A 71,611-nucleotide genomic window follows, 5' to 3' on the forward strand; every position below is an offset into this window, starting at 1 on the left:
AGCCAAAGGTGTCTACCACTCATTTTAATAAGAGAGCAAGAGCTGCATTACAACTATCCAACATTAAAATAATCATTAAACTGCAAAATCAAATGGCCCCAGTTGAAGGATGCATTGTGCTTCTGTTATTTGCAGTGGTTCCCGTTAAGCTGGTCCCAAGACGTGATCAGAGCTCTAAAACAGCACTTCAACAAACCTTAACAGAAGCACAAAGTGTACAAAGTGCCATGAAATTGTGGCTGGCCATGCGCAGGTCGAGGACCTCATTCCAATAGCAAGTACCATACATAAATATCGACACAGTATTAATATTTTTTTAAAATGAATAAAAGCTTTTCCTTGATGCCAACCAATATGAATTTGCCAATTTTGAGTATCTTTGTGACACTTATAGCAAAGTGAAATGTGCTTTCACAATTACTTCTGCTTACATGCATTTCTTACAATGTGATTTATTATTGAGAAACTTGGTTTAGATCTGAAGAAAACATATCAGTCTGAGCAGTTAAGACACACAAACAAGGATTGAAAATATGATAAGCTGCAACAAACCAATTTATTTCATACTGAGACTGAGCGCTCGTGTCTCGTGGTGTTCCTATGTGGTGTTGTTCCCTTGTCTGGAATCTAGCGCTCCCCAGTCCCAGTATGCACGACCAACTAGCCCCCTACAAAGCTTTACTGGCAATTTATTTGCTGCTCATATTATTATGCTATTATACCCAGTATCCTGATCACTTAAAAGAAGTTCAGTTCCACAGGCAAGTGAATGTGCTTTAAAAGGTGGGGGGGGTGGGGGGTGGGGGGGGGGCATATTCCACTGAAATGCCATCTAGCAGGACCTACTGACAGAAGCATTGTCTGAAATGTTTTTTCTGCCACCCGTGCTTTCTGTCAACACAAAACTATATGAATTCAGGCAGGACAGCTTAGAGATGTGGTACAAAATGGATTCCAAACCTGCTTTTTGATGTCAGTTGTGGAATATATTGTGGGAGCAGGGCACAACTGCTGTTAGCTTAGGTGCATAGGGCACACTTTGTTGCAGAGTTCCCATTTTGCGTTAAAGGAGAATGAAACTTGGGTCACTAACCATGCCGAACACATTTATTGACATTTTGGAACCCTTACAGGTTTGTTGTTCACAATGAAGGACCGATCATGAAAGAAGAAGCTTACGTAGCCTTAACTAATCGGCGCAATGACTGTGCATAGGCCTGGTGAAGGCTTCCCTTTGTTCTATTGAGTGTATTCAGCATGGTCTGTATTATTAAGGATTCCAGGTCCAGCCACGCTTAGGAATTTCTTTCAGTGGCAATGATTTTCACATTATCGCAAGCAATTTCACGCCCTTTTTGTGCATGTTCTGCCAAAGCACTTGAACCTGTTTGATTCTTGCAGAAATCATTGCAGTGCTCTTAGCCGCCTCGGTAGATTTCCTGTCTCATCGAAGTAGGCTGAGTTACAGTTGTCACAGGGTATCTTGTAAAGATTCCAGAAACTTCAAACAAGGCAGATGATCTTTGAAATTTGCAAGATCCCTGCGCAATTTAATAGTTAGCACGTGGCAATATTCACCTAGCACCTTTCGAAGTCTCGTGCCCTTTGCTTATGTCTAGAATGTACAGGGCCGCCCACACTTAGTATTAATACAATGGATGGATGGATGGATGGATAACGTTGAACTCTTAAAATCCTGTGGTGGTTTAAGCCACCTAGCCATGACTTGTGAAATTTTACTCTTGTCTTGATTTTAGCCATCAGCCAGATAACCTTCGCTTGGTTACTTCTACCCGCTTGAAATCTACTTTTCCTTCACTGTCCTTAAACCCCAATGCTTTGAATGAGTTAGCCCCGCTGCTTTCCACTGCAGGGTGAAGCTCTTTACAGAGAAGTATCAAGTGTTCAGACGTTTCCTTCTCCTCTCCGCACACAATGCACAACATTTCTATCTTGTGGTATCTGACTCTATATGTCTTAGACCGCAAAACTCCCGTCCTGGCTTCAAACAACAAAGAGCTTCCCCTGCAATTATCACAGATATTTTCTTTGGCAATTTCCTGCTTAAAAATCTTGTATGTTCCCAGTGCCGATTTCGTCAGCATCCGTTTTCCACAGAGCTCTCTCCGTTTCTTTAGCCTTTTTCTTAACCGATAATTGCTGATTTGGCCCCCTGACTGCTGTCTAGATATGTGCTTGTCAATTTTCTAGTTCACTTTCTCCATTTCGTGTCAACACGTTCCTTATGTACACGTATCCGAAAACTTTCCTAGCCCACTGCTTTTCCCTCATTTTTCTCAATTGCTCCTCAAATGCTATCTTAGTGCTAGCCTCTCTGCTCTCGAACGACGCCCACCCTATATCACCCTGTGTTCCTTGATTTGGTGTATTGCCATGCACTCCCAAAGCTAGCCTCCCTACGCCGCGTTCTTTGATTTCTAACCTTGCTTGAACATCTGGTCTCATGCACAGGACCGCATTGCTGAAAGTCAGGCTAGGAACCGTCACCCCTTTCCAGATCCCTCTTACCACTTCATACCTATTGTAATTCCATAGAGCCCTATTTTTCATGACAGCTGCATTCCTACTAGCTTTATTCATTACATATTTTTCATGCTCTGCCAGATACTCAGCACCGTTATTTATCCACACCCAAAGATACGTGTACTCATCCACCACTTCTAGAGTGAACTCCCGTATTCTATGCTCACCGCCCTCATCAAATATCATGACTGCAGATTTTTCCTTACTAAACTTGAAGCCTAATCTATCTCCCTCTGCAGCAAAAATGTCTATAAACCTCTGCAAATCTTCCTTGTTGTCAGCCCTTAGCGCTACATCACCCGTATACATTACTCCCGGTAATGACTGTTTAATCCATTCTGCTTGCTTGAAAAAAAAGAGTTAAAGCCTAGTCCGCTCCTCTCTAGTTTGGTCTCTAACCATTGCAGGTACAACATGAACAACAAAGTAGACAGAGGACATCCTTGCCTAAGCCCCCGCTGTTTATAGGCCCCGATACATTTTTTCAGATTTTATAAGCACTCCGTTACTTTTATATATAGCTTTTAAAAGGATAATTACTCCACCTTTCACATCCAATATGTCCAGTTTGCCCCACAAATCCTCTTGAATCACGTTGCTTTGGCTCCCCTGATATCTAGAAATGCTAGCCATAGGGGCCTGTGTTCCTTGTCAGCAATCTCTATACACTGCGTAAGTGGAAACAGATTGTCCTCCAACCTCCTTTGTTTCCGGAACCCATTTTGTAGCTCCCCTAGCACCCCCTCGTTCTCCACCTAAGCCTGCAATCTGCCCTTTATAATCTGCATCACCACCCTGTAAAGCACAGATGTCACTGTTATGGGACGGTAGTTACTTACGTCAGCTTTGTCCCTTTTTCCCTTATATATCATGTTCATTCTACTTAATCGCCATTCATCAGGGAATTTCCCATCTTCTATCATTTTATTCACTACCTGTATTAATGTTTGCTTGGATTTTGGTCCTAGCTTCTTTATTAACATAATCGGAATACCATCTGGTCCTGTTGATGTGCCAGTAGGAACTTTCTTCTCTGCCCTTTCCCACTCTCTTTGCTCAAGTGAAGCTATTGCGGTAACCGGTCTATCCTCCTTCAATAAATTATGTGCAACATTTCTTTCTTTAAATTTTTAAGTCATCCTTGTTTCTATGTGTTTCATTGCTTCATCCCCTTTTAGTCGAATACCCTGATCTGTAACAATAAACCTTTGCTCTAGCCTAGTCTTATTACTAATTGCATTTAGATGTTTCCAGAATTTTTAAGCTGCTTTTCTAATCTTTTTATTCAATTTTGACATGCATTGGGCACCCTTTCTTCTAATTTTCTCATTAATCAGATAAGATGCTTCCTTTCTACACATTACGAAGGCATCCCATTATCTGTCTACTTCAGCTTCTGGTTCCCCCCTCTTCTTGGACGCTTCCTGACGTTTCTCTATCGCCCTTTTTACCTCCTCATCCCACCAACTCTTGGGTTTGCATCTTTTTCCTTTTACCTTTACTCCCACCTTAGCTAGCTCTATCTCCAGTAATCGAGTTAATTTGGTATAAGTCTATTCTGTTTCACTCTCCTCAAAAATTACTTTCTCAATTTGTTTGACTGCCGCTTCCAATTGCTTTTCTGAGTAAAAATTCCCCTCTGATTGTTCACTGCTCGCTTCAGTCCTACATTGGAATCTATTCTGAAACTGAACTTGATACACTTGTGGTCACTACCTAGACTTCTGGAACCATGCTCATCTATGCTCATTACCCCTAATCTATTATACATCCTCTGTAACATTAGTGCATAATCTATCGTCGAGTGCAGGCTCCCTGCCCCTCATGTTATGAGCCCTTCACACTTCTCGGTACTGTTGCATACAACTAAATCCTGCCTGTCACACATGTCCGGCAGCATGCTTCCTGTCGAATCTGTGCACCCATCCAGGTCTTCTATATGTGCGTTCATGTCGCCTAATATAATTATCGCGCTAGCTCATCAATGTCGCTTGCAATACATTCTAACATTTTCCTGTTTTCCTCTTTTGCATTAGCTCCTGTCCACGGGTATACAAAGCCAAGGAGTGTTTGCTGCCCTGCCACTTTTCCTTTTAGCCATAAATGTTCCTTGCATCCCAGTTTAACCCTTTGAATATTCTTACTTTTATGAATGAATGCCCCAATTCCACCCCCCTTTCTGCTGCTTTCTGTTCTGTTGCAATATTCCCATGCGTAGTATGGGTTACAGGGTGGTTGCTCCATGTCTCTAAGATGCGTTTCCACTAAACCTTATACCAAAAATTCCTCCTGCCTTAACTGTTCTTCTATTTCCTCCCATTTCAGTCTATTCCTGCCACCTTACATGTTAATGAAACCTATATCTGAATTAACTTGGTCCTGGCGCTTGTGTCTATTTCTTCTCGGATGGTTCCATCGTCCCTTTGATCTTGGTTCTTCCTTCTCTACACTGGTTTCCTCAGAGCTCTGGGTCCCCCCAAAAAAGCTGTTGCCTGGCGACCTATCCTACTACCCACCCCCTTGCCAGTGGCACCACCGCAGTGAATGCCGGATTGATGGATGGATGGATGGAAGGCAGGAGCATCCCCTTTGAAACGGGGCAGTGGTTGTTGCCACTATGCTCAGTTTTTTCCTTTATTTTTGTTTACTCTGCTGTAAGTTATTAATACAATTCGCCATTTCCTTTTAAAAAAACGTCTTCCTACATTTTAAAACTTATGTCACCTCTCTGCTTTTGTGCCACCAATCCTCCAATCGCTTTTTGCTAATTTCCACCGCAGATTTATTTACATGACTATTGTTATCTCTAAACCCTAAGGCCTCAGGAAGAGTGACTGTGCCTGCATCGACATCGGGATGGATACCATCGCATTTTAGGATGTGTTCTATTGTTTCTACAGATTTACCACACACAGCGCATGTGTCATCTTCTTCGTTAAATTTTTTTCTGTAGCTGCACGTTCTAGGACACCCTGACCTAGCTTCAAAAAGGAGGGCACTGCCTCTTGAGTTATCATAAAACGTTTCCTTCCTGATCTGCCTTTTCCAGCCTCGATACAGTTCGACACTATGCTTCTTTTCCATTGAATATATCCAATTTTTACCTTCGACGTTTTTAACCTGTAGTTTGATGCTCTTTCTTTCTCTTTCCTCGTGTCTGGCAAACTTAATGGTCAGCTTTCTAGTTCGTTTCCGCCACTGTGAGTCAACGCTCTTTCTGTATAGGTATTTAAATACCTTAGCTGCCCACCTGTTATCGTCCAATTTCCTCAGGCGTTCTTCGTACAGTATTTTACTCTGAGCTTCCCGAGCTTCGAACGTTGCCCAGCCCATATCACATCACCCTGTATTGCCTCGTTTGTGGTTCTCTCGTGGCGCCTAGTGCTAATCTTCCGACAGTTCTCTGATTTACTTCTAATCGCGACTGAACTTAGCCCTTAAGCATAGAACCGCATTCCCGAAAGTAAGCCCCGGCACCATTATTCCTTTCCAAATACCTCTGAGGACTTCATACCTGTTGTACCCCCACAATGCCCTATGTTTCATTATTTCGGCATCTCTTCGCTCTTTTGCTATGAGAGACTGTTCGTGCTTTTCCGTGTACATATGCCCTTCGTTTACCCATACCCCGAGATATTTGTATTCGGCCACTCGGGTTATTTCATGGCCTTGTATTGTAAGCTCCTGATCAGTTGTACCATTGGAAACCATCACACCTGACTTAGTTGCGCCAAAATTTAAACCTAGACTGTCTCCTTCGTCTCCACAGCAACTGACCAAAGTTTGCAAATCTTCCTGGCTATCTGCTAACAGTACAATATCATCCGCATACATTAAACCCGGCAGCAGTTGCTTAACAACCTTTCCGCCTAACCTGTACGACAGATCATAACCTAGATTGCTTCCTTGTAGCCTTCTTTCCTTAATTATCATATAAAGCATGAACAGCAGCGGTGATAGAAGACAACCTTGCCTTAATCCTTTGTGAACCTCGACAGTTGTACTCTTAATTCCTTCCATGTTATTTCAACTTCATTTTCTCGATGTATTCACTGTAGAAAATCAATTACCTCATGACTGACACCTTCACCTTTTAATATGTTCCACAGGAGTTCCCTGTTCACGTTGTCGTATGCACCGCTTATGTCCAAGAAGGCTAAATACAGAGGTCTGTTTTCTGCCTTAGCTATTTCTATGCACTGGGTAAGCCCGAACAGGCAATCATCTAAGCGCCTACCACTTCTGAACCCGTTCTGAAGTTCTCCGAGTATTCTATTACTTTCTACCCATGACTGCATTTTTATTTTCACCGCCTGCATCACCAGCCTGTATGTAACTGATGTTATCGTAATCGGTCGGAAGGATTTTATGTTCGTCTTATTGCCTTTTCCTTTATAAATCAAATTCATTTTACTCTGTTTCCAGCTATGCGGAATTTGCTGATTCGTTATGACTGCCTCCAATACTTTTATCAGCGTTTCCTTGCCTCTTAGGCCAAGTTCATTAATTAGCTTGATTGGAATTTCGTCGATCCCTGCTGACGTACTTTTTTGGATTACAGGCGCGAAAACAGACAGACCACAAGGTAGATAAACGGGACGGAGCGCCACTCACAACTGATTTATTCAAAGGCACGACAAACATATATATACCAGCTGACACGCAAGGAATACCATCATGTTCCAATCTGATATGACAGCGAACGCGTGAAAAAATCGTTCTCTGCCCTATACAACGATATGGACGTGTCGCTGACACACATGCTTCTTTTCTTAGCAATAAAGAATGCTTCGATAAGAAAAGAAGCACACATGCTAAGAAAAGAAGCATGTGTGTCAGCGACACGTCCATATCGTTGTATAGGGCAGAGAACGATTTTTTCACGCGTTAGCTGTCATATCAGATTGGAACATGATGGTATTCCTTGCGTGTCAGCTGGTATATATATGTTTGTCGTGCCTTTGAATAAATCAGTTGTGAGTGGCGCTCCGTCCCGTTTATCTACCTTGTGGTCTGTCTGTTTTCGCGCCTGTAATCCAAAGATGTACCAACTTGCCCAGCAAGACGTTCTTTTATTCTGCTGACGTACATCTTGGAATATTTGCTTCCGCCTTTTTCCAGTTAAGATTCGTCAGTTCCACGCTGTTTTCTATTGTGCGTTCCTGTGTTGCTCCCTCATTTGGGGTGATTACTCTATCGTCTTAAATGACTCAGCTATAACTGATGAAATGTAGTTCACAGTATCATCTCCCTCTAAACATTTTCCTTCGGCATCGTGAATCTGTTCCTGCTTTCTGTGATTCGCTTTGCCCAGCCAGCTTATAAGGTTCCAGAATTTTCTTGGCCCCCCTTTAGTTGCATCGCGAACTTCAGCCAGCCAGCGATCAGAGGACTGCTTTATTTTAGCCTGGACGAGGACCTGCATTTGATGTTTCTTTTGTCGATAAGATTCCCATTTTCGGCCTATGTTCTCTTCAGATAACTGCGCCCTGTTTGCTTCTCTGTGTTCCTGTGATGCCAACCGTCATTGTTCGATGGCCTCCCTAATTTCCTTATTCCACCAACTTCGTGGCTTCCTCTTTCCTCTCCAGCGGTTTACTCCTTTTACTTGTTTTATTTTTGTACTAATGAGTAGTTCTAACTTATTATAATCCCACTTTTCCATGGGATGTGTCTTTATTGCTTCCTCTATGCACGCCGCTATTTGCGCTATTTGTTCGTCGTTTAATTTTCCGCACTCTGTTTGACTCCCCTTCATTTCTCTTTTGAGCAGGGCTCCAAACTGTAGACTAATACGCTTATGATCACTACCGAGGCTGTGCTTCCCCTCTTTGTCTATTTCCATCATTGCGAGCTTGCTATACATCCCCTGCGAGATTAAGCAGTAGTCAATGGTCGTTTGCCTGTTACGGGATTCCCACGTGATTTGTCCCGCACACTTAGTTTCTCTATTTACAATAACTAGGTTGTGTCACTCACAGAAGTCTAGCTTCAACTTTCCGTTATAATCTGTGTATCCATTCAGATCCTCGATGTGGCCATTCGTGTCCCCCAACAGAATAATATCGGCGCCTTCTTCAAACTGCTTTATATCGTCATTGAGACACTTAACTAGATCCGTGTTCTCTTGCCTGCATTTGTTCCCTGTCCCTAAATAAACTACTCCTAGCCATGTCCTTTTACCGGCAATTGTACCCGATACCCAGACATATTCTTCGCAAGTTGACTTTATTCTTTGCCAATTTGTTCCTTGATGTATCAGCATGCCTACTCCTCCTTCCTTCCTCTCCATTGTTGCTCTGTTGCACCCTTCCCAGACGTAGCCATCAATATATGGTGGATCTTCTAGATCCCTGAGATGTGTCTCGCATAGCGCGTATACACCTACTTCTTCGTCCTCCAACCGCTGTTCTATCTCTAACCACTTCGCTCTCTTTCTACCGCATTGCATGTTTATGTACCTGATCCTAGTGTTAAATTTCTTTTTTGTAGTTTTCTTCCTGGACCTCCTAGTGGCCATTTTATTGGCGTCAGCCTTCATTGCTACACTTTCTACTTTGCTTCTACCTACCCCTATGCCTTGAGCCGCAGTGGACCCCCTAAAAAAGCTACTTCCCGGCCTGCCAGGCGCCACCCGATCTCGGCTCCTAACCGTCTATTAAAGTGGATGCCATCTCGTGTAAAGCCTCCGCCAAAGCCTGCTCTATGCACTTCCCTGTTTATGTCTGCCACTTCTTATGCCGGATGGATGGAAGGTAGGAGCATCCCCTTTGAAACGGGGCAGTGGTTGTTGCCACTATGCTCAGTTTTTTTCCTTTATTTTTTGTTTACTCTGCTGTAAGCTGTTAATACAATTCGCCATTTCTTTAAAAAAAAAATGCCATCCTGTGCTGCGCGCGCCACTTGTCGGCAGCTTCGCGTACTAGCGCGAACGTTAATTTATGTATAATCATTAGGTGTATGTCTCCAGCCTTGACCATCTCACTGACTCGGTCGCCTGTGAGCTTTCCACGCCTTATTAATCTTGTAGCAGGCTTTAGCAAAGACAGCACGTTGGTGGAGATCGCGCCGTTCACAATAGGCCTTTTTCATGGTGGCACTCTGCGCATGCGCTTGCAGCGCACTAGGGGAAACGCGCGACCGCCATGTTTTTTGGTGGTTCGTCGGCCAGTTGAGCGTTGCGGCCGGTTGCGTCGTGCGATCGGCGCTTCGCTGCTGCGTAGCTGTCGCCAACTTTTGCGTGCCTGCTGAAATCGCTGGCGGCGTGCCTCCACGATGCGCTGCCGTGGGATGCTTTAATTCTAGCAAAACCCAGGAAAAGTAAGATTACTTAGATTCCCTGCAGCATCCCAGCATGAAGCTAAAAGAGCAGAGTGGGCGCAGGCAATGTGCCGTGTGAATGTTGATGGATCTCCGTGGCAGCCAACAGCCAACTCGCGTGTCTGCAGCAACGACTTTGTGTCAGGTAAAAACTCCTTTTCTTCGTTCTTGCACTCTATTTTCTAAGAAGCTGTAGCGCGAAGCGCAATGTGCGACGCCCCTGTTGTCCATTTGCTAGCGTAGAAGTGGCTGCATGAAAAAATGAGCGGAAATTGCGCGGGACTGTCTGCTAGCTAGCACCCCGGGCATAATAACTTCAGTAGAACTTGTCGGGCTGGTTGGTTTATATAAATGAAAAGATCTGCGCGAACGAGACACGGACGGCGAACAGGCAAAGACAGCGTTTGTGCGCGTCTTTAGGCTCTTCGCCGTCCGTGAATCGATCGAGCAGATCTTTCATTGCAACTACAATATCAGTGCCGCATGCGAGTAGAAGGGAGCCTAATAGATAGGGTGAAAGGTAAAAGCAATGTAGTACGCCTACGGGAACGTGCACGCGCCGTGGCAGGGCCGGTCTCGAGGGGAGCGCGCGACCAGAGTTCGCCGAAACGACGACGATGATCTGTGAACGTGACGGTCGTGCTGGTCGCTGCCCTTATCCAATCTCTCAGACTACATACTATTACCACTCCTTTTCCCGTCAAAGCTTTCCTGTATCCAGTAATTAACCGCCTGTGTCTTGGCCACTCCCCCTTAGTGGGTATGTGCCAGCAACGTCTGAGGCCTTCCTTCCTTCCTTGCTCGCTCGCTCGAGTTAGGCTTCGTGGTGACGTGGCGTTTGTGGCGTCCGTTCGTGGCTGTTGCTGCTTCACAACCGCCTGCCTGCTTCGTTTCCTGGTGGTGCCGGGCGTGTCCTTGGTGAGGCGATTCCACGTTCGGGGGGTTTTTGCCAGGGTTCAGGGTTGCTGTGCTGTCTTGGGTGATGTAAGGGTGCCGGCGCGCAGTGTGAAGGCATGTCTTTCACCTCATCGGGAGTAGGCTCGGCAGCCTGGTTCGCCAGCCTGGCGGCCGTAAGCTTGCCTCTAAATTCTTTTCTAAAAAATGGGATTGATAAAATCCCTGTGGCGCTTATACCGATTGGAGATGGAATTCTCAAAATGAACAATCCAAAATCAAACCAGGAACAACTCAACACTCTAACCGGTCATTATCTCGACATCTCGGAAGTGCGACCTTTCGGCAGGCGTGGCATTGTTTGCAAGTCGGCAAACATTGAGTGTGTGTCGGATCTGCTCCTTCGTTTCTTCGCTTCTATTCCAGTAGTAGTAGTAAGTGTTTAATAAAAAAATTTAACAAAAAGAAGTTAAAAGATTTTTGCTCACTCCAGCATCTGCCATCACTGTATCGGCGGCACCTGAGCTGGGGCAGCGGAAAGAAAGGATAGAAGGCAGTCTGAAGAAGGGAAATGAAAGAGGTGAAGGGACAGCAAGAAAGGAGATAGGGAGAGTACATATATACATTATTTACAAAGATTCAAAATAAAGTTGTCTAGGTCGTGCGCATGTACAGAAAATGATAAAATAAAAATAAAAACGCGCACAACAGTTTGCACACAACAGCTGGGGTGGAGCGCCCAGCTGTTAAGCGTCCGAGGTAGTGCACGGGGAGCGTTCCATCACTGCGCATCGCTACCTGGCTCAGAACAGACGGGACGTCAAGTCCGTCTGTTCGAGATATGCACAGATGTCTATTCCAGTTAAGGCCTTCATTCCTGAGCAGCTTGCGTGCACTAAGGGCATTGTCCGAGGAGTGGACCCGCATTCTTCAATCCAAGAAATTTTGGAGGAGTTCCAAGAAGCCGGGGTGGGCATTATTGCTGTATACCGCTGCTCTCGCGAGATGGCTGGAGTACGTGTAGCCATGGAGTCAGTCATAACAACTTTTGCTGGCAGCACATGCCCCTCGAAGTTGAAGGTTTGGCCAGTTGTCTACCGCGTGGACCCGCTGCATCCTCGACCCCTTTAATGTACCAACTGTTGGAGATTTGGACGCAGTGGTAGAGCCTGTAAGTCGGCGACCAGATGCCGGGTGTGTGGTGAAGGTCACTCTTCCGATAGCTGCGCAGCTGAACAGCCAAGCTGTTGTTTATGCAATAACAGTCATTGCGCCTATGATGCCACTTGTGAAAGTTGGTCTCGGGAGCAAAGTTTATTGGAATTAATTGAGCAGAATCGCTGCTCACGGGCAGATGCTTATGCACTACTTAACCGCAGGAAACATTCACATGCCAGCATAGTGCGTTCCTCTACTCCTGACCTCGAGGCCACGTTGTCTGCCTGAATAGTGGCATCCGTCGAAAAAGCGCGCTCAGTGGTTGCCAAGCGCATGCTCAGCAGCTTCACGCAGGCCTTGGCTGATACTGTTACAAATCAGGCTATTGCTCAACCTCAGCTTGTAGTTACTCCACCTCCAACATCACAGCAAGCCTGCGCTCAAACTGTCGTTGCCACGTCAACACCCCAGGTGCCGTCTCATGTGCTGCCTCTCGACAGTGTCCCTGTAAGTCTGTCTCGCAACACTGTTTGCACTAATGACATAGAAATGGCTTGTCCTATGCAAAAGCTTCGTCCTTCATCCTCTCCTCCTAAGACTTCCGTTCCCCAGATCAAGACCAAAAAAGGCTCTCCTAGTGTATCTTCCAAGTCAGATATACTTCAAGAGGCTGCTTCAGCCTCCATTCTCAAATAGGCACCATGGCGGGTATAAAGGTTCTACAATGGAATTGCCGCTCCATTGCATCTTCTCTTCCTGATTTAAAAATTCTTCTATCATCTCATAACCCAGATATCGTGCTCCTGCAGGAAACTTGGCTATCCCCTATTAAGTCATTTTCTTTAAACAGGTTTCGTGTTTTCCATGCGGATCGCATAAATGGTAGGGGGGATGGGCTGGTGACCATGGTTTCGTCAAAATTATGCCATCGGGCATCAATAACTAAAGGAGTAATGGATTCTGATTGCGAGCTCCTAGCTATAGATCTCTTTGCTACACTGCTCTACAGTCACAGTTGCAAATGTCTATTTTACAAATGGAGTATGCAGAACAGACCACCTAGACAGCTTACTTGCAAACTCGAGCAGGGTAATCATTGCTGGGACTTTAACTCCCACCACGTAGTGTCGGGTTCCTATACTGATTCACGTGGCCATATGTTATAGGCATGGATGTCTGCAAATGATGTGCGGTGTTGCAACTCTCGGGCTATAACCTTCGTCCACAGACACTCGCACCCAGTTCTCGATTTGTCCTTGGCAACGAGAGGAGTAGGTATAGGGGCATGGTCCACGATTAACTGTGGCACATCTAGTGACCATCTGCCAATTACTTTCACCATATTGGTGAGCCCCCTTCGAGAGCATGGTTCAGCCCGAAAATTAGTTAATCTTGAAGCATCATAGTCATTGTTTGACTGTTTAAACCAAAACAGCGTTCAGAAGAAATTCAATTATAAATATTTAGTGGTTGTGCACGAATACCACAGGGTACTCCATGTATACGAATGCCTAATGCGTCGTTTGAAAGAAGAAAACACGCAAGGAAAAATTTGGTGTCTATAGTCCCTTAAGAAGTGAAACAATATAACCATCAAACCTGTCCTATTTTACTTCATATGCTTACTGTTGGCTGAAAGATTCAGGCTACTTTTAGCACTACCTTGGTACTGAGTATAGTGCGGGACTTGCAAGGGGTAAAGCTATTCTGCTTCAGGTATGATTTGTACAGTATCATTTTGTTGCTAAAGTAATGGCGGCCATTCCAAATAATTTGAAGGAAAAAGAGAAAATGAGGGCAGGTTCGGAGAAAAGGCAAAAAGAGGGGGGTGGGGGCGGAAGCCAAGGTTCCGAGAAGTGACGTCAGGAGGTGCAGGGCCCAAGTTTAAAGTGTAATGGTAAATTAAGGAAAGCGGGAAAGGAGGCGGAAATTATGGGTTGGGAAACCTCTGACCATGTGCAAGGCCTTTTTAAATAATTACGCCAGTTCCGGAATGTACACAGCTGGCTACATTTAGTGCAAACATGTGAGCGTGTGGCCGCACTCTTTAGAGGTCCACTGTGTGCGACACAGCCACTTATCGCTGCAAAATGGCGCAGGAGGAGGTGCACCTGGATGTGGTGCTTTGTGTCATCTGTTACTTCACTTCGATGTGCGGCAATGTCAGGTGCAGTGGCCCTCCAAAGAGCACAACCGTGCGCTCGCGTGTTCGCACTAAGAGTGGAGAACCCTGTACTTGAGAGATTCTAAGTTTCCTCTGGATATGTTGACCCCAGACGAAAACAAGTTGTCTTGTTGAAACGTTGGCAAGCACCCTGAGATTTTTCCTTCCCTTGTTCACTTTGTGAGTGTCAAGAAACCATCTGCCTACTCTCTCTCTACCATGCACTCCACATCTTGTACGGTTATCTTTGTATGTATACACCAGTGATAAATCATGGAGGAAATCAAGGGATTTGTATTTGTATTGTTTAACACTTACTTTAAAGCTACATCATGAGGGTGTAGTTGAAAACGTGCTACGTGGGCTTGGTTGTGTGTCGTGACTGGTTTCTCTTTATCAGGGCTACTTGACAGCCACCATGCAACGCAGGCTTTTGAAAAGTCGTTCCTCAAATAAGAGAGTGCTTCCACTGTTACAGTGGAAATGTTATTTGCTAAAACTTCAATTATTGCAGGTCAGGGATTGATATTTTTCAAATAACTAGCCTGAAGTTCAAAACCTGCAGAGAGAACATTGTAACTTCTTTCCTGCCTTAAAAACCCAGTATTTATTTGTTGGCTTTAGCAAGCAGAGGTCTGTTTTATGGCACATACTTTCCACTACGTTGCGCGAAAATTGTGCAGTACAGGCCCACCATAAAACTAGGGGTATAGTATACAAATTGCTTGTATGCAAGTATTTTGGCACTAGAGCATGCATAGCATCGTCTTAAAGTCAGATTCTTTACATTTGCAACTGGTTCATAAAAGGCCTATTCTGGCAAATGGCATTTAGCAAAATTGTCTTCCTCTTAATGCTTCTAAGGATAACTTTAGTTCATTCAGGAAAATGTATATTGACAGTATCTCTTAAAGGCATGATTGTTCATATTAGCTCTTGTTACCTCACAGTATTTAGTTTTGTGCCTCCAGCATCACTGACTTGCATCATATGTTAAATAGAGTAGTAAAATGCTCGCTATTAGTTTAAACCACAACTCATCATTGGGCTATGCACTTTTTGTTGTGTTGCATGAAAGATACTTATGTATTAAACAATTTCTTTCAGCTGCAACACAACATTGCTCACAACTGTTGCTTTCCCAGCACATAACAGGCCATAACAGCACGTAGTAGGTGAGATATGAACAAAAACAGTGTATGTATATGTTCTGCACATGCATTTTGTGTGCTACCAACACCATGATATGACTAACTGATGTCATGTAAGAGAGAGCACACAAATCATTTTTTGTATATATTGCAGCATATTTATTTCAAGTTTTAAACTGGTCATTTAAACGACCCATTTCTCAAGCATTTCACCCTAAATAAGCCAAGCACCAGCTCGGGAAAGCTTGCACCCATTGTATCACCGCTGGTTACGTGGTTGCACTAGGGATCGAACCCCGCACCTCCCGCTTGCGAGGTGGATGCTCAGACCACTAGGCCACTGCTGCGGTCCCCCCACTGATGTTGCTTACACCATGCACTGTTAAAGCCCCTGTATGTATGTTAAATGCATTTTAGAAAGCCATTCAATTCCCAAGTACCATTTCATCTTTATAGCAAAACCACAGTTTACCTAGCTAGACAAACCTGCTGCATACAAGCCAGCAGAAGGGTTGCACCTACATGCTTCGTTAGGAAAACATAAAAATCAAGCAGAGCCTGCCCTTCATGGTGTATTGTACCCTGATTTCGAGCAATGATCAAGATGGGCTGATGATCATTTCATTGAACACTTGCATGTTATGTTCGTAGAATCGAAAAGACAAGTATTATTGCAAAATCTTCAAGCAGTGTTTATTCTTAGAGAAAACATATGAAAAAAGTGTCGGATTAGTTATGGTGCACCTTGTATGCTGAAAGGAGCTCCCACTTTGTGAAAGGCTTAATTTTGGAATAATGGTAGCATTTAGGCTAGTTGTGTAACCGTGTTTAGATCGTGGACGCACTCAAAAAGACACTGGAAGTAAGCGCACTGTGTTGCCATCTCTTTCTGTATCCTTGTCTTTTTGAGCGCTTTCACGATCTAAACTTAATTTTGCAAGAGAGCAAGGAAAACAAAGATATTTAAATTCTGATAATTAAGGATAAAAGATGATGTTTCATTGTGTTGCTTAAAGTGTACATTGTATCGCTATTGCTGTATTGCAGCACTTCCGTCGTGGCATTGCATTGCAGCCTCTTGACTTTTGTTTATAAAATAGGCAGTCCTTTTTTTGCATTCGATTACAACACTTTAGGAGTTATTTCAGAGTTGCGTGGTAGCGAACTCTCAGATTAACGGTTTGCATTATTACGCCAGCATAACTTGCTAAGTGTTTCACTACAGTCTTGTTACTAGAACCGCCTCTTGAAAGTATTCAGCCTGGGGGTCATTGAGCGTTACTGTTCACATATCAAAATGCCAGATCAGCTGTATACTCTTTACAGCTACCAGAACTAAGGTACATTTCATGACATGCTATCTGACGAGTGCTGGAGCACCAGACTGGGGATTTGGATGAAACAATTTTCAAATGTGAGCTCGGTATCACACTGTTTTGTTCCAGTTGTGGAGAGGTTTTCTTTTCATTTTTGTTCTGCCAAACATTCAAGTTTTGGGCAATTTGTGATTACTTTTATCTTGTGTTCTCTTTGTTGTTGAGGTTTAGTTTTTGTGGCGCAAGCACTCCACTCTATTACTTTTCAGTATAATTAAAATTTGTAGGGCACATCGTGAAGAATAAAACTTCTGCTTGAATAATCTGCATGTGTTTAAGTTCTTCATTGTTGGTATAGAAACTAAGTTGAAACAGCTTGTAGTTTAGCTCTGGCTAGAATTGTTAGGAGAGCCTTATTAACATAATCACATGACCAACACAAACTGGGTGTTATTATTTGTGCAATGAAAAACAGTTTAAAATACTTATTAACAGCTGTCAGTGTAGGACTGGCCTAAAATGCTTTGTGCTCTATGTAGCTCTTCTCTGAGGCAGGATTAATTCATCTGCAGCTGCAGCCTGATACCGCCAAGATACAAATTCCTGGGTGAACTTATATGATTTTTTTTTTGTCACGCTGAGTAAACTTGCATCTTTTTGAAGCATGGAACTTGAGCTGATTCTGAACAGCTCAAGCAGGAGTGTAGCGAATTTTATTATCCTCATCCCTTAGTTTACATTCACCTCAGGACGGCCTCTTCCAGTTTAAGTATCTATGTCTTGCACCAGCTGCATGCCACACTATCCTAAGAAATCTCTTAATCTTACCTAGGGAGATTATAATCAGTTATCTCCTGCTATATTTTTCTTGGGGTGAAATTCGTTTTGTTGCGATACAATGTACAAGCTGTTTCCTGCCCTGGTGCTAGGGTTATCTGGAATGAAATGCTTGAGAAATTGGTCTCTGATCTTACCTTGAGTAGACGAAATTAACTTGGGCTTGGGCACTCTTTGGCCACAGATGCCCTTGTGCCAATAAAATCCATCAGTCATTCTGTTGCCCTAAGATACCATTGGTGATTCATTCTCTGCATCGTACGCCCTGGCCAGGTCCATTTTCTTTTAATTTCTTCTGGAATATTGACAACTTACCTGTTCATCCCTGTTTTGGTTTCACTCTGTCAGTTATGCTATAAATAATTATAATCAATTTATTGAAAACATATTTTGGGCTAAATGACGTCAAGTTTTCAACTCTGCACAATGATATATATGGTTGGTCTTGTATGTCTTTACTAGTGTGCTAATGTTTCTTTTGTGCTCACTGTCTAAACAACCTTATTTTTCTATCATACCCTAAGTCCTTCTGTACCTATCTTCCTTCCCCCTGGCTCTTTCTCTTTCAAGTCATTTCTCCTCTTTCCTTTATACCGGCCATTGGTCACAAGGCTGCTGTGGGAATGACAGCCAGCACTGGGCACTTTTTTTTTTTTTTCATGGGACCTGCACTGCTACTATTAACACTAATAGCACTGTATCAGTATTTTTGTGATACTGCATTTTTTGTTATTTATGAAGTAGTTGGCTAAGGCAATGGTAGAAGTGTTGGATATCACAATACATCATGCATATATCTTGCATGCAATATATCAGTGTGTTCACTATTACACTATGCTCTATTTCAGTTCAGTTTTTTGGCTATAGTTATTTTGTGCTTCTTTCCTAGTTTAGTCCACTCAGACTGAAACTTTGCTTTCTGTGTCACAGGTAGAATCTACAATGAATGCTGCTCTGTATCTTGTAAGCAGGAGGCAAGTGTTAAATGAAGCCATGAACTTTTCTTGGAATTGAAAAGCCTTTGCCGTAGTGTGCGCTGAACCTCGAGTGGGAAGAGGAAAATGTCATGTCTTGGATTTCTGCAGAGGTGAGCCATTGCGGTGAATCTACCAGTGCAAAAGACAGGGACGAGAAAGGAGACGAGACAGGCGCTGACTCACGACTAAAGTTTATTGACGTGAACAGGGAATATATAAAAAGCCAAGCAACACTATAAACCAAAGCCATTACGCAGCCAAGTTAGAACCCCTACCCTCTTGTGCTCCTGTGGTCTTACATTCATACACCTTCCAGTTGCACCTACGTAAACCAGACCACAAGGTAATAGTATCTGATACCACATTCATTTTACAAGGTACATATACATTTCACTTTACACGTGTACTTTTCTCGAGCCACATTCACAGAATTCTTAAAATTTTACATATTTTAGACAACTTATTAGGGGCCGAGAAAGCCACTTTTACATCATACCTTCTGACCACATTTTTCAAATTGTGCGATGGTAACACAACTGGTCTTTTGACATCTCGCTGGCTGACCCAAGCCTGATTGTGCCGGTCACTGCGAAACTGTTTCAGCTTCTTTAACAATTTATCATATGCTCTTGCAGTAACATGTTTGGGAAATCCTGCGTTCGTTAACCTTAAAATCTGCTCTTGGAAACTAGCCGTCATGCTGTGAAAGCATAACTTCATCAATTCTGAGCCCAGGCTAGAAAGTGCAATGCTATCTTTTTCACTAGCTTGGAATGATCGACCCGTAGCCAGGGAGCAGCTTAACACTCCTAGGTGAATATCGCCAGCACACATGGCATGTGCAGAACATCAAGGTAAGGTCCAGAAACCACAGCTCTTTTTCTTGGGACATTTGCTCCAAGGAAAACCTAAGATAAAAGCCTTGCTCCTTAAACAACTTGAGAATATGTACAGGTCCCAAACTATCACAACCTTTATAAAAGACCAGAAAATCATCTACATAGCAAAAGATTTTTCCCCCAACCCATGCACGTTCTTGACAATTATTCTATCCACCCTGCTCAAGAAAATATCGCTTAGCACAAGGCCAACCTTCGAACCACTACATATTCCAGATTTTAGAACACATACCGCACTGCGATACTCTACAAACATGCTCTTCAGATAAATGCTATTCAATAACATGCTCTTCAGGTAACTTTCAGAAAAGGGGTCATGCAAAATTGTCTCTGGTTATTTGCAAAAACATGTCTACTTCGCGTCTTGAAGGTCCATTTCTTTTACTCAATTCGCAGTGTGGTTGAGTATCTTAAAAATGACAATCCAGCAGATTGTCTTGCGATCAGTGTCGATGTAGAGCTATTTTATTCTATCCCGTATGAAGATCTCGTGAAAAGCTTATGAACGTGTATATCAGAGCACAACGATGAGCTTGTGTTTAGGAATGGGTGTGTAATATAAGTCTTTTTTGGCACTTACTTCCTTTTATTTGAAGTGAAGAGCATGTTTGTGGAGTATGGCAGTGCGGCATATGTTCAAAAGTCTAAATGTATCGATTCGAAGGTTGCCCCTGTGCTAAGCAGTATTCTCTTAAGGGGAGACACTGGTCTTGAAACGAAAATTTTTATTTTTAGAGATATTGTAATGAAATTAGTATGCTTATGTATTTCTTCCTGTCTTCAGAAGTGTAATTAGTTTCACCTTTTCTCAATTAGTTCTCTACTTATGGAAAAATAACAAGCATAATTAGGTAATTTCCTTTGTGTCATTAAGACACTTTCCCTCAACTTTTTTTGGTTCCAATTAAAATGTAGCCGTAGCCAAAGAGCTGCCATGCGGAGCTATGCTTTTTATATTGTTATTAAGGTACATCATCATATAAAAATGTTTAATTATGGCGATGCATCAAAATTATGGAATATAATTAGCTGGTATTATTGTTCACAAACTTTGATTGTTTACAACTTAGCCACATAAAAATAGCATAGCTCCACAGTTCAATTCTTTCTGAATTCAACGGTGTAAAGCTTATTAAAATGGCACCACAAAAACATAATGAAAAGTTCCGTAAGGCTAGTGACGTTGGCAAAAAAATGAAGCTGAGAAAATCGCATTTAACGTTTTGACGCTGACTACAGAAAATTCTGGGAGGAATCTTCAACAACGGATTTTATTTAAATGTTTCTATCTGTTTCCCTACAAAGCAAAACAAAAAGTGTCTTATTCTATCCAAGGAAACATTAATAAAAAAAATGTCGAAGGTGTAAGTGTGATGAAGTTGTTAAAAAAATGATTTCTCATGAAGTTATCGGTACACTTTTTAGAGACAATGGAGTGCAGGACTAGGGTGTCGAGCTCTAAAGACAATATTTTGAATCCTGAAAACTGTTTTTTGAGAGACCTAGCAGTCCAGAGCCAAGGAGATCTGAGCCACCCTGGCAAGCAGATGGGTGGTCCTGAAAAGGACTGTTCGGTGCGACGCTCGACACGTCTCCTACTCTGTCTCTGAGAAGAACCGCCTGGACGTTAGGTAGCATGCTGCCCTGTGCTGCTGGAGAACGTCTTCATAGCAGTCCAGGACTGTAATCTTCAGTTGCTCCCGTTTTGTGCCGCCCTGTCAGTCTCTCTTTCGTATTAGTGCTCTTTAGCTGAGCTCCATTTGCCTTGCGCAAATGCAGGGTGCCTTTTCCTAGGCTTCGGCGAACAAGGCAGCCACCAGCAGCATAGCCCTGACTTGTAGTGATGGATTCATTAGTTGCCCCCCTTCCTTGGTTGTAGAGGTTAACAGCCTCAGCAGCAGCCAGCTTCACACTTTCCAAAGAAGCATTTCCATTCTTGGAAGCTTGCGTCCAAATCAGAGAGTGTAGGCTCTCACTCACCTTCTGAGTCTTTCCTTCGCTGCATCGTGCCAACAGGTTCTCATCGCTGAGCTTTGCAAACACTGGCTCCAGAGCAGCCCCAACACGAGCCGGGAGGGCACTCTTGTGTGCAAGTGGAAATTCACCATTGGCCAAGGCTCTGTTGAACTTGCACCAAGAGTCAGCACCCTGAGGGCCCTTGGAGTGGTTCGGGACATCATTTGTAAAGGTCATATGCAGGAGTGTAGCTTCCACTGCCTTCTTCACGCCTGGAAAGTCATGACTGTTGCTCCTCAGGGCATGGCCGTAGTAGTTGGTGATCTTGATCTTTTCCTGCGTCAGCTTGCCTCTTCCGCCAAGAGATTCACCTTGAGCCTTCTTTCTATGAACCAGGTTATGCAGAGCAGTCCCCATTCGCTTATGAACGTGGTTGATGCAATCCTTCTTGGCAGTCTTTTTGAGTCCGTACTCTTTTGCTTCTGACAAAACATAAAACGTCCGGCTGTCTCCAACAGAGAGGACGGTCGTGTAGCGCAGACCATACTTGGCCAGAGACCTTTAAAACATGGTAAGCGCATCCTCCACTTCCATGCGACCAGAGTTACAATCGATGTTTCGCTGGTACTCGTGGTGGCGAGCCAGTCACTGTAGCCTTCATCTTGTGGCTATGGTCCCAAGGCACATCTGAGACAAAAGTTCGAGTAAACAATGTGGTCTTTTGCCAGTGTACAGCTCAACAGTGCAGGCCACACTGATGTGAGAGCTACGACCTCGGGTCATCCACAAACCATCAAATATAACGTCAGTGTTCCCACTTCTACTCAAGAAGTCTCTATAGAGGTTCTTGATGACTGCCACACTGGCAGCTTCAGTTGCGGTCGCTGTGCTCTCGCAGGCTTTCACAAAGTTTTCAGGTGTCCCTGAAAGGTCTTGTGGTGCAGACCTCGGTGTGACAGGTTCATACAGGCACAAACGTCTGCAAGGGCAGTCAAGCCTTTGCCTATCGTATGTATTCTCTTCATGGCCCTCATGTTGACATCGAAGGGAGTGATGCTGGTAGTTCCACTTACATGTTGGGTGGAAAATTGCTTCCTCTCCAAGTGCAGCTACCGCAGACGAGCTGGAGCTTTACAGCTAAGCCATACTCCTTGTGTGTTGCCTTGCTCAAAGTCAGACTTCCTGCGCCGCAGGTTCCGCACTTCGGTTGCGCAATAAAGTTGTTTAGAACTTTCATGTCCACAATCACGAACTCGGTACCAGTATCACAGATCTGGCACTCCGCGCTGACGCCAAGAAGTTCAAACTTGCGCTGGGTCGCTAAGTTTTCCGGCAGAGGGGACTTCGTGTGCGCCGATCACTCAACAAACTGCGCCTGCTCCGCCGCAGAGTAGTATGTGGCATCAACATGAAATGTACCGTAATCCGGGAATCAATTCGTGCTGGAACTCGGTCCTGCAGTGTCGTCAGCGAGCAGAGTGGTTGATGTTCCAGACAGATGCAGCGAGTCCGGCACCGGCTCTAACGAAGGTCCCGACAGCGCACTTGTGGCCGATGCTGTACCATGCCCGTTTCTAACGGCTTCCGAAAGCTCGTTGTGTGCACGGTTTAAGTTGGTTGTCTCCCGTCATCTTGATCGCATGAGAAAAATCCCAGCACAAAGCAGAAACATGGCGCATCAAGAAAAAACAAGTGCAAACGCAGACGCACATGAAGCGGCAGTGACGCTGGTGAGCGCAAAAGCGAAAGAAAAAAAAATGACGCGCCGGTTACTCCAGCCAATGGCAGGCGCGAAAAGCGTGCCATGCGCGAGCCCCTCAGCGACCCGGAAATGGTCTTCGGAAAGCCAGCCAGGGCAGTCATTTTGCTTGAGCGACGCCATTTTGAGACATCGCAAATTGGGCGCCAAGAAAACAGCTTCAAACCAAGCCCAAGATGGCGGCCATCGGCCGTCTGCAGCGTCCGTGGCATGCGTGGGAAGTTCAAACAAATTTCGCCTTTTTGGAGACATTTCGTGGCTGCCGTGGCATATTGAAAGCATATTTTATCGCATTTCCCGACCGAATTTACCGTTAATAATTTGAGAATAGGTGCTTGAAGGGTCAAACATTCCGAAAATGAGTTTTGCTGAAAATCGATTTTTTGACCATTTTTGACTGTTCTAAGACGTGCATCTCCCTTTAAGTCTAATAAAATCAGAATATAATCTGTCTCACTAGTAGATCACGATCACATTTATTTCGTAGTGAAAAGTTTGTGCAACAGCTATGGCCCATTTGTCAGTACTGTATCTGCAAGCTTTGTTGACAGATTTTTGGTGTTCATTTTTCGTTTTGAACAGCGGTGTGGCTACGGGGACACTCCGGCACCCCTGGTTATCGGGAACTCCAGAACAAGGTTGCCGAACTGGAGGCAAAGCTGAGAGGTGGGTATCTAGCATAGGGTGGGGAAGCGGAAACTTCTTGTCTTCTAGAACGCTGGTGACAAGGCGACCTGGTGTCATTTTGATACAGTGTTGTAACACCTAGAATAGAGCAGTGCAATGCCTGTGGCCATTTCAAAAGTCTCTCGTGACCACCGTAGGAAAGGCTAGTTTTAGAGGTTGTTTGACCGCTGTGTGTTACGGCGCTGGCACATTTACAGAGTGGCACGATGGCAGCCAGCAAACTTATATTCCGAGCACCCCCATGAGAGCACTCTCTCTGGACCGCAGCAACCACTCGATGGACTGCCTGAGAAACGACAATGTTCAACCACGGGGTCAGGTGGGTGGTCCTTTCCTAATAATCGAAAAAAAAAAAAATGTTATAATATATAACATATGTTATGTAAAGTGCATGGTCTGTTGCTTGAGTTGAAATATGTGTTCGGCTAATGGTTGACTCTTGATCTCGGTGGCCCTGACTAACGTCCCTTTATGAAGAAGGTAGTGACATTCTCCGTTTCCTGCTGGCTTCCTTCTAATACCTCAATGCCCATCATTGCGTGAGAGCGTCGCTGAAAGGGTCAAAACTTGTTGGTGCACTTGCAAAATTCCAAAGCTTTGCCATTGTTTTGCCATTTATTGGCCGGGCAGGAGTTTCGTGCTTGAACTGTGTGCACCCGGTGGTGGTTCCTGCCCAACTTGCCTTAGCTGGACCGTGTGATTGTGGTCTCTTCGCCACCAGAAAATCGCCTCTTCTGATAGAATGTTTTCAGTGCTTTCCCTTCGACATAACTGCAGCGTGTGTAACTGCACCGTGAAAAAAAAGACAAACGCAATGGAAGGAAAACACTGACGACACGGACAATCGCCGCACTCACAACTGGTTTTATTTTGCCAATACATGCAAAATATAAAGGTTCCGCTGTGCATGCACTCACATAATACAGAAGAAAAGGAGACGTGCCAACGACAACATAGCTCTTCTTAGCTCGTGCCTCAGTTCCAATACCATCGGCGTTGATGCCATCTGGGGTGCACGCCATGGCAATATGCCAGGATGCTGCGCCAGTAACAGCATGGTGTGTTTATATTTTGACGAGAGCGCCAGCGGCAATGGCTCACTTGGCAAGCTTGGCAACGTGCCAGGACACTGCTGTGGCCGGCTGCCGACAGGGTATGTGTTGTAAGAAAGCCGGCGAGACTGTGAGGAAGAGACATGGGGCATGAGGTAGCACGTGTCAGAGTACATGCACTCAAACACCGGAGGAGAACCTGGTAGTTTAGGCCAGAATATCACAAAAAGTTTTTACTTTCACCCCACAGCTAATGCTAAAACATTCGTGGTACACACTGTAACTGTCATCTGAGTTCTTTTTATGTAGAATGTTGTCCCACTTATTTGGGTAACCTCTTCTGTGCAATTGGTCATTAAATCGGCTATGGTGCAGCTGTGTCTCGTGCATACGCTGATGTTATGATCCTTTCCAAACCAAGAAAAAAATTGGTTTGGTTTTAACGTAGTTAAGGGGGGAAGACTACCCTTGAACACCAACTTTTTTGTTTCTTGAGATATCTGAATGAAATATTCAGGGTAGGCGATCAGCACAACCATTTGAAGAACTACCAAGTTTCATGGATCTGTGGGCACTGGTTCGAAGTGCAGGAGTACAGTAGCCGACGTGTAATTCGGACTCCAATAATTCGGACTTGTAGGATATTTCGGACCTCGATGAGGCACCGTCAGTCTCCCGATAGAAGCGCATATATATTCACGACGGATATTTCGGACTTAGAAAGTCCGGAAGTTCGATTTTTCGGACTAATTTCAGTTGCCTGCGGGCCAAAGTCGGCCATCTTAGCGGCTTTTCGGCGGCGCAAAAGGTGCTGCCTTAGATGAGGTGGATTTATGCTGCAGTTGGCTTGGCTTGACACACTTTCGGTACCTCATTGTTGCCAGTAGAGGTCCCTGCGATCTCTGACACTTGGAGGTGGCAGCCGGATTGTCATCGCCGCCAACTTGCTTTTGTCGCCGACGTTGTCGCGGGCAGTTATCGCTTGTCCCATACGTTGAAAATTCGTTGTTTGGAAGGAAATTGTGCAGGAGCTATCTCACATCTCGGTAGGAAAGGATAAAAAGAGGGACTGAGAGAAGAAAGGAAAAAAAAGATCTGCCGTAATGGAGGGCTCCGGAATAATTTCGACTACCTGGGGAACTTTAACGTGCACTGACATCACACAGGACACGGGCGCCTCTGCGTTTCGCCTCCATCGAAACGCGCCCACCGCGGTCGGGTTCCAACCCGGGTTCTCCGGAGCAGTAGCCGAGCGCCCTAACCACAGGGCCACCGTGGCGGGTCTCATACGTTCGCCGTTTCGTCACTTGGGTTTCTCTGACCGTGTTGACCGAGTGGCGCTCAGTCCTCACAAAGTTACATCTGTTCGCCGTTTTGTGATTGCGTCCGGCGGTTCCGCCGCTTTGAAAGAAAAGTGCCTTATCTTCGCGTGTGTTGAACAAGCGGTGTGGTGCACACTCAGATTGTGGACAGCATGGACCCGCTGTGTCCGTCAAACAAGCGTGGCAAGTATTCCAACTAAATGCGGTGACCTTGCTGTCTAGCGTGTGCAGAGAAAGCACAACCATGGCGCAAATACAGGCGCAAATCGTCGCCAACAAGAGAAATTTTCCGCAAGGTAACATCAGTGACATTTTAAAGCAGATTTTTCTCAATAAAGTGATTTTTTTGTACTTCACGGATTTTTCGGACTTTGTTCGATTATTTGGACCATTTTTTGAGGTTCCTTCGAGTCCGAAAAATCGGTCGGCGACTGTATATCAAAGTGGTTCACATAGGTCGCTTATTCCAGGCCTGGAGAATTTGAAAATGGGTTTGGCTCTGTGAAATTCGTTATGGTCATTCCTGGATAGGTGCCCCAGGGCAAGACAGAGCCCTTTTTCTAAATTTCCTTGCTGGAAAAGTCAAGCCCAGCACTGAATTTAGTGTCAATAAACTAGATCTTCATTAGGCATATTTAAATTGCTTATGACAAATTCCAGAAGCAATAACTTGAAAAAGCGGGCTTGTCTTGTTCTCAAAAATGTATTCAGGTACGGAGTAAAAAAAGCCTTATGGAAATCCGATAAGCGGTTCCCGAGCAGCAGCCAGAATGAGCAGCCCCGCCAGGCAAAAATTACATCCTGAGAAAACAGCCCTCAAAGGTTGCGAGAACACAAGCTTTCTTGTTTCTTGTGATATCTGAATGAAATTTTCAGGGTAGACTAAAAACACAAACATTTGAAGAAATACCAAGGTTCATGAAGCTGTGCACACTGGTTCTCAAGTTACAGGAGCATATCAAAATGGTTCACATAGGTCTATTTCTCCAGGCCTGGAGAATTTGAAAACAGTGCTGTCACTGTGAAATTCATTGGGGTTATTCCTAGTTAGGTACCGGAGATCAAAACAAGGCCCTTTTGGTGAATTTCCTTGCTGAAAAATTTTAGCATAGCACTGAATTTAGTGTCATTAATTAGACCTCATTAGCCAATATTAATTGCTTATGACAGATTCCATACGCAATAATCTGAATAAACGAGCTTGACCTTCCCTCTGAAATTTATTTAGGTACGGAATAAAAAAAAAACCCCCATGGAAATCCGGTAAGTGGCTCCCGAGATGCAGCCAGAATCTCGAACTTCTCGGATGTCAGGAAATGTTTCCAAGTGAACAGCGTGCAATGCATTCTCATGCCTCGGGGTAGATGCGAGACAGGAGCTGGAGGTCGCAGTCGCCGAGTTTGATGCGTTCGGTACGCAAGGCATGCCCGTCGAAGCAACGCATTCTTGCACCGATGAAGATGCTGGTACGTCGCTGGAAGCGGCAACGCAATCGCTGTCTAGTAGCGATGTAGAAGAAGTTACGCGGCTGGAAGCATCGACAGTCCTTGTTGGCGGCACGCTTTTCCGAAAGAACACAGTTCATACCACGCTTCCGGGCACTGAACGCGTGTAGCGTCTTTAGCTTTGTTGGACGCATCTTGAGTGACTGCGCAATAGTCAACAGTCTGCAGGAAACTGTTCGGACGGCACGGCGAGAGATCGTAAAGACGGTGGCAGCGGCGATCACAATGAGAAAAGTAGAGAGCCAAGGCTGGTGGGGCGACGCGCTGGCCTCCGCTGGAGGGGACCGCCGCGTCAGCGTGCGCAGCATCCAATAGCAGGCGCGTGATCCCCCGCGTTCTCAAGGAGCGCGCCCTTCGCCCAATCGCAGTCTCGCATTTCAAAGGCGGGAAACTCGAAAGGCGCTTTTAGGCCCCCAATCACAAACGAGTAGCGCTTCCACCACGCCGCCGCTGCCGTTGTCGAAGGCAGGCAAAAGAGAGCAAGAATTCACAAACAGAACAAGACCAAGATGGCGGCTCTTGGTTCACTGGCTGAGCAACAGCGTACGCACACAGTTGGGGTATTTTCTGCACTCTCTCGGAGCTCAGCGCCGAGGCGTTAAGCGCTGGAGGATGCCGAACAGTGTTGGTCATGTGCCAGTGTAGTGAAGACGGTCCCGCTTTGGCCAGTGTGCGGACACGGCTTCTTAGATATTTAATTTGAAGTACTTTCACGACAAATTAGTCGTTCATATTTGCAGAAAAGGTAGTTAATGGCACATACTACCGCAATGTGCACTTTTCCAAAAATCGGCTTTTTCACGATTTTTCGATCTTCAAGGGCCGCATCCCCCCCTTAAGCGCTGGAGGATGCCGAACAGTGTTGGTCAGGCACCAGTGTAGTGAAGACAGTCCCACTTTGGCCAGTGTGTGGTCACTGTGCCACATGCGCTAAACTTGGGCTTTCAAAAATTAGGATGCGGCATTCGCTAATGTGAGCGACTAGTTCTTCTAAGCTAACGCTTTGGTCAGCATCAAGGGCAACAATGAGTCACTCAAGAGTGTTCACACAAGGGCTTTAGCTTTGTCTTGACATGACTGAAATGTAGCAGACCATATTTGAGATTTGATGCTGTGCTCACTGCCAGGGCCTTCTCCCAACTTTACTTGTTTGGGTGCTTCTACCATGCTGAGATCAGCAAGAGGCACTGTGCCCTTGGAGAGAGCAGGAGGATTGGGTTGGGTGAGGCATTTTTTCTTAATTTTGGTGCTTGGCAGACAACAAAAATAAACTGACTTTCTCATCTAAAATTTTTACAGCGCTGAACTGGGGATGTCAGTGTCACATATATTTGGTGTAGCACTAAAGAACTTCTTCATGGCATTACAGCTTACCATCTAGCAGTGGCAGTACGCATGTTGATTTAATGCTCGCTGCTTGTTTAGTGACATTAGGCCTGACATATGGTCGTTATGCTAACAATTGCCAAAATGTTCATTTTCATCTGCTTGGTTCTAAAATTCACTCGCATCTGCTGCTAATGCGTAAGGCTTGCTGCATTAGTGCTGCCACTCCTGCAGGTCGATGCACAAGTTGTTTTTCGCTGTCATTGTTTGGAGGTAGACTTTTTTTTTTTTAGTATTAAAGCACTTTTACAATGGGTAAACCCCGAACAACATTTCTTTTGTCCTGTGGTTTATAAACTTCGCCTCACTGCTATGGAGAGGTTATGTCTCACACTCATTAGGTTTCGGCCACGTGGCTTCGTACAGTCATTCCTGGATGTAAATCTGAGTTGAAGGGGGCTGGAGGTTAGTTAGAATTTAGTGCGGGCCTTTTTAAGTGTAGCGGAGCTAAATTTTGGTGTTTTATGGCCATATAAACAAGGAAGGCATGCAGCATTAGCTGTAGCTTTCTCATGCCGCTTGCGAGCTAGACTGTCCCACTTTTTGTGCAGAACCCAGCCAGCACAGAGGTGCCAGGCCGAAGTATGGGCTGTCTTCTCGTCTGACTGCTCAATTTCCGGAGCAATTCTCCACCTCGCCTGAAGTGCGAGTCGGTGGCCGCGGCCCGGTTCCAGGTGGCTCCGCGGAGGGACCGCAGATTCCTAGGCAGCCACGCACGCTGCTGCCTGCCTATATTTAACTCAGGAAGCCGGGCGACGGCAAGTCTGCCAAGGGTGAGTCTTTCTTTTGTTTGCACGCTAGCCGTGGAATGTGAATGCACCAGAGGGGGTGCAAGTGCAGTGTGTCATGTAAAAGGCAAGTGGTGACTGTAGGTGGTGTGATGTTACTGTGAACTACTGTTCACAGTGAACTCCAGTGAAACATGAATAAGGGCCACTCAACTCCTCTGAATATATGAATGTGCACTGAGCTGATGCACAAATGTAGATACACTGTGCATATATCATTGAGGACGCAAGCAAGCGTAACGTAGAACAAGCAACAAATTTTTTGTTTCTTGTCATTAGCTTTGCCTTGCAACTGTTTCTAGCATAGGAGCTGAAATAAAATGTGCACACAGCAGCAAGGTTGACATGCAGCTGCAATCAGAATATGATTTGCAACGCAATGCTGACGTCAAAATGGCAAAAGCGACCAAAGCGGACTGGTTTCATAAGGTAATAATGTATGCTATGCCTGTGCTGCCTAACCTTGCCTACCACTGTTGCTGGCTGATATCGGCGTCTCGGCCTTTTAGCGAGTGGGCCGGGTTGCATGTATGGCACTGCGCTTTACACTAAACTGCTCCTAAAGTCTTTCGTAGCCACTGAGTAGGATAAATTTTCATATGTAGGAAATTACTAGACAAGTACCTCGCAGCAAAGGGGCATAATTTTGTCTCATTGTGTTGATGCTTTGCATAGCTGCTGTGATTGAGGGGTCGAATTGCAGCTAGGGCAGCTAAATTTCAGTTTAGGTGAAAGGAAAAACGTTCCTGGGCTGGGTGATGTCGGCACTCATTAGAAGAATTCCAACTGGTAGAAACTAGTCCCGAGGCCTCCACTGAGTGTCCCTCGTAGCTGACATGTGCCTTTGGGGTGCTACAAATTAAAAATTGGAGAAGCTGTGTTCCGAAAAGTCGGAAGCCAAAAGCATATAATTACTTATGCAGCTTCTTAGACGGTCATTGGATATAGTCTAGCATGTGCCGTATATACCCACCTAATGAACCCACTCTCATAATGAACCCGCCCTCCAGTTTCATCCGCCAGAATCTAATTTTTTTTTTTTTTTCAGCCTCTAGCTTTTTGTAGCGGGGTCCTCTTTTTGCGCCCTCGGCATTGCAAACCTTGGCAGCGTGCCAAGATGCTGCCCCCCTTCCCCATGTCGCATGCCCTCATTCTGCCCACTTGTATGTTTGCACATGTACGCTTGCTCAGTAAGTGTATTATATGGGCACAATTTGTCGAAAGTTTCAACCTGGTAGCCGTGAAATCATGTTTTCTGGGAACGCATTAACCAGGAAAAATATAACGTCTTGCTTTGGAACATTTTTAATGTCCGCGATTTTGAGCGTATTAACCGGGAAATCGTATGAACTGGGAACATATCAACAATTCAGTGTGTTCATTAGCATTGGCGTTGACAGTGTTCTAGATGAGGATGCTTTTGAGGAAAGGAAGGGTGAATAACTGGCTCTCTGGATAGCCCTGGCTCCCTGGCGCCCTGGACGGAGTCTGCGTTTACATCACGTTTCACGTTGCTCCGTCCTGTGACGTCATAACAGTGCACAGAGTTTGAATTGGAGGGCGGGAACAAATTTTTGAACTTCAAATCCAAATTTCTTTGAAATAAATGCATCTTTCGCTCCCGGACGAGTGGCAAGAAAGCTATGATATGCCGAACTATCATATTTTCCTAACCAAAAGAAAAAAAGTATGAGTGTTCTCCTCACTGTCCCTTTAAGGGAGGAAGAGGGTCATAGAAAAAAATTTTATTAATGAAGTCAAAATTATGAAATCTTTAGGGAACATGTATTTTTGTGTGGTGATTCCAAATATGGAATTTAATTTCATGTGCAACAATTTCTTGAGCACTTATGCAGTATGTTATGTAACTTTTTGAAAAGAGCTTTCAATAAATCCTGCTGCAGGGAACTTGCTAGAATGCATGTCACTGGTTTCTTTTGACATTGATCTATGCAATAAACCTAAGATTATCATCCTGTCTGTCATAAAAGTTGAGTTATAGAATTTTGAAGTTGTTGCTTCAGAAACAGGAAGACAAATATTTCTTCCCATTTGTGAAGTATGAAGTTCAATACCCTGTAACTCAACTTCTGTGATAGGCAGGATAATAATTTTACCCTTGATGCATAGCTTGTTGTCAAGACCAGCGGACGGGATGCATTCTAGCAAGTTCCTTGCAGCAAAATATTGTTAAAGCTCTCCGCAAAAAGTTACATGACATATTGCATCAAGTGCACAAGGCCTTGTTGTACATTAAATTTAATTCCATATTTGGAATCGGCACACAAAAATACATCTTCCCTGAAGACTTCATAATTGTGACTTCATTAATAAATATTTTTTTTCTAAGACCAGCTTCTCCCCTTAATAGAATATATTTGCTCTGAGTTGTCAAGAACCGGTTATTCCATATGCTTATGGCAACTCTGTATGAATGGTTGCACTTTTGGAGCTCACTGGCAGCACAAGATATTGGTGGTTGGGTCCAAAAATTCGCCTGCTTTTTGTTCTGAAGCTTTGCCATCCATGCAACTTTTTAATGGCTTCTTGCAGCTTTTGCTATATTAGTGAAACAAAATGTTCTTGAAAGCATTGGATGAAGGCTGTGTTGGCAGAGGTACAAGGCCTGTAGGGACATTTTTTACTGGAACAGCCCACTCACCCGGCTCATAGGAACTCTCCCAGTTAGGAAGTCGTGAAATGATACAGCAGAACTACGCTGTTTTTCATGAGGCCACGAGGAAAATTATACCAGCCAGGCAAAGTAGCCAAACAATGTGTGTGGATAAGATTGTGAGTGTTGTATGCGACTTTTTTTTAATTATTCCTTGTAAGTGCAATATGCTTCTGGAATTTACAAGCCTTTGCAGCTGCTAAGCTTTAAGGGGAGACACTGGTCTTAAAACGAAAATTTTTATTATTGGAGATATTGTAATGAAATTAGGTATCCATATGTATTTCTTCCTCCTATTTTCATAAATGTAATTAGTTTCAACTTATCTCAATTAATTTTCTACTTATGGAAAATTAACTGAAGTCTAATTAGGTAATTTCTTACGGGTCATTAAGACAGTTTCCCTCAACATTTTTTGGTTCCGATTAAAATGTAGCCGTAGCCAAAGAGGTTCCTTGCGGAGCTATGCTATATATGTTGTTATTAAGATACATCATCATATAAAAATGTTCAGTTATGTCGATGCATCACAATTCTGGAATATAATTAGCTGGTATTATTGTTCACAAAATTTTATATGTTCAACTTAGCCACATAAATATATCATAGCTCCACAGTTCAGTTCTTTCTGAATTCAATGGTGTAAAGCTCATTAAAATTGCACCACAAAAACATAATGAAAAGTTCCGTAACTCTAGTGACATTGGCAAAAAAATGAAGCTGAGAATATCGCAATTAAAGTTTTGACGCTGACTACAGAAAATTCTGGGAGGAATCTTGAACAACGGATTTTATTTAGATGTTCCCTATCTGTTTCCCTAGAAAGCAAAACAAAAAGTGTCTTATTCCATCCAAGGAAACATTAATAAAAAAATGTCGAAGGTGTAAGCGTAATGAAGTTGTAAAAAAAATGATTTCTTATGAAGTTATCGGTACATTTTTTTTTTTTAGGGGCAATGGAGTGCAGGGCTAGGGTGTTGAGCTCTAAAGACAATATTTTGAATCCTGAACACTGTTTTTTGAGAGACCTTGCAGTCCAGAGCCAAGGAGATCTGAGCCACCCTGGCAAGCAGATGGGTGATCCTGAAAAGGACCGTTGGGTGCGACGCTCGACACGTCTCCTACTCTGTCTCTGAGAAGAACCCCCTGGACGTTAGGTAGCATGCTGTCCTGTGCTGCTGTAGAACGTCTTCATAGCAGTCCAGGACTGTAATCTTCAGTTGCTCCCGTTTTGTGCCGCCCTGTCAGTCTCTCTTTCGTATTAGCGCTCTTTAGCTGAGCTCCATTTGCCTTGCGCAAATGCAGGGCGCCTTTTCCTAGAATTCGGCGAAAAAGGCAGCCACCAGCAGCATAGCCCAGACTTGCAGTGATGGATTCATTAGTTGCCCTCCTTCCTTGGTTGTAGAGGGCAACAGCCTCAGCAGCAGCCGGCTTCACACTTTCCAAAGAAGCATTTCCATTCTTTGAAGCTTGCATGCAAACGAGAGAGTGTAGGCTCTCACTCACCTTCTGAGTCTTTCCTTCGCTGCATCGTGCCAACAGGTTCTCATCGCTGAGCTTTGCAAACACTGGCTCCAGAGCAGCCCCAACACGAGCCGGGAGGGCACTCTTTTGTGCAGGTGGAAGTTCACCATTGGCCAAGGCTCTGTTGAGCTTCCACCAAGAGTCAGCACCCTCAGGGCCCTTGGAGTGGTTCGGGACATCATTTGTAGAGGTCATGTGCAAGAGTGTAGCTTCCACTGCCTTCTTCACGCCTGGAACGTCTTGACTGTTGCTCCTCAGGGCATGGCCGTAGTAGTTGGTGATCTTCTTGATCTTTTCCTGCGGCAGCTTGCCTCTTCCGCCCAGAGATTCACCTTGAGCCTTCTTTCTATGAACCAGGTTCTGCAGAGCAGTCCGCATTCGCTTATGAACGTGGTTGATGCAATCCTTCTTGTCAGTCTTTATGAGTCCGTACACTTTTGCTTCTGACAAAGCATAAAAAGTCCGGCTGTCTCCAACAGAGAGGACGGTCGTGTAGCGCAGACCATACTTGGCCAGAGATCTTTAAAACATGGTCAGCGCATTCTCCACTTCCATGCGACCAGAGTTACAGTCGATGTTTCGCTGGTACTCGTGGTGGCGAGCCAGTCACTGTAGCCTTCATCTTGTGGCTATGGTCCCAAGGCACATCTGAGACAAAAGTTCGGGTAAACAATGTGGTCTTTTGCCTGTGTACAGCTCAACAGTGCAGGCCACACTGATGTGAGAGCTATGACCTCGGGTCATCCACAAACCATCAAATATAACGTCAGTGTTCCCAATTCTACTCAAGAAGTCTCTATAGAGGTCCTTGATGACTGCCACACTGGCAGCTTCACTTGCCGTCGCTGTGCTCTCGCAGGCTTTCACAAAGTTTTCAGGTGTCCCTGAAAGGCCTTGTGGTGCAGACCTCGGTGTGACAGGTTCATACAGGCACAAAAGTCTGCAAGTGCAGTCAAGCCTTTGCCTATCGTCTGTATTCCCTTCATGGCCCTCATGTTGACCTCGAAGGGAGTTATGTTGGCAGTTCCACTTACTTGTTGGGAAGAAAATTGCTTCCTCTCCAAGTGCAGCTACCGCAGATGAGCTGGAGCTTTACAGCTAAGCCATACTCCTTGTGTGTTGCCTTGCTCAAAGTCAGACTTCCTGCGCCGCAGGTTCCGCACTTCGGTTGCGCAATAAAGTTGTTTAGAACTTTCATGTCCACAATCACGAACTCGGTACCAGTATCATCGGTCTGGCACTCCGCGCTGGCGCCAAAAAGTTCAAACTTGCACTGGGTCGCTAAGTTTTCCGGCAGAGGGGACTTCGTGTTCGCCGATCACTCAACAAACTGCGCCTGCTCCGCCGCAGAGTAGTATGTGGCATCAACACGAACTGTACCGTAATCCGGGAATCAATTCGAGCTGGAACTCGGTCCTGCAGTGTCGTCAGCGAGCAGCGTGGTTGATGGTCCAGACAGATCCAGCGATTCCGGCACCGGCTCTAGCGAAGGTCCCGACAGCGCACTTGTGGCCGATGCTGTACCATGCCCGTTGCTTACGGCTTCCAAAAGCTCGTTGCATGCACGGTTTAAGTCGGTTGTCTCCCGTCATCTTGATCGCATGGGAAAAATCCCAGCACAAAGCAGAAACATGGCGCATCAAGAAAAAACAAGCGCAAACGCAGACGCACATGAAGCGGCAGTGACGCTGGTGAGCGCAAAAGCGAAAGAAAAAAAAATGACGCGCCGGTTACTCCAGCCAATGGCAGGCGCGAAAAGCGCGCCATGCGCGAGCCAATCAGCGACCCAGAAACGGTCTTCGGAAAGCCAGCCAGGGCAGTCATTTTACTTGAGCGACGCCATTTTGAGACATCGCAAATTGTGCGCAACGAAAACAGCTTCAAACCAAGCCCAAGATGGCGGCCATCGGCCGTCTGCAGCGTCCGCGGCATGCGTGGGAAGTTCAAACAAATTTCGCCTTTTTGGGGACATTTCGTGGCTGCCGTGGCATATTGAAAGCATATTTTATCGCATTTCCCGACCAAATTTACCGTTAATAATTTGAGAATAGGTGCTTGAAGGGTCAAACATTCCGAAAATGAGTTTTGCTCAAAATCGATTGTTTGACCATTTTTGACTGTTCTAAGACATGCATCTCCCCTTAAGTCTAATAAAATTAGAATATAATCTGTCTCACTAGTAGATCACGATCACATTTATTTCGTAGTGAAAAGTTTGTGCAACAGCTATGGCCCATTTGTCAGTACTGTATCTGCAAGCTTTGTTGACAGATTTTTGGTGTTCATTTTTCGTTTTGAACAGCGGTGTGGCCACGGGGACACTCCGGCACCCCTGGCTATCGGGAACTCCAGAGCAAGGTTGCCGAACTGGAGGCAAAGCTGAGAGGTGGGTATCTAGCATAGGATGGGGAAGCGGAAACTTCTTGTTTGCTAGAACGCTGGTGACAAGGCGACCTGGTGTCATTTTTGTACAGTGTTGTAACACCTTAGAATAGAGCAGTGGAATGCCTGTGGCCATTTCAAAAGTCTCTCGTGACCACCGTAAGAAAGGCTAGTTTTAGAGATTGTTTGACCACTGTGTGTTACGGCACTGGCACATTTACAGAGAGGCAGGATGGCAGCCAGCAAACTTCTCCGAGCACCCCCATGAGAGCGCACTCTCTGGACCGCAGCAACCACGAGATGGACTGCCTGAGAAACGACAGTGTTCAACCACGGGGTCAGGTGGGTGGTCCTTTCCGAATAATCGAAAAAAAAAAATGTTATAATATATATCATATGTTATGTAAAGTGCATGGTCTGTTGCTTGAGTTGAAATATGTGTTCGGCTAATGGTTGACTCTTGATCTCGGTGGCCCTGACTAACGTCCCTTTATGAAGAAGGTAGTGACATTCTCCGTTTCCTGCTGGCTTCCTTCTAATACCTCAATGCCCATCATTGCGTGAGAGCGTCGCTGAAAGGGTCAAAACTTGTTGGTGCACTTGCAAAATTCCAAAGCTTTGCCATTGTTTTGCCATTTATTGGCCGGGCAGGAGTTTCCTGCTTGAACTGTCTGCACCCGGTGGTGGTTCCTGCCCGACCTGCCTTAGCTTGATTGTGGTCTCTTCGCCACCAGAAAATCGCCTCTTCTGATAGAATGTTTTCAGTGCTTCCCTTCGACATAACTGCAGCGTGAAAAAAAAGACAAACGCAATGGAAGGAAAACACTGACGACACGGACAATCGCTGCACTCACAACTGGTTTTATTTTGCCAATACATGCAAAATATAAAGGTTCCGCTGTGCATGCACTCACATAATACAGAAGAAAAGGAGACGTGCCAACGACAACATAGCTCTTCATAGCTCGTGCCTCAGTTCCAATACCATCGGCGTTGATGCCATCTGGGGTGCACGCCATGGCAATATGCCAGGATGCTGCGCCAGTAACAGCATGGTGTGTTTATATTTTGACGAGAGCGCCAGCGGCAATGGCTCACTTGGCAAGCTTGGCAACGTGCCAGGACACTGCTGTGGCCGGCTGCCGACAGGGTATGTGTTGTAAGAAAGCCGGCGAGACTGTGAGGGAGAGACATGGGGCATGAGGTAGCACGTGTCAGAGTACATGCACTCGAACACCGGAGGAGAACCTGGTAGTTTAGGCCAGAATATCACAAAAAGTTTTTACTTTCACCCCACAGCTAATGCTAAAACATTCGCGGTACACACATGTAACTGTCCTCTGAGTTTTTTTTTTTTTTATGTAGAATGTTGTCCCACTCGTTTGGGTAACCTCTTCTGTGCAATTGGTCATTAAATCGGCTATGGTGCAGCTGTGTCTCGTGCATACGCTGATGTTATGATCCTTTCCTAACCAAGGAAGAAATTGGTTGGGTTTTAACATAGTTAAGGGGGGAGACTACCCTTAAACACCAACTTTTTTGTTTCTTGAGATATCTGAATGAAATATTCAGGGTAGGCGAAGAGCACGACCATTTGAAGAACTACCAAGTTTCATGGAGCTGTGGGCACTGGTTCCGAAGTTACAGGAGTACAGCAGCCGACGTGTAATTCGGACTCTAATAATTCGGACTTGTAGGATATTTCGGACCTCGTTGAGGCACCGTCAGTCTCCCCATAGAAGCGCATACATATTCACAACGGATATTTCGGATCTAAAAAGTCCGAAAGTTCGATTTTTCGGACTAATTTCAGTCGCCTGCGGGCCAAAGTCGGCCATCTTTTCGGCGGCGCAAAAGGCACTATCTTAGATGAGGTGGATTTATGCTGCAGTTGGCTTGGCTTGACACACTTTCGGTACCTCATTGTTGCCAGTAGAGGTCCCTGCGATCTCTGACACTTGGAGGTGGCAGCCGGATTGTCATCGCCGCCAACTTGCTTTTGTCGCCGACGTTGTCGCGGGCAGTTATCGCTTGTCCCATACGTTGAAAATTCGTTGTTGGGAAGGAAATTGTGCAGGAGCTATCTCACATCTCGGTAGGAAAGGATAAAAAGAGGGACTGAGAGAAGAAAGGAAAAAAAAGATCTGCCGTAATGGAGGGCTCCGGAATAATTTCGACTACCTGGGGAACTTTAACGTGCACTGACATCACACAGGACACGGGCGCCTTTGCGTTTCGCCTCCATCGAAACGCGCCCACCGCGGTCGGGTTCCAACCCGGGTTCTCCGGAGCAGTAGCCGAGCGCCCTAACCACAGAGCCACCGTGGCGGGTCTCATACGTTCGCCGTTTCGTCACTTGGGTTTCTCTGACCGTGTTGACCGAGTGGCGCTCAGTCCTCACAAAGTTACATCTGTTCGCCGTTTTGTGATTGCGTCCGGCGGTTCCGCCGCTTTGAAAGAAAAGTGCCTTATCTTCGCATGTGTTGAACAAGCGGTGTGGTGCACACTCAGATTGTGGACAGCATGGACCCGCTGTGTCCGTCAAACAAGCGTGGCAAGTATTCCAACTAAATGCGGTGACCTTGCTGTCTAGCGTGTACAGTGAAAGCACAACCTTGGCGCAAATACAGGCGCAAATCGTCGCCAACAAGAGAAAATTTCCGCAAGGTAACGTCAGTGACATTTTAAAGCAGATTTTTCTCAATAAAGTGATTTTTTTGTACTTCACGAATTTTTCGGACTGTTCGATTATTTGGACTATTTTTGAGGTTCCTTCGAGTCCGAAAAATCGGTCGGCGACTGTATATCAAAGTGGTTCACATAGGTCGCTTATTCCAGGCCTGGAGAATTTGAAAATGGGTTTGGCTCTGTGAAATTCGTTATGGTCATTCCTTGATAGGTGCCCCAGGGCAAGACAGAGCCCTTTTTCTAAATTTCCTTGCTGGAAAAGTCAAGCCCAGCACTGAATTTAGTGTCAATAAACTAGATCTTCATTAGGCATATTTAAATTGCTTATGACAAATTCCAGAAGCAATAACTTGAAAAAGTGGGCTTGTCTTGTTCTCAAAAATGTATTCAGGTACGGAATAAAAAAAGCCTTGTGGAAATCCGATAAGCGGTTCCCGAGCAGCAGCCAGAATGAGCAGCCCCGCCAGGCAAAAAATACATCCTGAGAAAACAGCCCTCAAAGGTTGCGAGAACACAAGCTTTCTTGTTTCTTGTGATATCTGAATGAAATTTTCAGGGTAGACTAAAAACACAAACATTTGAAGAAATACCAAGGTTCATGAAGCTGTGCACACTGGTTCTCAAGTTACAGGAGCATATCAAAATGGTTCACATAGGTCTATTTCTCCAGGCCTGGAGAATTTGAAAACAGTGCTGTCACTGTGAAATTCATTGGGGTTATTCCTAGTTAGGTACCGGAGATCAAAACAAGGCCCTTTTGGTGAATTTCCTTGCTGAAAAATTTTAGCATAGCACTGAATTTAGTGTCATTAATTAGACCTCATTAGCCAATAATAATTGCTTATGACAGATTCCATACGCAATAATCTGAATAAACGAGCTTGACCTTCCCTCTGAAATTTATTTAGGTACGGAATAAAAAAAAAAACCCCATGGAAATCCGGTAAGTGGCTCCCGAGATGCAGCCAAAATCTCGATCTTCTCGGACGTCAGGAAATGTTTCCAAGTGAACGGCGTGCGATGCATTCTCATGCCTCGGGGTAGATGCGAGACAGGAGCTGGAGGTCGCAGTCGCCGAGTTTGATGCGTTCGGTACGCAAGGCATGCCCGTCGAAGCAACGCATTCTTGCACCGATGAAGATGCTGGTACGCCGCTGGAAGCGGCAAAGCAATCGCTGTCTAGTAGCGATGTAGAAGAAGTTACGCGGCTGGAAGCATCGACAGTCCTTGTTGGCGGCACGCTTTTCCGAAAGAACACAGTTCATACCACGCTTCCGGGCACTGAACGCATGTAGCGTCTTTAGCTTTGTTGGACGCATCTTGAGTGACTGCGCAATAGTCAACAGTCTGCAGGAAACTGTTCGGACGGCACGGCGAGAGATCGTAAAGACGGTGGCAGCGGCGATCACAATGAGAAAAGTAGAGAGCCAAGGCTGGTGGGGCGACGCGCTGGCCTCCGCTGGAGGGGACCGCCGCGTCAGCGTGCGCAGCAGCCAATAGCAGGCGCGTGATCCCCCGCGTTCTCAAGGAGCGCGCCCTTCGCCCAATCGCAGTCTCGCATTTCTAAGGCGGGAAACTCGAAAGGCGCTTTTAGGCCCCCAATCACAAACGAGTAGCGCTTCCACCACGCCGCCGCTGCCGTTGTCGAAGGCAGGCAAAAGAGAGCAAGAATTCACAAACAGAACAAGACCAAGATGGCGGCTCTTGGTTCACTGGCTGAGCAACAGCGTACGCACACAGTTGGGGTATTTTCTGCACTCTCTCGCAGCTCAGCGCCGAGGCGTTAAGCGCTGGAGGATGCCGAACAGTGTTGGTCATGTGCCAGTGTAGTGAAGACGGTCCCGCTTTGGCCAGTGTGCGGACACGGCTTCTTAGATATTTAATTTGAAGTACTTTCACGACAAATTAGTCGTTCATATTTGCAGAAAAGGTAGTTAATGGCACATACTACCGCAATGTGCACTTTTCCAAAAATCGGCTTTTTCACGATTTTTCGATCTTCAAGGGCCGCATCCCCCCCTTAAGCGCTGGAGGATGCCGAACAGTGTTGGTCAGGCACCAGTGTAGTGAAGACAGTCCCACTTTGGCCAGTGTGTGGTCACTGTGCCACATGCGCTAAACTTGGGCTTTCAAAAATTAGGATGCGGCATTCGCTAATGTGAGCGACTAGTTCTTCTAAGCTAACGCTTTGGTCAGCATCAAGGGCAACAATGAGTCACTCAAGAGTGTTCACACAAGGGCTTTAGCTTTGTCTTGACATGACTGAAATGTAGCAGACCATATTTGAGATTTGATGCTGTGCTCACTGCCGGGGCCTTCTCCCAACTTTACTTGTTTGGGTGCTTCTACCATGCTGAGATCAGCAAGAGGCACTGTGCCCTTGGAGAGAGCAGGAGGATTGGGTTGGGTGAGGCATTTTTTCTTAATTTTGGTGCTTGGCAGACAACAAAAATAAACTGACTTTCTCATCTAAAATTTTTACAGCGCTGAACTGGGGATGTCAGTGTCACATATATTTGGTGTAGCACTAAAGAACTTCTTCATGGCATTACAGCTTACCATCTAGCAGTGGCAGTACGCATGTTGATTTAATGCTCGCTGCTTGTTTAGTGACGTTAGGCCTGACATATGGTCGTTATGCTAACAATTGCCAAAATGTTCATTTTCATCTGCTTGGTTCTAAAATTCACTCGCATCTGCTGCTAATGCGTAAGGCTTGCTGCATTAGTGCTGCCACTCCTGCAGGTCGATGCACAAGTTGTTTTTCGCTGTCATTGTTTGGAGGTAGACTTTTTTTTTTTTAGTATTAAAGCACTTTTACAATGGGTAAACCCCGAACAACATTTCTTTTGTCCTGTGGTTTATAAACTTCGCCTCACTGCTATGGAGAGGTTATGTCTCGCACTCATTAGGTTTCGGCCACGTGGCTTCGTACAGTCATTCCTGGATGTAAATCTGAGTTGAAGGGGGCTGGAGGTTAGTTAGAATTTAGTGCGGGCCTTTTTAAGTGTAGCGGAGCTAAATTTTGGTGTTTTATGGCCAGATAAACAAGGAAGGCATGCAGCATTAGCTGTAGCTTTCTCATGCCGCTTGCGAGCTAGACTGTCCCACTTTTTGTGCAGAACCCAGCCAGCACAGAGGTGCCAGGCCGAAGTATGGGCTGTCTTCTCGTCTGACTGCTCAATTTCCGGAGCAATTCTCCACCTCGCCTGAAGTGCGAGTCGGTGGCCGCGGCCCGGTTCCAGGTGGCTCCGCGGAGGGACCGCAGATTCCTAGGCAGCCACGCACGCTGCTGCCTGCCTATATTTAACTCGGGAAGCCGGGCGACGGCAAGTCTGCCAAGGGTGAGTCTTTCTTTTGTTTGCACGCTAGCCGTGGAATGTGAATGCACCAGAGGGGGTGCAAGTGCAGTGTGTCATGTAAAAGGCAAGTGGTGACTGTAGGTGGTGTGATGTTACTGTGAACTACTGTTCAGTGAACTCCAGTGAAACATGAATAAGGGCCACTCAACTCCTCTGAATATATGAATGTGCACTGAGCTGATGCACAAATGTAGATACACTGTGCATATATCATTGAGGACGCAAGCAAGCGTAACGTAGAACAAGCAACAAATTTTTTGTTTCTTGTCATTAGCTTTGCCTTGCAACTGTTTCTAGCATAGGAGCTGAAATAAAATGTGCACACAGCAGCAAGGTTGACATGCAGCTGCAATCAGAATATGATTTGCAACGCAATGCTGACGTCAAAATGGCAAAAGCGACCAAAGCGGACTGGTTTCATAAGGTAATAATGTATGCTATGCCTGTGCTGCCTAACCTTGCCTACCACTGTTGCTGGCTGATATCGGCGTCTCGGCCTTTTAGCGAGTGGGCCGGGTTGCATGTATGGCACTGCGCTTTACACTAAACTGCTCCTAAAGTCTTTCGTAGCCACTGAGTAGGATAAATTTTCATATGCAGGAAATTACTAGACAAGTACCTCGCAGCAAAGGGGCATAATTTTGTCTCATTGTGTTGATGCTTTGCATAGCTGCTGTGATTGAGGGGTCGAATTGCAGCTAGGGCAGCTAAATTTCAGTTTAGGTGAAAGGAAAAACGTTCCTGGGCTGGGTGATGTCGGCACTCATTAGAAGAATTCCAACTGGTAGAAACTAGTCCCGAGGCCTCCACTGAGTGTCCCTCGTAGCTGACATGTGCCTTTGGGGTGCTACAAATTAAAAATTGGAGAAGCTGTGTTCCGAAAAGTCGGAAGCCAAAAGCATATAATTACTTATGCAGCTTCTTAGACGGTCATTGGATATAGTCTAGCATGTGCCGTATATACCCACCTAATGAACCCACTCTCATAATGAACCCGCCCTCCAGTTTCATCCGCCAGAATCTACTTTTTTTTTTTTTTTCAGCCTCTAGCTTTTTGTAGCGAAGTCCTCTTTTTGCGCCCTCGGCATTGCAAACCTTGGCAGCGTGCCAAGATGCTGCCCCCCTTCCCCATGTCGCATGCCCTCATTCTGCCCACTTGTATGTTTGCACATGTACGCTTGCTCAGTAAGTGTATTATATGGGCACAATTTGTCGAAAGTTTCAACCTGGTAGCCGGGAAATCATGTTTTCTGGGAACGCATTAACCAGGAAAAATATAACGTCTTGCTTTGGAACATTTTTAATGTCCGCGATTTTAAGCGTATTAACCGGGAAATCGTATGAACTGGGAACATATCAACAATTCAGTGTGTTCATTAGCATTGGCGTTGACAGTGTTCTAGATGAGGATGCTTTTGAGGAAAGGAAGGGTGAATAACTGGCTCTCTGGATAGCCCTGGCTCCCTAGCGCCCTGGACGGAGTCTGCGTTTACATCACGTTTCACGTTGCTCCGTCCTGTGACGTCATAACAGTGCACAGAGTTTGAATTGGAGGGCGGGAACAAATTTTTGAACTTCAAATCCAAATTTCTTTGAAATAAATGCATCTTTCGCTCCCGGACGAGTGGCAAGAAAGCTATGATATGCCGAACTATCATATTTTCCTAACCAAAAGAAAAAAAGAATGAGTGTTCTCCTCACTGTCCCTTTAAGGGAGGAAGAGGGTCATAGAAAAAAAATTTATTAATGAAGTCAAAATTATGAAATCTTTAGGGAACATGTATTTTTGTGTGGTGATTCCAAATATGGAATTTAATTTCATGTGCAACAATTTCTTGAGCACTTATGCAGTATGTTATGTAACTTTTTGAAAAGAGCTTTCAATAAATCCTGCTGCAGGGAACTTGCTAGAATGCATGTCACTGGTTTCTTTTGACATTGATCTATGCAATAAACCTAAGATTATCATCCTGTCTGTCATAAAAGTTGAGTTATAGAATTTTGAAGTTGTTGCTTCAGAAACAGGAAGACAAATATTTCTTCCCATTTGTGAAGTATGAAGTTCAATACCCTGTAACTCAACTTCTGTGATAGGCAGGATAATAATTTTACCCTTGATGCATAGCTTGTTGTCAAGACCAGCGGACGGGATGCATTCTAGCAAGTTCTTTGCAGCAAAATATTGTTAAAGCTCTCCGCAAAAAGTTACATGACATATTGCATCAAGTGCACAAGGCCTTGTTGTACATTAAATTTAATTCCATATTTGGAATCGGCACACAAAAATACATCTTCCCTGAAGACTTCATAATTGTGACTTCATTAATAAATATTTTTTTTCTAAGACCAGCTTCTCCCCTTAATAGAATATATTTGCTCTGAGTTGTCAAGAACCGGTTATTCCATATGCTTATGGCAACTCTGTATGAATGGTTGCACTTTTGGAGCTCACTGGCAGCACAAGATATTGGTGGTTGGGTCCAAAAATTCGCCTGCTTTTTGTTCTGAAGCTTTGCCATCCATGCAACTTTTTAATGGCTTCTTGCAGCTTTTGCTATATTAGTGAAACAAAATGTTCTTGAAAGCATTGGATGAAGGCTGTGTTGGCAGAGGTACAAGGCCTGTAGGGACATTTTTTACTGGAACAGCCCACTCACCCGGCTCATAGGAACTCTCCCAGTTAGGAAGTCGTGAAATGATACAGCAGAACTACGCTGTTTTTCATGAGGCCACGAGGAAAATTATACCAGCCAGGCAAAGTAGCCAAACAATGTGTGTGGATAAGATTGTGAGTGTTGTATGCGACTTTTTTTTAATTATTCCTTGTAAGTGCAATATGCTTCTGGAATTTACAAGCCTTTGCAGCTGCTAAGCTTTAAGGGGAGACACTGGTCTTAAAACGAAAATTTTTATTATTGGAGATATTGTAATGAAATTAGGTATCCATATGTATTTCTTCCTCCTATTTTCATAAATGTAATTAGTTTCAACTTATCTCAATTAATTTTCTACTTATGGAAAATTAACTGAAGTCTAATTAGGTAATTTCTTACGGGTCATTAACACAGTTTCCCTCAACATTTTTTGGTTCCGATTAAAATGTAGCCGTAGCCAAAGAGGTTCCTTGCGGAGCTATGCTATATATGTTGTTATTAAGATACATCATCATATAAAAATGTTCAGTTATGTCGATGCATCACAATTCTGGAATATAATTAGCTGGTATTATTGTTCACAAAATTTGATATGTTCAACTTAGCCACATATATATAGCATAGCTCCACAGTTCAATTCTTTCTGAATTCAATGGTGTAAAGCTCATTAAAATTGCACCACAAAAACATAATGAAAAGTTCCGTAACTCTAGTGACATTGGCAAAAAAATGAAGCTGAGAATATCGCAATTAAAGTTTTGACGCTGACTACAGAAAATTCTGGGAGGAATCTTCAACAACGGATTTTATTTAGATGTTTCCTATCTGTTTCCCTAGAAAGCAAAACAAAAAGTGTCTTATTCCATCCAAGGAAACATTAATAAAAAAATGTCGAAGGTGTAAGCGTAATGAAGTTGTAAAAAAAATGATTTCTTATGAAGTTATCGGTACATTTTTTTTTTTTAGGGGCAATGGAGTGCAGGGCTAGGGTGTTGAGCTCTAAAGACAATATTTTGAATCCTGAACACTGTTTTTTGAGAGACCTAGCAGTCCAGAGCCAAGCAGATCTGAGCCACCCTGGCAAGCAGATGGGTGATCCTGAAAAGGACCGTTGGGTGCGACGCTCGACACGTCTCCTACTCTGTCTCTGAGAAGAACCCCCTGGACGTTAGGTAGCATGCTGTCCTGTGCTGCTGTAGAACGTCTTCATAGCAGTCCAGGACTGTAATCTTCAGTTGCTCCCGTTTTGTGCCGCCCTGTCAGTCTCTCTTTCGTATTAGCGCTCTTTAGCTGAGCTCCATTTGCCTTGCGCAAATGCAGGGCGCCTTTTCCTAGAATTCGGCGAAAAAGGCAGCCACCAGCAGCATAGCCCAGACTTGCAGTGATGGATTCATTAGTTGCCCTCCTTCCTTGGTTGTAGAGGGCAACAGCCTCAGCAGCAGCCGGCTTCACACTTTCCAAAGAAGCATTTCCATTCTTTGAAGCTTGCATGCAAACGAGAGAGTGTAGGCTCTCACTCACCTTCTGAGTCTTTCCTTCGCTGCATCGTGCCAACAGGTTCTCATCGCTGAGCTTTGCAAACACTGGCTCCAGAGCAGCCCCAACACGAGCCGGGAGGGCACTCTTTTGTGCAGGTGGAAGTTCACCATTGGCCAAGGCTCTGTTGAGCTTCCACCAAGAGTCAGCACCCTCAGGGCCCTTGGAGTGGTTCGGGACATCATTTGTAGAGGTCATGTGCAAGAGTGTAGCTTCCACTGCCTTCTTCACGCCTGGAACGTCTTGACTGTTGCTCCTCAGGGCATGGCCGTAGTAGTTGGTGATCTTCTTGATCTTTTCCTGCGGCAGCTTGCCTCTTCCGCCCAGAGATTCACCTTGAGCCTTCTTTCTATGAACCAGGTTCTGCAGAGCAGTCCGCATTCGCTTATGAACATGGTTGATGCAATCCTTCTTGTCAGTCTTTATGAGTCCGTACACTTTTGCTTCTGACAAAGCATAAAAAGTCCGGCTGTCTCCAACAGAGAGGACGGTCGTGTAGCGCAGACCATACTTGGCCAGAGATCTTTAAAACATGGTCAGCGCATTCTCCACTTCCATGCGACCAGAGTTACAGTCGATGTTTCGCTGGTACTCGTGGTGGCGAGCCAGTCACTGTAGCCTTCATCTTGTGGCTATGGTACCAAGGCACATCTGAGACAAAAGTTCGGGTAAACAATGTGGTCTTTTGCCTGTGTACAGCTCAACAGTGCAGGCCACACTGATGTGAGAGCTACGACCTCGGGTCATCCACAAACCATCAAATATAACGTCAGTGTTCCCAATTCTACTCAAGAAGTCTCTATAGAGGTCCTTGATGACTGCCACACTGGCAGCTTCACTTGCGGTCGCTGTGCTCTCGCAGGCTTTCACAAAGTTTTCAGGTGTCCCTGAAAGGCCTTGTGGTGCAGACCTCGGTGGGACAGGTTCATACAGGCGCAAAAGTCTGCAAGTGCAGTCAAGCCTTTGCCTATCGTCTGTATTCCCTTCATGGCCCTCATGTTGACCTCGAAGGGAGTTATGTTGGCAGTTCCACTTACTTGTTGGGAAGAAAATTGCTTCCTCTCCAAGTGCAGCTACCGCAGATGAGCTGGAGCTTTACAGCTAAGCCATACTCCTTGTCTGTTGCCTTGCTCAAAGTCAGACTTCCTGCGCCGCAGGTTCCGCACTTCGGTTGCGCAATAAAGTTGTTTAGAACTTTCATGTCCACAATCACGAACTCGGTACCAGTATCATCGGTCTGGCACTCCGCGCTGGCGCCAAGAAGTTCAAACTTGCGCTGGGTCGCTAAGTTTTCCGGCAGAGGGGACTTCGTGTTCGCCGATCACTCAACAAACTGCGCCTGCTCCGCCGCAGAGTAGTATGTGGCATCAAGACGAACTGTACCGTAATCCGGGAATCAATTCGTGCTGGAACTCGGTCCTGCAGTGTCGTCAGCGAGCAGCGTGGTTGATGTTCCAGACAGATCCAGCGAGTCCGGCACCGGCTCTAGCGAAGGTCCCGACAGCGCACTTGTGGCCGATGCTGTACCATGCCCGTTTCTTAAGGCTTCCAAAAGTTCGTTGCATGCACGGTTTAAGTCTGTTGTCTCCCGTCATCTTGATCGCATGGGAAAAATCCCAGCACAAAGCAGAAACATGGCGCATCAAGAAAAAACAAGCGCAAACGCAGACGCACATGAAGCGGCAGTGACGCTGGTGAGCGCAAAAGCGAAAGAAAAAAAAATGACGCGCCGGTTACTCCAGCCAATGGCAGGCGCGAAAAGCGCGCCATGCGCGAGCCAATCAGCGACCCGGAAACGGTCTTCGGAAAGCCAGCCAGGGCAGTCATTTTGCTTGAGCGACGCCATTTTGAGACATCGCAAATTGTGCGCAACGAAAACAGCTTCAAACCAAGCCCAAGATGGCGGCCATCGGCCGTCTGCAGCGTCCGCGGCATGCGTGGGAAGTTCAAACAAATTTCGCCTTTTTGGGGACATTTCGTGGCTGCCGTGGCATATTGAAAGCATATTTTATCGCATTTCCCGACCAAATTTACTGTAAATAATTTGAGAATAGGTGCTTGAAGGGTCAAACATTCCGAAAATGAGTTTTGCTCAAAATCGATTGTTTGACCATTTTTGACTGTTCTAAGACATGCAGCTCCCCTTAAGTCTAATAAAATTAGAATATAATCTGACTCACTAGTAGATCACGATCACATTTATTTCGTAGTGAAAAGTTTGTGCAACAGCTAATGCCCATTTTGTCAGTACTGTATCTGCAAGCTTTGTTGACAGATTTTTGGTGTTCATTTTTCGTTTTGAACAGCGGTGTGGCCACGGGGACACTCCGGCGCCCCTGGCTATCGTGAACTCCAGAGCAAGGTTGCCGAACTGGAGGCAAAGCTGAGAGGTGGGTATCTAGCATAGGATGGGGAAGCGGAAACTTCTTGTTTGCTAGAACGCTGGTGACAAGGCGACCTGGTGTCATTTTTATACAGTGTTGTAACACCTTAGAATAGAGCAGTGGAATGCCTGTGGCGATTTCAAAAGTCTCTCGTGACCACCGTAAGAAAGGCTAGTTTTAGAGGTTGTTTGACCACTGTGTGTTACGGCGCTGGCACATTTACAGAGAGGCAGGATGGCAGCCAGCAAACTTCTATTCCGAGCACCCCCATGAGAGCGCACTCTCTGGACCGCAGCAACCACGAGATGGACTGCCTGAGAAACGACAGTGTTCAACCACGGGGTCAGGTGGGTGGTCCTTTCCTAATAATAGAAAAAAAAATGTTATAATATATATCAAATTATGTAAAGTGCATGGTCTGTTGCTTGAGTTGAAATATGTGTTCGGCTAATGGTTGACTCTTGATCTCGGTGGCCCTGACTAACGTCCCTCTATGAAGAAGGTAGTGACATTCTCCGTTTCCTGCTGGCTTCCTTCTAATACCTCCATGCCCATCATTGCTTGTGAGCGTCGCTGAAAGGGTCAAAACTTGTTGGTGCACTTGCAAAATTCCAAAGCTTTGCCATTGTTTTGCCATTTATTGGCCGGGCAGGAGTTTCCTGCTTGAACTGTCTGCACCCGGTGGTGGTTCCTGCCCGACCTGCCTTAGCTTGATTGTGGTCTCTTCACCACCAGAAAATCGCCTCTTCTGATAGAATGTTTTCAGTGCTTCCCTTCGACATAACTGCAGCGTGAAAAAAAAGACAAACGCAATGGAAGGAAAACACTGACGACACGGACAATCGCTGCACTCACAACTGGTTTTATTTTGCCAATACATGCAAAATATAAAGGTTCCGCTGTGCATGCACTCACATAATACAGAAGAAAAGGAGACGTGCCAACGACAACATAGCTCTTCATAGCTCGTGCCTCAGTTCCAATACCATCGGCGTTGATGCCATCTGGGGTGCACGCCATGGCAATATGCCAGGATGCTGCGCCAGTAACAGCATGGTGTGTTTATATTTTGACGAGAGCGCCAGCGGCAATGGCTCACTTGGCAAGCTTGGCAACGTGCCAGGACACTGCTGTGGCCGGCTGCCGACAGGGTATGTGTTGTAAGAAAGCCGGCGAGACTGTGAGGGAGAGACATGGGGCATGAGGTAGCACGTGTCAGAGTACATGCACTCGAACACCGGAGGAGAACCTTGTAGTTTAGGCCAGAATATCACAAAAAGTTTTTACTTTCACCCCACAGCTAATGCTAAAACATTCGCGGTACACACATGTAACTGTCCTCTGAGTTTTTTTTTTTATGTAGAATGTTGTCCCACTCGTTTGGGTAACCTCTTCTGTGCAATTGGTCATTAAATCGGCTATGGTGCAGCTGTGTCTCGTGCATACGCTGATGTTATGATCCTTTCCTAACCAAGGAAGAAATTGGTTGGGTTTTAACATAGGTAAGGGGGGAGACTACCCTTAAACACCAACTTTTTTGTTTCTTGAGATATCTGAATGAAATATTCAGGGTAGGCGAAGAGCACGACCATTTGAAGAACTACCAAGTTTCATGGAGCTGTGGGCACTGGTTCCGAAGTTACAGGAGTACAGCAGCCGACGTGTAATTCGGACTCTAATAATTCGGACTTGTAGGATATTTCGGACCTCGTTGAGGCACCGTCAGTCTCCCCATAGAAGCGCATACATATTCACAACGGATATTTCGGATCTAAAAAGTCCGAAAATTCGATTTTTCGGACTAATTTCAGTCGCCTGCGGGCCAAAGTCGGCCATCTTTTCGGCGGCGCAAAAGGCGCTATCTTAGATGAGGTGGATTTATGCTGCAGTTGGCTTGGCTTGACACACTTTCGGTACCTCATTGTTGCCAGTAGAGGTCCCTGCGATCTCTGACACTTGGAGGTGGCAGCCGGATTGTCATCGCCGCCAACTTGCTTTTGTCGCCGACGTTGTCGCGGGCAGTTATCGCTTGTCCCATACGTTGAAAATTCGTTGTTGGGAAGGAAATTGTGCAGGAGCTATCTCACATCTCGGTAGGAAAGGATAAAAAGAGGGACTGAGAGAAGAAAGGAAAAAAAAGATCTGCCGTAATGGAGGGCTCCGGAATAATTTCGACTACCTGGGGAACTTTAACGTGCACTGACATCACACAGGACACGGGCGCCTCTGCGTTTCGCCTCCATCGAAACGCGCCCACCGCGGTCGGGTTCCAACCCGGGTTCTCCGGAGCAGTAGCCGAGCGCCCTAACCACAGGGCCACCGTGGCGGGTCTCATACGTTCGCCGTTTCGTCACTTGGGTTTTTCTGACCGTGTTGACCGAGTGGCGCTCAGTCCTCACAAAGTTACATCTGTTCGCCGTTTTGTGATTGCGTCCGGCGGTTCCGCCGCTTTGAAATAAAAGTGCCTTATCTTCGCGTGTGTTGAACAAGCGGTGTGGTGCACACTCAGATTGTGGACAGCATGGACCCGCTGTGTCCGTCAAACAAGCGTGGCAAGTATTCCAACTAAATGCGGTGACCTTGCTGTCTAGCGTGTACAGTGAAAGCACAACCTTGGCGCAAATACAGGCGCAAATCGTCGCCAACAAGAGAAAATTTCCGCAAGGTAACATCAGTGACATTTTAAAGCAGATTTTTCTCAATAAAGTGATTTTTTTGTACTTCACGGATTTTTCGGACTGTTCGATTATTTGGACCATTTTTGAGGTCCCTTGGAGTCCGAAAAATCGGTCGGCGACTGTATATCAAAGTGGTTCACATAGGTCGCTTATTCCAGGCGTGGAGAATTTGAAAATGGGTTTGGCTCTGTGAAATTCGTTATGGTCATTCCTGGATAGGTGCCCCAGGGCAAGACAGAGCCCTTTTTCTAAATTTCCTTGCTGGAAAAGTCAAGCCCAGCACTGAATTTAGTGTCAATAAACTAGATCTTCATTAGGCATATTTAAATTGCTTATGACAAATTCCAGAAGCAATAACTTGAAAAAGTGGGCTTGTCTTGTTCTCAAAAATGTATTCAGGTACGGAATAAAAAAAGCCTTGTGGAAATCCGATAAGCGGTTCCCGAGCAGCAGCCAGAATGAGCAGCCCCGCCAGGCAAAAAATACATCCTGAGAAAACAGCCCTCAAAGGTTGCGAGAACACAAGCTTTCTTGTTTCTTGTGATATCTGAATGAAATTTTCAGGGTAGACTAAAAACACAAACATTTGAAGAAATACCAAGGTTCATGAAGCTGTGCACACTGGTTCTCAAGTTACAGGAGCATATCAAAATGGTTCACATAGGTCTATTTCTCCAGGCCTGGAGAATTTGAAAACAGTGCTGTCACTGTGAAATTCATTGGGGTTATTCCTAGTTAGGTACCGGAGATCAAAACAAGGCCCTTTTGGTGAATTTCCTTGCTGAAAAATTTTAGCATAGCACTGAATTTAGTGTCATTAATTAGACCTCATTAGCCAATATTAATTGCTTATGACAGATTCCATACGCAATAATCTGAATAAACGAGCTTGACCTTCCCTCTGAAATTTATTTAGGTACGGAATAAAAAAAAAACCCCCATGGAAATCCGGTAAGTGGCTCCCGAGATGCAGCCAGAATCTCGAACTTCTCGGACGTCAGGAAATGTTTCCAAGTGAACAGCGTGCGATGCATTCTCATGCCTCGGGGTAGATGCGAGACAGGAGCTGGAGGTCGCAGTCGCCGAGTTTGATGCGTTCGGTACGCAAGGCATGCCCGTCGAAGCAACGCATTCTTGCACCGATGAAGATGCTGGTACGTCGCTGGAAGCGGCAACGCAATCGCTGTCTAGTAGCGATGTAGAAGAAGTTACGCGGCTGGAAGCATCGACAGTCCTTGTTGGCGGCACGCTTTTCCGAAAGAACACAGTTCATACCACGCTTCCGGGCACTGAACGCGTGTAGCGTCTTTAGCTTTGTTGGACGCATCTTGAGTGACTGCGCAATAGTCAACAGTCTGCAGGAAACTGTTCGGACGGCACGGCGAGAGATCGTAAAGACGGTGGCAGCGGCAATCACAATGAGAAAAGTAGAGAGCCAAGGCTGGTGGGGCGACGCGCTGGCCTCCGCTGGAGGGGACCGCCGCGTCAGCGTGCGCAGCAGCCAATAGCAGGCGCGTGATCCCCCGCGTTTTCAAGGAGCGCGCCCTTCGCCCAATCGCAGTCTCGCATTTCTAAGGCGGGAAACTCGAAAGGCGCTTTTAGGCCCCCAATCACAAACGAGTAGCGCTTCCACCACGCCGCCGCTGCCGTTGTCGAAGGCAGGCAAAAGAGAGCAAGAATTCACAAACAGAACAAGACCAAGATGGCGGCTCTTGGTTCACTGGCTGAGGAACAGCGTACGCACACAGTTGGGGTATTTTCTGCACTCTCTCGCAGCTCAGCGGCGAGGCGTTAAGCGCTGGAGGATGCCGAACAGTGTTGGTCATGTGCCAGTGTAGTGAAGACGGTCCCGCTTTGGCCAGTGTGCGGACACGGCTTCTTAGATATTTAATTTGAAGTACTTTCACGACAAATTAGTCGTTCATATTTGCAGAAAAGGTAGTTAATGGCACATACTACCGCAATGTGCACTTTTCCAAAAATCGGCTTTTTCACGATTTTTCGATTTTCAAGGGCCGCATCCCCCCCTTAAGCGCTGGAGGATGCCGAACAGTGTTGGTCAGGCACCAGTGTAGTGAAGACTGTCCCACTTTGGCCAGTGTGTGGTCACTGTGCCACATGCGCTAAACTTGGGCTTTCAAAAATTAGGATGCGGCATTCGCTAATGTGAGCGACTAGTTCTTCTAAGCTAATGCTTTGGTCAGCATCAAGGGCAACAATGAGTCACTCAAGAGTGTTTCACACAAGGGCTTTATCTTTGTCTTGACATGACTGAAATGTAGCAGACCATATTTGAGATTTGATGCTGTGCTCACTGCCGGGGCCTTCTCCCAACTTTACTTGTTTGGGTGCTTCTACCATGCTGAGATCAGCAAGAGGCACTGTGCCCTTGGAGAGAGCAGGAGGATTGGGTTGGGTGAGGCATTTTTTCTTAATTTTGGTGCTTGGCAGACAACAAAAATAAACTGACTTTCTCATCTAAAATTTTTACAGCGCTGAACTGGGGATGTGAGTGCCACATATATTTGGTGTAGCACTAAAGAACTTCTTCATGGCATTACAGCTTACCATCTAGCAGTGGCAGTACGCATGTTGATTTAATGCTCGCTGCTTGTTTAGTGACGTTAGGCCTGACATATGGTCGTTATGCTAACAATTGCCAAAATGTTCATTTTCATCTGCTTGGTTCTAAAATTCACTCGCATCTGCTGCTAATGCGTAAGGCTTGCTGCATTAGTGCTGCCACTCCTTCAGGTCGATGCACAAGTTGTTTTTCGCTGTCATTGTTTGGAGGTAGACTTTTTTTTTTTTAGTATTAAAGCACTATTACAATGGGTAAACCCCGAACAACATTTCTTTTGTCCTGTGGTTTATAAACTTCGCCTCACTGCTATGGAGAGGTTATGTCTCGCACTCATTAGGTTTCGGCCACGTGGCTTCGTACAGTCATTCCTGGATGTAAATCTGAGTTGAAGGGGGCTGGAGGTTAGTTAGAATTTAGTGCGGGCCTTTTTAAGTGTAGCGGAGCTAAATTTTGGTGTTTTATGGCCAGATAAACAAGGAAGGCATGCAGCATTAGCTGTAGCTTTCTCATGCCGCTTGCGAGCTAGACTGTCCCACTTTTTGTGCAGAACCCAGCCAGCACAGAGGTGCCAGGCCGAAGTATGGGCTGTCTTCTCGTCTGACTGCTCAATTTCCGGAGCAATTCTCCACCTCGCCTGAAGTGCGAGTCGGTGGCCGCGGCCCGGTGCCAGGTGGCTCCGCGGAGGGACCGCAGATTCCTAGGCAGCCACGCACGCTGCTGCCTGCCTATATTTAACTCAGGAAGCCGGGCAACGGCAAGTCTGCCAAGGGTGAGTCTTTCTTTTGTGTGCACGCTAGCCGTGGAATGTGAATGCACCAGAGGGGGTGCAAGTGCAGTGTGTCATGTAAAAGGCAAGTGGTGACTGTAGGTGGTGTGATGTTACTGTGAACTACTGTTCACAGTGAACTCCAGTGAAACATGAATAAGGGCCACTCAACTCCTCTGAATATATGAATGTGCACTGAGCTGATGCACAAATGTAGATACACTGTGCATATATCATTGAGGACGCAAGCAAGCGTAACGTAGAACAAGCAACAAATTTTTTGTTTCTTGTCATTAGCTTTGCCTTGCAACTGTTTCTAGCATAGGAGCTGAAATAAAATGTGCACACAGCAGCAAGGTTGACATGCAGCTGCAATCAGAATATGATTTGCAACGCAATGCTGACGTCAAAATGGCAAAAGCGACCAAAGCAGACTGGTTTCATAAGGTAATAATGTATGCTATGCCTGTGCTGCCTAACCTTGCCTACCACTGTTGCTGGCTGATATCGGCGTCTCGGCCTTTTAGCGAGTGGGCCGGGTTGCATGTATGGCACTGCGCTTTACACTAAACTGCTCCTAAAGTCTTTCGTAGCCACTGAGTAGGATAAATTTTCATATGCAGGGAATTACTAGACAAGTACCTCGCAGCAAAGGGGCATAATTTTGTCTCATTGTGTTGATGCTTTGCATAGCTGCTGTGATTGAGGGGTCGAATTGCAGCTAGGGCAGCTAAATTTCAGTTTAGGTGAAAGGAAAAACGTTCCTGGGCTGGGTGATGTCGGCACTCATTAGAAGAATTCCAACTGGTAGAAACTAGTCCCGAGGCCTCCACTGAGTGTCCCTCGTAGCTGACATGTGCCTTTGGGGTGCTACAAATTAAAAATTGGAGAAGCTGTGTTCCGAAAAGTCGGAAGCCAAAAGCATATAATTACTTATGCAGCTTCTTAGACGGTCATTGGATATAGTCTAGCATGTGCCGTATATACCCACCTAATGAACCCACTCTCATAATGAACCCGCCCTCCAGTTTCATCCGCCAGAATCTACTTTTTTTTTTTTTTTCAGCCTCTAGCTTTTTGTAGCGAAGTCCTCTTTTTGCGCCCTCGGCATTGCAAACCTTGGCAGCGTGCCAAGATGCTGCCCCCCTTCCCCATGTCGCATGCCCTCATTCTGCCCACTTGTATGTTTGCACATGTACGCTTGCTCAGTAAATGTATTATATGGGCACAATTTGTCGAAAGTTTCAACCTGGTAGCCGGGAAATCATGTTTTCTGGGAACGCATTAACCAGGAAAAATGTAACGTCTTGCTATGGAACATTTTTAATGTCCGCGATTTTGAGCGTATTAACCGGGAAATCGTATGAACTGGGAACATATCAACGATTCAGTGTGTTCATTGGCATTGGCGTTGACAGTGTTCTAGATGTGGATGCTTTTGAGGAAAGGAAGGGTGAATAACTGGCTCTCTGGATAGCCCTGGCTCCCTGGCGCCCTGGACGGAGTCTGCGTTTACATCACGTTTCACGTTGCTCCGTCCTGTGACGTCATAACAGTGCACAGAGTTTGAATTGGAGGGCGGGAACAACTTTTTGAACTTCAAATCCAAATTTCTTTGAAATAAATGCATCTTTCGCTCCCGGACGAGTGGCAAGAAAGCCATGATATGCCGAACTATCATATTTTGCTAACCAAAAGAAAAAAAAATTGAGTGTTCTCATCACTGTCCCTTTAAGGGGGGAAGAGGGTCTTAGAAAAAAATTTTATTAATGAAGTCAAAATTATGAAATCTTTAGGGAACGTGTATTTTTGTGTGGTGATTCCAAATATGGAATTTAATTTCATGTGCAACAATTTCTTGAGCACTTATGCAATATGTTATGTAACTTTTTGAGAAGAGCTTTCAATAAATCCTGCTGCAGGGAACTTGCTAGAATGCATGTCACTGGTTTCTCTTGACATTGATCTATGCAATAAACCTAAGATTATCATCCTGTCTGTCATAAAAGTTGAGTTATAGAATTTTGAAGTTGTTGCTTCAGAAACAGGAAGACAAATATTTCTTCCCATTTGTGAAGTACGAAGTTCAATACCCTGTAACTCAACTTCTGTGATAGGCAGGATAATAATTTTACCCTTGATGCATAGCTTGTTGTCAAGACCAGCGGACGGGATGCATTCTAGCAAGTTCCCTGCAGCAAAATATTGTTAAAGCTCTCCGCAAAAAGTTACATGACATATTGCATCAAGTGCACAAGGCCTTGTTGTACTTTAAATTTAATTCCATATTTGGAATCAGCACACAAAAATACATCTTCCCTGAAGACTTCATAATTGTGACTTCATTAATAAATATCTTTTTTCTAAGACCAGCTTCTCCCCTTAATAGAATATATTTGCTCTGAGTTGTCAAGAACCGGTTATTCCATATGCTTATGGCAACTCTGTATGAATGGTTGCACTTTTGGAGCTCACTGGCAGCACAAGATATTGGTGGTTGGGTCCAAAAATTCGCCTGCTTTTTGTTCTGCAGCTTTGCCATCCATGCAACTTTTTAATGGCTTCTTGCAGCTTTTGCTATATTAGTGAAACAAGATGTTTTTGAAAGCATTGGATGAAGGCTGTGTTGGCAGAGGTACAAGGCCTGTAGGGACATTTTTTACTGGAACAGCCCACTCACCCGGCTCATAGGAACTCTCCCAGTTAGGAAGTCGTGAAATGATACAGCAGAACTACGCTGTTTTTCATGAGGCCATGAGGAAAATTGTACCAGCCAGGCAAAGTAAAAGTAGCCAAACAATGTGTGTGGATAAGATTGTGAGTGTTGTATGCGACTTTTTTTTTATTATTCCTTGTAAGCGCAATATGCTTCTGGAATTTACAAGCCTTTGCAGCTGCTAAGCTTTAAGGGGAGACACTGGTCTTAAAACGAAAATTTTTATTATTGGAGATATTGTAATGAAATTAGGTATCCATATGTATTTCTTCCTCCTATTTTGATAAATGTAATTAGCTTCAACTTATCTCAATTAGTTTTCTACTTATGGAAAATTAACTGAAGCCTAATTAGGTAATTTCTTACGGGTCATTAAGACACTTTCCCTCAACATTTTTTGGTTCCGATTAAAATGTAGCCGTAGCCAAAGAGGTTCCTTGCAGAGCTATGCTATTTATGTTGTTATTAAGATACATCATCATATAAATATGTTCAGTTATGTCGATGCATCACAATTCTGGAATATAATTAGCTGGTATTATTGTTCACAAAATTTGATATGTTCAACTTAGCCACATAAATATAGCATAGCTCCACAGTTCAATTCTTTCTGAATTCAATGGTGTAAAGCTCATTAAAATTGCACCACAAAAACATAATGAAAAGTTCCGTAACTCTAGTGACATTGGCAAAAAAATGAAGCTGAGAATATCGCAATTAAAGTTTTGACGCTGACTACAGAAAATTCTGGGAGGAATCTTCAACAACGGATTTTATTTAGATGTTCCCTATCTGTTTCCCTAGAAAGCAAAACAAAAAGTGTCTTATTCCATCCAAGGAAACATTAATAAAAAAATGTCGAAGGTGTAAGCGTAATGAAGTTGTAAAAAAAATGATTTCTTATGAAGTTATCGGTACATTTTTTTTTTTTAGGGGCAATGGAGTGCAGGGCTAGGGTGTTGAGCTCTAAAGACAATATTTTGAATCCTGAACACTGTTTTTTGAGAGACCTAGCAGTCCAGAGCCAAGGAGATCTGAGCCACCCTGGCAAGCAGATGGGTGATCCTGAAAAGGACCGTTGGGTGCGACGCTCGACACGTCTCCTACTCTGTCTCTGAGAAGAACCCCCTGGACGTTAGGTAGCATGCTGTCCTGTGCTGCTGTAGAACGTCTTCATAGCAGTCCAGGACTGTAATCTTCAGTTGCTCCCGTTTTGTGCCGCCCTGTCAGTCTCTCTTTCGTATTAGCGCTCTTTAGCTGAGCTCCATTTGCCTTGCGCAAATGCAGGGCGCCTTTTCCTAGAATTCGGCGAAAAAGGCAGCCACCAGCAGCATAGCCCAGACTTGCAGTGATGGATTCATTAGTTGCCCTCCTTCCTTGGTTGTAGAGGGCAACAGCCTCAGCAGCAGCCGGCTTCACACTTTCCAAAGAAGCATTTTCATTCTTTGAAGCTTGCATGCAAACGAGAGAGTGTAGGCTCTCACTCACCTTCTGAGTCTTTCCTTCGCTGCATCGTGCCAACAGGTTCTCATCGCTGGGCTTTGCAAACACTGGCTCCAGAGCAGCCCCAACACGAGCCGGGAGGGCACTCTTTTGTGCAGGTGGAAGTTCACCATTGGCCAAGGTTCTGTTGAGCTTCCACCAAGAGTCAGCACCCTCAGGGCCCTTGGAGTGGTTCGGGACATCATTTGTAGAGGTCATGTGCAAGAGTGTAGCTTCCACTGCCTTCTTCACGCCTGGAACGTCTTGACTGTTGCTCCTCAGGGCATGGCCGTAGTAGTTGGTGATCTTCTTGATCTTTTCCTGCGGCAGCTTGCCTCTTCCGCCCAGAGATTCACCTTGAGCCTTCTTTCTATGAACCAGGTTCTGCAGAGCAGTCCGCATTCGCTTATGAACGTGGTTGATGCAATCCTTCTTGTCAGTCTTTATGAGTCCGTACACTTTTGCTTCTGACAAAGCATAAAAAGTCCGGCTGTCTCCAACAGAGAGGACGGTCGTGTAGCGCAGATTATACTTGGCCAGAGATCTTTAAAACATGGTCAGCGCATTCTCCACTTCCATGCGACCAGAGTTACAGTCGATGTTTCGCTGGTACTCGTGGTGGCGAGCCAGTCACTGTAGCCTTCATCATGTGGCTATGGTCCCAAGGCACATCTGAGACAAAAGTTCGGGTAAACAATGTGGTCTTTTGCCTGTGTACAGCTCAACAGTGCAGGCCACACTGATGTGAGAGCTACGACCTCGGGTCATCCACAAACCATCAAATATAACGTCAGTGTTCCCAATTCTACTCAAGAAGTCCCTATAGAGGTCCTTGATGACTGCCACACTGGCAGCTTCACTTGCCGTCGCTGTGCTCTCGCAGGCTTTCACAAAGTTTTCAGGTGTCCCTGAAAGGCCTTGTGGTGCAGACCTCGGTGTGACAGGTTCATACAGGCGCAAAAGTCTGCAAGTGCAGTCAAGCCTTTGCCTATCGTCTGTATTCCCTTCATGGCCCTCATGTTGACCTCGAAGGGAGTTATGTTGGCAGTTCCACTTACTTGTTGGGAAGAAAATTGCTTCCTCTCCAAGTGCAGCTACCGCAGATGAGCTGGAGCTTTACAGCTAAGCCATACTCCTTGTCTGTTGCCTTGCTCAAAGTCAGACTTCCTGCGCCGCAGGTTCCGCACTTCGGTTGCGCAATAAAGTTGTTTAGAACTTTCATGTCCACAATCACGAACTCGGTACCAGTATCATCGGTCTGGCACTCCGCGCTGGCGCCAAAAAGTTCAAACTTGCGCTGGGTCGCTAAGTTTTCCGGCAGAGGGGACTTCGTGTTCGCCGATCACTCAACAAACTGCGCCTGCTCCGCCGCAGAGTAGTATGTGGCATCAACACGAACTGTACCGTAATCCGGGAATCAATTCGAGCTGGAACTCGGTCCTGCAGTGTCGTCAGCGAGCAGCGTGGTTGATGGTCCAGACAGATCCAGCGAGTCCGGCACCGGCTCTAGCGAAGGTCCCGACAGCGCACTTGTGGCCGATGCTGTACCATGCCCGTTGCTTACGGCTTCCAAAAGCTCGTTGCATGCACGGTTTAAGTCGGTTGTCTCCCGTCATCTTGATCGCATGGGAAAAATCCCAGCACAAAGCAGAAACATGGCGCATCAAGAAAAAACAAGCGCAAACGCAGACGCACATGAAGCGGCAGTGACGCTAGTGAGCGCAAAAGCGAAAGAAAAAAAAATGACGCGCCGGTTACTCCAGCCAATGGCAGGCGCGAAAAGCGCGCCATGCGCGAGCCAATCAGCGACCCGGAAACGGTCTTCGGAAAGCCAGCCAGGGCAGTCATTTTGCTTGAGCGACGCCATTTTGAGACATCGCAAATTGTGCGCAACGAAAACAGCTTCAAACCAAGCCCAAGATGGCGGCCATCGGCCGTCTGCAGCGTCCGCGGCATGCGTGGGAAGTTCAAACAAATTTCGCCTTTTTGGGGACATTTCGTGGCTGCCGTGGCATATTGAAAGCATATTTTATCGCATTTCCCAACCAAATTTACCGTTAATAATTTGAGAATAGGTGCTTGAAGGGTCAAACATTCCGAAAATGAGTTTTGCTCAAAATCGATTGTTTGACCATTTTTGACTGTTCTAAGACATGCATCTCCCCTTAAGTCTAATAAAATTAGAATATAATCTGACTCACTAGTAGATCACGATCACATTTATTTCGTAGTGAAAAGTTTGTGCAACAGCTATGGCCCATTTGTCAGTACTGTATCTGCAAGCTTTGTTGACAGATTTTTGGTGTTCATTTTTCGTTTTGAACAGCGGTGTGGCCACGGGGACACTCCGGCACCCCTGGCTATCGGGAACTCCAGAGCAAGGTTGCCGAACTGGAGGCAAAGCTGAGAGGTGGGTATCTAGCATAGGATGGGGAAGCGGAAACTTCTTGTTTGCTAGAACGCTGGTGACAAGGCGACCTGGTGTCATTTTTGTACAGTGTTGTAACACCTTAGAATAGAGCAGTGGAATGCCTGTGGCCATTTCAAGTCTCTCGTGACCACCGTAAGAAAGGCTAGTTTTAGAGATTGTTTGACCACTGTGTGTTACGGCGCTGGCACATTTACAGAGAGGCAGGATGGCAGCCAGCAAACTTCTCCGAGCACCCCCATGAGAGTGCACTCTCTGGACCGCAGCAACCACGAGATGGACTGCCTGAGAAACGACAGTGTTCAACCACGGGGTCAGGTGGGTGGTCCTTTCCGAATAATCGAAAAAAAAAATGTTATAATATATATCATATGTTATGTAAAGTGCATGGTCTGTTGCTTGAGTTGAAATATGTGTTCGGCTAATGGTTGACCCTTGATCTCGGTGGCCCTGACTAACGTCCCTTTGTGAAGAAGGTAGTGACATTCTCCGTTTCCTGCTGGCTTCCTTCTAATACCTCCATGCCCATCATTGCGTGAGAGCGTCGCTGAAAGGGTCAAAATTTGTTGGTGCACTTGCAAAATTCCAAAGCTTTGCCATTGTTTTGCCGTTTATTGGCCGGGCAGGAGTTTCCTGCTTGAACTGTCTGCACCCGGTGGTGGTTCCTGCCCGACCTGCCTTAGCTTGATTGTGGTCTCTTCGCCACCAGAAAATCGCCTCTTCTGATAGAATGTTTTCAGTGCTTTCCCTTCGACATAACTGCAGCGTGAAAAAAAAAGACAAACGCAATGGAAGGAAAACACTGACGACACGGACAATCGCTGCACTCACAACTGGTTTTATTTTGCCAATACATGCAAAATATAAAGGTTCCGCTGTGCATGCACTCACATAATACAGAAGAAAAGGAGACGTGCCAACGACAACATAGCTCTTCTTAGCTCGTGCCTCAGTTCCAATACAATCGGCGTTGATGCCATCTGGGGTGCACGCCATGGCAATATGCCAGGATGCTGCGCCAGTAACAGCATGGTGTGTTTATATTTTGACGAGAGCGCCAGCGGCAATGGCTCACTTGGCAAGCTTGGCAACGTGCCAGGACACTGCTGTGGCCGGCTGCCGACAGGGTATGTGTTGTAAGAAAGCCGGCGAGACTGTGAGGGAGAGACATGGGGCATGAGGTAGCACGTGTCAGAGTACATGCACTCGAACACCGGAGGAGAACCTGGTAGTTTAGGCCAGAATATCACAAAAAGTTTTTACTTTCACCCCACAGCTAATGCTAAAACATTCGCGGTACACACATGTAACTGTCCTCTGAGTTTTTTTTTTTTTTTATGTAGAATGTTGTCCCACTCGTTTGGGTAACCTCTTCTGTGCAATTGGTCATTAAATCGGCTATGGTGCAGCTGTGTCTCGTGCATACGCTGATGTTATGATCCTTTCCTAACCAAGGAAGAAATTGGTTGGGTTTTAACATAGTTAAGGGGGGAGACTACCCTTAAACACCAACTTTTTTGTTTCTTGAGATATCTGAATGAAATATTCAGGGTAGGCGAAGAGCACGACCATTTGAAGAACTACCAAGTTTCATGGAGCTGTGGGCACTGGTTCCGAAGTTACAGGAGTACAGCAGCCGACGTGTAATTCGGACTCTAATAATTCGGACTTGTAGGATATTTCGGACCTCGTTGAGGCACCGTCAGTCTCCCCATAGAAGCGCATACATATTCACAACGGATATTTCGGATCTAAAAAGTCCGAAAGTTCGATTTTTCGGACTAATTTCAGTCGCCTGCGGGCCAAAGTCGGCCATCTTTTCGGCGGTGCAAAAGGCGCTATCTTAGATGAGGTGGATTTATGCTGCAGTTGGCTTGGCTTGACACACTTTCGGTACCTCATTGTTGCCAGTAGAGGTCCCTGCGATCTCTGACACTTGGAGGTGGCAGCCGGATTGTCATCGCCGCCAACTTGCTTTTGTCGCCGACGTTGTCGCGGGCAGTTATCGCTTGTCCCATACGTTGAAAATTCGTTGTTTGGAAGGAAATTGTGCAGGAGCTATCTCACATCTCGGTAGGAAAGGATAAAAAGAGGGACTGAGAGAAGAAAGGACAAAAAAGATCTGCCGTAATGGAGGGCTCCGGAATAATTTCGACTACCTGGGGAACTTTAACGTGCACTGACATCACACAGGACACGGGCGCCTTTGCGTTTTGCCTCCATCGAAACGCGCCCACCGCGGTCGGGTTCCAACCCGGGTTCTCCGGAGCAGTAGCCGAGCGCCCTAAGCACAGAGCCACCGTGGCGGGTCTCATACGTTCGCCGTTTCGTCACTTGGGTTTCTCTGACCGTGTTGATCGAGTGGCGCTCAGTCCTCACAAAGTTACATCTGTTCGCCGTTTTGTGATTGCGTCCGGCGGTTCCGCCGCTTTGAAAGAAAAGTGCCTTATCTTTGCGTGTGTTGAACAAGCGGTGTGGTGCACACTCAGATTGTGGACAGCATGGACCCGTAGTGTCCGTCAAACAAGCGTGGCAAGTATTCCAACTAAATGCGGTGACCTTGCTGTCTAGCGTGTACAGTGAAAGCACAACCTTGGCGCAAATACAGGCGCAAATCGTCGCCAACAAGAGAAATTTTCCGCAAGGTAACATCAACGACATTTTAAAGCAGATTTTTCTCAATAAAGTGATTTTTTTGTACTTCACGGATTTTTCGGACTGTTCGATTATTTGGACCATTTTTGAGGTTCCTTTGAGTCCGAAAAATCGGTCGGCGACTGTATATCAAAGTGGTTCACATAGGTCTCTTATTCCAGGCCTGGAGAATTTGAAAATGGGTTTGGCTCTGTGAAATTCGTTATGGTCATTCCTGGATAGGTGCCCCAGGGCAAGACAGCCCTTTTTCTAAATTTCCTTGCTGGAAAAGTTAAGCACAGCACTGAATTTAGTGTCAATAAACTAGATCTTCATTAGGCATATTTAAATTGCTTATGACAAATTCCAGAAGCAATAACTTGAGAAAGCGGGCTTGTCTTGTTCTCAAAAATGTATTCAGGTACGGAATAAAAAAAGCCTTATGGAAATCCGATAAGCGGTTCCCGAGCAGCAGCCAGAATGAGCAGCCCCGCCAGGCAAAAAATACATTCTGAGAAAACAGCCCTCAAAGGTTGCGAGAACACAAGCTTTCTTGTTTCTTGTGCTATCTGAATGAAATTTTCAGGGTAGACTCAAAACACAAACATTTGAAGAAATACTAAGGTTCATGAAGCTGTGCACACTGGTTCTAAAGTTACAGGAGCATATCAAAATGGTTCACATAGGTCTATTTCTCCAGGCCTGGAGAATTTGAAAACAGTGCTGTCACTGTGAAATTCATTATGGTTATTCCTAGTTAGGTACCGCAGTGCAAGACAAGGCCCTTTTGGTGAATTTCCTTGCTGAAAAATTTTAGCATAGCACTGAATTTAGTGTCATTGATTAGACCTCATCAGCCAATATTAATTGCTTATGACAGATTCCATACACAGTAATCTCAATAAACGAGCTTGACCTGCCCTCTGAAATTTATTTAGGTACAGAATAAAAAAAAACCCTATGGAACTCCTATAAGTGGCTCCCGAGATGCAGCCAGAATCTCGATCTTCTCGGACGTCAGGAAATTTGTTTTCAAGTGAACGGCGTGCGATGCATTGTCACGCCTCGGGGTAGATGCGAGACAGGAGCTGGAGGTCGCAGTCGCCGAGGTTGATGCGTTCGGTACACAAGGCATGCCTGAAGCAACGCATTCTTGCACCGATGAAGCTGCTGGTACATCGCTAGAAGCGGCGACGCAATCGCTGTCTAGTAGCGATGTAGAAGTTACGCGGCTGGAAGCATCGACAGTCCTTGTTGGCGGCACGCTTTTCCGAAAGAACACACTTCATAGCACGCTTCCGCGCACCGAACGCTTGTAATGTCTTTAGCTTTGTTGGACGCTTCGTAATTGACTGCGCCATAGTCAACAGTCTGCAGGAAACTGTTCGGACGGCACGGCGAGAGATCGTAAAGACGGCGGCAACAGCGATCACAGCGAGAAAAGTAGAGAGCCAGGGCGGCCGTGGTGAGGCGCCGGCCACGGCCGGAGGGGACCCCTGCGTCAGTGCGCGCAGCAGCCAATAGCGGCCGCGCGATCCCCCTTGTTCTCCAGGAGCGCGCCGTCGCCCAGTCGCAGCCTTGCATTTCAAAGGCGGAAAACTCGAAAGGAGCTTTGAGTGCCCCAATCACAAGCGAGCCACTCTGCCACCATGCTGCCGCCGCAGAAGGCGGCAAAAAAAAAAAGAGCAAGAATTTTTTAGCAAAACAAGACCAAGATGGCGGCACTTCGTTCTCTGGCTTAGGAACAGCGTCCGCTTGAAGTTGGGGTATATTCAGGACTCTCTCGCAGCTCAGCAGCCGCCACGGCTTGTTAGATATTTAATGTGAAGTACTTTCACGACGAATTAGTCGTTCATATTTGCGGAAAAGGTAGTTAAGGGGGGACACGGGTCTTTGGCACCAAAAAATGACCAAAAAGTCGAATTTTCGAAAATGGCATTTTCGGAATCTACAACTATTAATCTCCAGTTTCACAAACTTTTGTCTCCCAGAAATCAATATTTTTGCCGTATTACGAAATGTAAATCACCGCGTCACCTGATTTTGTGCATGAGCAGACGATAAAAACGGTGCATTTTCTACTCCCCGGAACGCTCGTCTCAGCGCGCCGATCGCAGCCATCTTGGTCTCGTTTGAAAGAAGACTCTCTACGCTTCAATTTCCCGCGGCTTGTGCTTGCATGCCCTGAATGGCCGCGGAGAAAAAGAAGCACAAACAACAAAGAAAGCGCGAGGTCCGATTCGCTGATATAAGCACGTGACTGAAACGAGCCCTCCCATTGGCGGATTCTCGCATGCTTCGTCTGCTAGGCTTGCTGCTGGTCGCTGGCAGACGCGTCCCCGGCGCCATTTTGTTGAAAGAAGCGAGACCGACGCACAACGATGTCGCCGATTAAATTCCACTCGCGGCACAAGTTCGGTCAGAGGAAAAGAAATAAGCGAGTCAACAACCTTCCTTCACGTCCTGCATCATCGGAAAGCACCGATAATGCGCAAGAGCCAGCGGCCGGTGAAGCGGCGTCAGCGGACGTCGACGTAAGCCTAACGAGCTCGGCGACAGCTACGCACAGCGGCCGCATACGCTGCGACACCAGGATGCTACAGCGTTCGGAATTGCTCGAAATCGAAGGGAAAGCTAAAGAAAAGCTACAAGCTCTCGATTCGACTTCAGCAACGCAGAGGAAACAGGATTTCATCGGCAACTGCGACGATCGCCCGCTTCGAGACGCCAACGGCAGTGTACACGATACTGCGTTCACTATTGTGAATCTGGAATCTTTCACCGAACTGCTGAGTGCCGTCAAGTGCAAGGTGTGTGGCGGAAACGTGGACGTTTCTAAAGGTGATCGTGAATACGGTTTAGCCGTGAGGCTCGCTCTCTTGTGCGTGAACTGCGACGAGATTTCATCTGCGTGGAGTTCGCCGCGCGCTCAAGGGAGCCAAAAAATAAGTCCATTTACTGTTAATATTCTTGCTGCACGGGCAATGCAAAGTACGGGAAATCGGCAAACCGCACTGAACGATGTCTTTGCAGTAATGAATATCTCCCATAGAGGGCTTCACAGCAAAACCTGGCAAGGTTACATGAAAAACAAGCTGACGCCCGCGACAACACGCGCAGCCGAAAAAGTGATGATGGACAGCGCCCGTTCCGTTCGCGAGCTCTACACAGAGTTGCACTTGGACAACCCTGGAAATATCGCTGTCTCGTTCGACGGTTCGTGGATGACCCGGGGTCATTCATCGCACATCGGTGTGGCCGCAGTGATTGAGCTGTTCACTGGACTTGTACTAGACTATGTTGTGTTCAGCAACTTCTGTGCGGGGTGCAAGCGCGGGCCTACGGAAAGTGACCCATCGTATGAGGCATGGAAGAGCAGCCACAGGTGTCAGAAAAACACGGAAAAAAAATCTGGCGAGATGGAAGTGCAGGCTGCACTTGTCATGTTTCAAAGGTCATTAGAGAAACATGGCCTTCGATACACGACAGTTTTGTGTGATGGAGATAGCCGCACATTTCTGGCACTGCAGGAGGCTGATGTGTATGGTTTTATAAAAGTGCAGAAAGAGGACTGCACAAACCATGTGCAAAAGCGCATGGGCACGGCCCTGCGCAATGTGATTGCTAAGCACAAAGGCGAGGGAACAGAGAGCCTCAGTGGCAAAGGCAAGCTCACGGGCGACCTTGTGAACAAGTTGACTGCATACTACAGCTGGGCTCTGAAGTCTCACACCGGAGATGTCGAAGCAATGCAGCAGGCAGTGATGGCCACGTATCACCACGTTACATCAAATGATAATGTGTCAAATCACAGCCTGTGCCCAACAAGCCCAAGCTCATGGTGCCGCCAAAATGCTGCCGCAGCAAAGGGAGAGCCCACTCCGAAGCACAGATATAGCTTGCCATTGCATGTGTGCAAGGCACTATTGCCAATATATCAGCGCTTGGCAGACCGAAAGCTGCTGGAGCGTTGCCAGCGAGGAAAAACTCAAAACAGCAACGAGAGTTTGCACTCGCTAATATGGTCACTGGCACCAAAGGAGCGCCATGCATCATTATTTGCGGTTCAAGCCGCTGTTGCAGAGGCTGTTGTCCGTTTTAATGCAGGCAGTCTTCAAGCGTCTTCCCAAATACTCAGCGAGCTGGACATTAACCTTGGCCTAAGTAACAGGAAGAGGATGGCTGAGAAGGACAGGCGACGAACAACCGAGTCTATGCGCAAACGGGCCTCTTCTGCAAGTGTGCAACGGGCACTGCAAAAGCGGCACTCTACCCACAAGCAGCAGTCAGACTACATGCCTGGTGCTTATTAGCCCCCAGGAAATATAAATATGCAGATATCATCATGAATATTCAATAAATTGTGGCCCATTTGGGTTTTTCTCATTTTTCTCAATTTGCAAATTTTTGCCACCCGGCTGTTTTGGGACAATGATATCTCTGCATCTAGAGCAGATAGAGATGTAATTTTTTTTGCTAAAGGAAGCTTAAGGTGCAGGGGTTGCAATGTTCAAGACAGAATTCCCCTATCAGGCTTCAAAAATTAATGATTTTGCAAACTTTTGAATGCTTGACAAGCACATTTTGAACGTTGATGTTCAAAGTTTCATTAAATTACACACATGGATAAAATGGAAAAACTGCCTTGAACATTGCATTCTCTATTCATTAGGCTATGTAGCCATGTTTAAAAAATTAATTTTTGCCGAGCCATTTTCATTGTAGTGAGGTTCTAATTAATGACTAATTAATGTGATGTAACTTGGGTAATAACTAGCTTAGAAAAAAAAGAAAGGCATATTTGAAATCAGCACAAAAAACTGGGCAATGTAGTTAAATTTCATTATTATTGGCATAGAAATAATGAAAATAGCTTTAAGACCAGTGTCCCCCCTTAATGGCACATACTGCCGGAATATGCACATTTCCAAAATTCGACTTTTTCGCGATTTTTCGGTTTTCAAGGGCCGTGTCCCTCCTTAAGCAGGGTGGATGGAATGATTGCCAAGAAATTGCATGGGGGGGGGGGGGGAAAATCTTTTGCTACGTCTATGATTTTCCGGCCTTTTACAAAGGTTGCGATAGTGTGGGACCTGTACATACTACTGTGAAGTTGTTTAAGGAGCAAGGCCTTTGTCTTAAGTTTACCTTGGAGGAAATGTCCCAACAAAAAGAGCTGCGGTTTCTGAACGTTACCTTGATGTTCTGCACACGCCATGTGTGCTAGCGATATTCACCCAGGAGTGTTAAGCAGCTACTTGACTGTTGGTCGCACCATTCTTAGCTAGTGAAAGATAGCATTGCGTCGTCAAGTCTAGGCTCGGTATTGGTGAAGCCATGTTTTCACAGCGTGACAACTGGTTTGCAAGAGTAGATTTTAAGGCTAACGAAAGCATGATTTCCCAACCATGGTATTGCAGGAGCGTGCAATAAATTGTTAAAGCTGAGCATATAAGATTGGGCAAGTTGGTTAGACATGCTAAAGGTAAGAATGGCACAGCATCAAGTAACGAGGACAACAGGAGAGCACACCCACTTACAAGTGCAAACCTTGGAGCGGATACAGAATCCAAGAGCGCGTGCTTGACATTCAGCGTTGGCAGCCAAGGATCGGGCTCGTTCAAGCTTGAGTGTTCAAATCCGTAATTCCTCGTTTCCTTGACTGTCAATGCTGAATGTCAAGCACGCGCTCTTGGATTCTGTATCTGCTCCAAGGTTGGCACTTGCGTGTGGGTGTGCTGTCCTGCTGTCTTCGTTACTTGATGCTGCCCCATTCTTCTCTTTAGCTTGTTAGAGCTGAAACTCCTTCGCAGGGACTGGCAGGATTAGGCCGGGGCCAGCCGGTGAGATGCCAAAAGACTGACTGTGTTAGTGTACATACATAGATTGTCACAAAATTTGAAAAATGTGCCCAGAAGGTATGACGTAGAAATGGTGTTGTCGGCCCGTAGCAGGTTGTCTACAATATGTAAAATTCTTAATAATTTTGTGAATTTCGTTAGGGAAAAGCACATGTGTCGAGTGAAACATGGCAACATATATGTGCCTTGCAAAATGTATGTGGTGTGTCGGATACCATTATCATGTGGTTGGGTTTATGTTGGTGAAACTAGAAGGTGTATCAATGTAAGACTACAGGAGCACAAGAGGTATTTGGATATTGGTAGGGGTTCTAATTTATCTGTACATTGCAAGGGATGTGAAGGCTGCTAGCCATTCCTTTCGGCAACACGCAGTTTGGCGATATGTTCAGAGCAGATTAACCGTAAAATTATCGAGGCTAGACACATCTTATGACTCGGTGACGAATGCGTGAGTGTGCTGCCCATAGCGTTAACACACAGTTGGACTGTCTAGATAAGAGGAATGTTAATGGTGATCTTTTACTTATGTTGTGATGTTGCTTATGTGTAATTGTGTGGTTTGTGGTGTTTGGCTTTTCTATGTACTTCCTGTTCACTTCAATAAACTTCAGTTGCGAGTCAGTGCCTGTGTGTTTCCTTTCTCGTCCCTGTCTCGTGCTGATAGATTCACATACTTGTAGAGTAGATTCACTGAATTGTGTACTTGCAGAGGCTTGTGAAAAAAAAAAAAACAGGAATTTTCATTCTTTTATGCAGAATGGAAGGTTCAAATTTTCTTACATAGATGTTTGCAGCATGAAATTCCATTCAGAAAGGTAAAACCCGTGAAATTGTACATTTTGTGTGCAAGGGTGCCGATGCTGCGTGCAACTTAAAACATTCGTCCAGATTATCTAGTTAGCATCCTTCTTCCTTGCGCCAGATTTTCTGAAACAATATTTTGTCAGATTTATTTCAATCAGAATTTCTAAGAACATATTAATTACACCAAATTTGGTGATCATATATGACATAATTCAAAGCGTGATGATCATTGGTATTGTTTAGTCTGGGGCAGCACAATGAGAAGTACATAGTGTATAGTGAAATTAAATATGACCAGTCTAACATAAACAAAACCCCCTTTTTTTTTTAGTGGAAAAGTTTGCTACCGAAGTGGCATGGCATGATGAAGACGTGGACAGTGTACTGTATTCATGATGGCACAAGAACTTGCGTACAGTGCTTCAGGCAATTGGTGAGTACCTTGGTGCTGTGCTTCTGCTTATGTAGCCAAATTATCTTTTTAATCTAAGAGTGTATCTGAAAATTTAAGCAACAGTTGGGTAGTATTTAGATATTCTTGCACGAGATACCACTGTGAGAATTGGTTATTAATGATGTGTCTCACATGTACACTTGTCTGCTGAATATAGTAAGCATGTCTTTCGGGTTTAGTGCCTCCGACGTATGAAAAAAAATGGCCAGGTTACTGCACGACGCATGGAGCAGCGCAGTTTAGCACATTCAGGCTTCATGGAGTGGAGAATGAAGGCAGTAA

The 71,611-nt window shown here is 45.5% G+C and overlaps 2 protein-coding genes across 3 annotated transcripts in view; both read left to right on the plus strand.

Moving 5' to 3' along the window:
- Nucleotides 1-9,644: 9,644 nt before the first annotated feature.
- Nucleotides 9,645-56,640, plus strand: LOC144114582 (uncharacterized). 2 transcript variants are annotated; one of them, XM_077648419.1, is made up of 11 exons: nt 9,645-10,009; nt 18,315-18,471; nt 23,558-23,641; nt 23,860-23,981; nt 29,479-29,700; nt 36,216-36,299; nt 36,519-36,637; nt 42,106-42,327; nt 48,842-48,925; nt 49,145-49,266; nt 54,729-56,640. In XM_077648419.1, the coding sequence occupies exons 2-5, from the start codon at nt 18,446-18,448 to the stop codon at nt 29,664-29,666; spliced, it is 420 nt and encodes a 139-aa protein (XP_077504545.1). In that variant the 5' UTR covers nt 9,645-10,009; nt 18,315-18,445; the 3' UTR covers nt 29,667-29,700; nt 36,216-36,299; nt 36,519-36,637; nt 42,106-42,327; nt 48,842-48,925; nt 49,145-49,266; nt 54,729-56,640. The 2 variants fall into 2 exon arrangements, with proteins under 2 accessions (XP_077504545.1, XP_077504546.1); XM_077648420.1 differs by having other exon boundaries at nt 18,319-18,471.
- Nucleotides 56,641-60,934: 4,294 nt separating this feature from the next.
- The window catches only part of LOC144115660 (uncharacterized), a 21,384-nt gene continuing 10,707 nt past the window's right edge, over nt 60,935-71,611 (plus strand). The window contains exons 1-4 of the mRNA XM_077650116.1: nt 60,935-61,103; nt 61,472-61,555; nt 61,773-61,891; nt 71,207-71,308. Coding sequence (XP_077506242.1) covers nt 60,935-61,103; nt 61,472-61,555; nt 61,773-61,891; nt 71,207-71,308 — 474 coding nt within the window. The remainder of the gene's footprint in view (nt 61,104-61,471; nt 61,556-61,772; nt 61,892-71,206; nt 71,309-71,611) is intronic.

The sequence above is a fragment of the Amblyomma americanum genome, chromosome 1 (assembly GCF_052857255.1).
Source record: "Amblyomma americanum isolate KBUSLIRL-KWMA chromosome 1, ASM5285725v1, whole genome shotgun sequence".
Classification (NCBI taxonomy): Eukaryota; Metazoa; Arthropoda; class Arachnida; order Ixodida; family Ixodidae; genus Amblyomma; species Amblyomma americanum.

Excerpts from the sequence above, each read along its gene's own strand:
- LOC144114582 (XM_077648419.1), top strand. The coding sequence starts at position 18,446 with ATGTCATGTCTTGGATTTCTGCAGAG. Across the intron at positions 18,472-23,557 it reads TGTCTTGGATTTCTGCAGAG|CGGTGTGGCTACGGGGACAC; the intron begins GTGAGCCATTGC and ends CGTTTTGAACAG. Across the intron at positions 23,982-29,478 it reads ATGTTCAACCACGGGGTCAG|AACCCAGCCAGCACAGAGGT; the intron begins GTGGGTGGTCCT and ends CTTTTTGTGCAG.